Raw genomic sequence first — 72,089 nt, 5'->3', positions numbered from 1 at the left:
TACAGGATATCGTACGTTTGTCTCTAATCTTGACAGGATGAAAGTACCAAAAAGCATTCAGGAAGCCATAGAAATACCAGAATGGAGAGTAGCAGTCTTGGAAGAAATGCGAGCCCTAAAAAAAAATGGAACTTGGAAGTTGACAGATCTATCGAAAGGGAAGAAGCCAGTAGGTTGTAAATGGGTTTTCATAGTGAAATGTAAATCTGATGGAACAGTTGAAAGATATAAAGCCAGACTTGTTGCAAAAGGCTTTACACAAACCTACGACATTGACTATACTGAGACATTTGCACCAGTGGCAAACTGAAATACAGTTCGGGTTCTCTTGTCCCTGGCAGCCAATATAGATTGGCCACTACAACAACTTGATATTAAAAATGCTTTCTTAAATGGAGAATTAGAAGAGGAAGTTTACATGACTATACCCCCAGGATTCAGTAGAACAGGTGAAGAAAACAGAGTGTGTAAACTAAAGAAATCGTTATATGGCCTCAAACAATCTCCGAGAGCGTGGTTCGACAGATTCGCAAAGGTACTAAAGAATCAAGGGTATCGACAAGGGCAATCAGACCATACACTATTCTTCCAACAGTCTGAAGGAGGTAAGAAAATAATTCTAATAGTGTATGTTGATGATATAATCCTTACTGGTGATGATACTGTAGAAATGGAGAGATTGAAGAAGGTTCTAGCTACTGAATTTGAAGTTAAAGACTTGGGACAGATGCGGTATTTTTTGGGCATGGAAGTGGCAAGAACAAAAAAGGGGATTAGTGTTTCTCAGCGAAAGTATGTTACTGACCTCCTAGTTGAAACTGGCATGCTAGGGTGCAAACCCAGCGAAACCCCGATAGAAACAGTGAAGAGGGTTGAAGATTGTGGAAAACCAGTAGAAAATGAGAGGTATCAGAGATTGGTTGGCAAACTGATCTACCTATCACATACTAGACCAGATATTGCATTTGCAGTTAGTGTAGTAAGTCAACACATGCATTCACCAAAGGAAGTTCACGATGCTGTATACAAGAGCCTTAGATATCTCAAGGGATCCCCAGGAAAAATGACTCTTCTTTAAGAAATGTGAAAGCAAGGAAGTAGAGATCTTTACAGATGCAGATTGGGCAGGATCAGTGGAAGATAGAAGGTCCACCATAGGATATTGTACATTCGTTTGGGGAAATCTCGTGACTTGGAGAAGCAAAAAACAGAATGTGGGGGCTCGTAGTAGTGCTGAAGCTGAATTCAGGGAAGTCGCTCAAGGGATTTGTGAAGGATTGTAGTTACGAAAACTCTTGGAGGAATTACAGGTACCGGTGAACCTTCCTATCAAACTCTACAGTGACAACAAGGCAGCTATTAGCATCTCTCTTAATCCAGTCCAACATGACAGGACTAAACATGTGGAGGTAGACAGACACTTCATCAAGGAAAAAATTGAAGAAGGAATTATATGTATGACTTATGTACCAACCAAGGAACAAACTGCAGATATCCTCACTAAAGGCTTGGGACGACAGAGTTTTGATGATCTTATTAACAAGTTGGAGATGATTAATATTTATGATCCAACTTGAGGGGGAGTGTTAAAATATCAACCCCGAATATCTTTGTAAATAAAATACAAATTAGGAAAGTGGGTAATTATAGGAGATTTGATATTATTTAATAGGAAATTGTTTCCTTGTTTAGAATAGGTAATTGTATTATATATTGGTTTGTACGTAAGAACAATACAGAGAAGAAATATTTGTTTCCAATCGTTTCTTCTTTCAATATACATACGTTCATATTTGTCCGTTTGTTCTCTGATTTATTTGATAGGTGTGGCATCAAACTTTATATGTATTTTATATTTTCCTTCTTGCATGAAGTTGTCCAATTTGCGATGCATTGGCATCTTATTTATTTATTTATTTATTAAATTATATTTTTACTATAACCAATGATTATTCGCGTTATCCGTGGGGACGTCACGACAACCATCAAATAGTAATATGAAGTTGTCCAATTTGCGATGCATTGGGAGTCCATGCAAGTTAATGATTTTTAACCAGCTAGTGATTTAGGACAGTCACGACAGTGAGTTGTGTCGATTACAGCCAGGCATGTCTTAAACAATTCTCAAATGAAAAAGTGGGTTTGTTAGTATGATTGCAGTGCAGAAGTATTGTCAAATTGCTTACTGGAATTCTATGGGAGCTTGTTTGGGACCATGAACAATAGTAGTGCAAGTTATTGTGAGCAAAATGGTACCCAAAAAACTTTGAAAATAAGTGTTTATTAAAGCATTTATGATATGGTGATTCTTACAACTTTACTGCAAGTTAAGAGTCAAAAAGAAAAAAAAGAATAAAACAAAGTTATGGTGAACTCTTAGATAGTGATTAGATTTTTTTTTTTGTGGATAAAAAAGAAATTCATTAAAGTAATATAGGGAAAAAACTACAAAAAAATGAGAACAAGATGTCTTCCTATTGAAAAACTTATACAAAAGAATAGCAAATGAGCAGCTTTCCAATCCCTTCGCAAGTCTGACAGAAATTTTTTTAAAACATCCCTAAGCAATCATCCCAATGGAAGCAAGGATAACCACCCTATCCCATAACAACTATGATGACAGTTGCTCATCCTTGAAAATCCTCACATTCTTTTCCATCCGTAATGTCCATAAAATAGCTTGTGAAGCACAACTCTACAGAATTCTCTTTTTCTTACTTCTTCCAAAAACCCCAAAATTTTGCTAATATGAACTCATCGACTGTTGGTATTGAGGAGAATAAATTCCCTTTGTACATGTCATAAACTTGTTTAAAAGAGAAAAATAAAAAAGAGTAGAAGAGAGATATTATGCATGGAAGTAGGAAAAGAGGCATTACCTAAGCATTTTATTGTGATCACCCATGGCCTGCAGGTAGATTATGCATGCTACATTTCTAGTGGGAATTTGTTGGCTCTAAGGGAATGTTATTTAATTTTTGCTACTGGCTTTTGGGTTTGGGTAGTTCAGTTTTACTTTTAAACAAGTTTTTATCTTCCACTGAAAGGAGAAAGCAACCTGCACATCTTTGTTGTCTCAAAAGAAATCTTTACACAGAATATCCTAAAATTTAAAACAATAAACTTATTTTTTGTTTTTTGTTTTGCATTTAAAATGCTGCATTGGTATTAATTTGATCTTGACTTTAGTTCCCAAATTGTCGCATTTCCTTGAAATAGTGGGAATTTACATTGGAAAATCAAATTGCTGAAATTTTTAACTGAAAAATATTATAAATGGATCATTAAGAATAAAATTTCAAACTCCTGGAATTTGTTTGTTGTCAAATATTAAAAAATTTGTACTTTTTCAATGCAGCTATACTCCTTTGAGGATCGTGGAAATCGCCGTGTTGCATTGAGGCCCGAACTCACTCGTTCTTTGGCAAGGCTTGTTGTACAGAAAGTGTACTGAAATTCTAATCCTTTGGGATTTAGCCCCTTCCACCTTTTTAATAGTTTATGGTAGCTTCTTCTATAGATTTATTTTTTGTTCTTTGTTTTCTTTGCTTTTCTGATTAAAATTGTAATGCTGTAAGATTTTTGTTCATTTATTTATTCATTTATGATTTTTGTATCCAGGTACAGATGCCAGAATTTGATCTCCATGTTTTTTTCTGTTCATAAAATCTCTATCCCTGCCATTGAAATGGTTTGCTGTTGGTCAGTGTTGGCGTTATGGGAGAATGACGAGGGGAAGGCGTCGTGAGCACTACCAGTGGAACATGGATATTATTGGTGTACCTGAAGTCGCGGTGGGTAGCTTCTAGCCTCTGCGTGTTTTTGAATGATTTTGCTACATGTTTTTCTTATGATTTTTTTTAGCAGAGAATATATAATATTAATGGGCACCAAGGATTCCCCCAAAGACAAAGAGGAATTACAAAGAACTAATTTCAATAAAATTATGGTAGTTTTATCATTGACAAAATACTGACATTAACCCCCTCCACAAAAATATAAGAAAATATTTGTTATAAGCCGCTTGAAAGATCTTTCCCTTCCTTCTTTGATTTCTTTCCTTCCACATAGGCAAAAAAATTGTAAGAGGGATTAATTCAGTAGTGCATTTACTTACTCTGACAGCCAGAGCACAGCTCCAAACGCACAGCTCTCCCACAACAGAATCTGTTCCTGTCCATTTGATCCACACTGTGTTTAGAGCACAGTTCCACGGACTCCTTGTCCTACTACACTCTACAAGGAGGTGGTGCACAATCTCTACTTTACTGCAGTTTATAATATTTTTCAATTAAAAATTTCAGCAATTTGATTTTCCAATGTAAATTCCCACTATTTCAAGGAAATGCGACAATTTGGGAACTAAAGTCAAGATCAAATTAATACCAATGCAGCATTTTAAATGCAAAACAAAAAACAAAAAATAAGTTTATTGTTTTAAATTTTAGGATATTCTGTGTAAAGATTTCTTTTGATACAACAAAGATGTGCATGTTGCTTTCTCCTTTCAGTGGATGATAAAAACTTGTCTAAAAGTAAAATTGAACTACCCAAACCCAAAAGCCAGTTGCAAAAATTAAATAACATTCCCCTAGAGCCAACAAATTCCCACTAGAAATGTAGCATGCATAATCTACCTGCAGGCCATTGGTGATCACAATAAAATGCTTAGGTAATGCCTCTTTTCCTACTTCCATGCATAATATCTCTCTTCTACTCTTTTTTATTTTTCTCTTTTAAACAAGTTTATGACATGTACAAAGGGAATTTATTCTCCTCAATACCAACAGTCGATGAGTTCATATTAGCAAAATTTTGGGGTTTTGGAAGAAGTAAGAAAAAGAGAATTCTGTAGAGTTGTGCTTCACAAGCTATTTTATGGACATTACGGAAGGAAAAGAATGTGAGGATTTTCAAGGATGAGCAACTGTCATCATAGTTGTTATGGGATAGCGTGGTTATCCTTGCTTCCATTGGGATGATTGCGTAGGGATGTTTTAAAAAAATTTCTGTCAGACTTGCAAAGGGATTGGAAAGCTGCTCATTTGCTATTCTTTTGTATAAGTTTTTCAATAGGAAGACATCTTGTTCTCATTTTTTTGTAGTTTTTTCCCTATATTACTTTAATGAATTTCTTTTTTATCCACAAAAAAAAAAATCTAATCACTATCTAAGAGTTCACCATAACTTTGTTTTATTCTTTTTTTTCTCTTTGACTCTTAACTTGCAGTAAAGTTGTAAGAATCACCATATCATAAATGCTTTAATAAACACTTATTTTCAAAGTTTTTTGGGTACCATTTTGCTCACAATAACTTGCACTACTGTTGTTCATGGTACCATTTTACTGCAGTTTAAAATATTCCCCTTCTCTACAGGTTATCCAGTGTCAAATTCTTGTCGCTGGCTGGGAATCAGAGTTTGCATGGCCTTAATTTGATTTGAATACAACCAATATATAAAAATGCAAATTTGTTTGCAAGTCTACATAAAAGTTATTGGTTGATGCCTTCAAGATTTTCCGAACCATTTTGAACTTCCAAGTTTGAGTGGTTCTTAAACTTGCAAATTCTTCTTTGACTTTTTTTGAATTTGGATGGAGCTTAAACCTACTTTGAATTTACTTATGCCAAAGAGAGTCAAGTTCTAAACAAAAATGCTGTAAGCACTTCCCCACGAAGGAAATACTTTTAGACATTGAAATCTCCTTCCCTTTTAGGTCTACATCATCTACTCACTGTCTCCCAACCTACAAGATGATTTTGCCCCTTTCTCCCTCACTTGACTATAAAAAATCCATCATCAACTTCTGAGCTTTACACACCACCATGTAGGGATCTTAAATAATGACAAATTATACAATGGAATAGAAAATAGACAAGCTTGAATACAATTAACATGACCCCCTAATATAAAAAACACCCTTCCACCCATCTAACCACCTAGAAATTCTTGCATAAGTTGGGTCCAAAAAGAAAATGCAGTTGGATTATTATGACCTAAGGGAACACCAAAGTTGATAATTGCTACCATAGCCATTCCTCTCCAAGACCTTTTCCATAAAGCTCCAACATGGTCGTGAAATTTTTCAAAATTTAATTCAAAACAATGCCTTTCCTCCTCCCAACAACCTGTTCCACAACCTATATCGCCACCAAAACCACATATATGATTTGACAATTACTAACAAAGCACCCTGATTTTGGGAAATCCTGCACGTCATTAAACTAGCTAATATCTTAGGAAGAACTTTGATCAAAATTTTATAGTTCATACGCGCTTCTTACCGAACTAATGAGCCTAGAATCCCTAACCCTACTAGATAGATCCTTCTAGGTACAAGGGTAATAAAGTTGAATTAGTACTCATGCTCACTGCATCTTTGTCAAAAAACTTATTGAGCACTTTTACAGGTCTTCCTTCTAAATTTCCCAACAGTCCTTGACAAAAAGCTAATAGAAATATATCCAGCTAGTGCTTTATCTTTTTGCATTTGAATGATGCTCCAACCTCATTTTCTCTAAAGGCCTTGCTAACTTATTGGTTTATTGGAGGGAGTAGACTTTTCTATAAATCATTTGTATATAGAAGGGAATAAAGTGACAGATGCTTTGACTCGACAAGGTGCTATGGGGAGGAATATTTTGTTTACAAATAGTAGCTAATTTCCTAGAGTTATCAATGATTTGTATAAATTGGATAAGATGGGTACGACTTTTATGAGGTATGTTTAGCTGGTTTCCTTTTCGTATTGGTATAAGTTTTTTTTTTTTTTTCGTATGTTTGATTTGATGCGTGGGATGTTTTATTAGTTAGTAGGTCCTTGTTTAGATTTGTTTGGACTTGTAATCCTGTTTTGGTTGGATGTTGGTGTTGTTTTGGGAGGCCTTTAAATTTTTTTTTTTCTATATGTAAGCTCCCATTGCTTTTCTTGTAACCACGGTATTCCTCCGCCAAAAGTGAGGGTATATCAATAATAAATGGAAGTGCCGCCCTTTTTTTTTAAATAAATTTTAAAATGAAAATAATTAAGTAAAATAAATACAATAAATTTTTCCATAATATTTTTAATTGATATTGTCATGCATTTTATTATTTTATTCATATTTTTTTTACATTTTAGTTGATTTAAAGACAAAAATAAGTATTTTTTTACTTAAGCTTTTAATTTATTTAAATTTTATAAATTTTAACCAAACATATTACTGCTTTTTTATTTTTAGTTTATTTTAAAAAAATTTATTATTTTTTATAATTATAGTAGATGTCTCTAAATTTTCCTTATATTTTAATTTCCAAAACTGAATTGAACACCTTTGTTGTATTTCAAAATTAGAAGTTTAAATGTCCAAAATAATGTGCACAATTAAATTCCTAAGGCCAAACTGTCAAACTCTCCTAAGAGTATTATTCACCCTGATCGTTGTGCAGCTGAGACATTATACTCTGCTGTAGATCGACCTGGAATGGACAAAGTCGATTGAACAATTGAGATATTGGCTTTAAGTTGTGAGCCTTAAAGGGGTGAACTTGGCATTTCACAAAGAATAAACTGGTATTTCTAGTTGTATTTTTATTTGTTTATTTTTATTTTATTTTATTTCATTATTATTTATATTTAATACCATTTTTGTATTTTTTATTTTTTGCAATAGAGGTTGAAGGCTAGTCTTAAGACTGCAAACGAGCCAAATCGAGTTGAATTTTGGCAAGCTCGAGTTCGACTCAGCCTTAAAGTTTTTTATTCGAGAGCTTGACTCTTTAGTGTATATATATATAACTCGAACTTGACTCGACTAAAGCTTAAATGAGTCGAGTTCAAGCTCAAACTTGACTTGAAGGAAGCTCGTTTCAAACTAATAAATGAACCAAATCACTAAACTAATAAAATTAATTGATAATTAACAAATATAATTTCAGAAATATATATTTTAAAGTAAAAAATTTAAAATCAAATATTTAATGATATTAATATCGAGTTTGTTCACGAGCCTCATACCGAACAAGTTCACAAGCCTAATATCGAGTTAGTTCATAAGTTACTAACAAACTAGTAACTTGGAGAGCGCAGTACAATAGAAAATTGTGTATGCTACATGCAGGAAGGATGAATCACTTCCGAAAAGGAATCTATTGATTCTCTCCCAATTACTTGGACCATAGGTTCGATGATTTACTTCACGGGTGAGGTCTCTGGTTCAAGTCTAGGATGACCTATCTGCGCCAAGGAAAAGAATAAAAGAAGCATTTGACTCTTTCATGCATGCTCTACTTGGCTCGAGTGGGTTATAGCTCAATTGGTAGAGCTCCGCTCTTGCAATTGGGTCATTGCGACTATGGGTTGTGTCGCGACGTCCTGGCGCGCGTGTACCCCGAGCGGCGAAATAAATATCAATTTTAATATTTTTAGGAAAAATAGGAATATCGGAGTCGCCACTAACCTTTAGTGTGGTTAGAACACGTGATTACTACCCCGTTAGGGGAATGGGTTTACATTACCAGAGCTGGGGTCGGGAATTCGGTTACACGAGGGAAAGGTACGAGCACCCCCTACACGCCCGTTCTTACGAACGCTACCTAACTAATTTGGAATTATCCCTAAGTTAATCTAGTAAGTCTTTAAAATTACTCCTCTAGTAAATTTATTAATACACGTACAAAGTGAATAAATAAATAAATAAATAAGTAAATAAATAATACAAAAATATATGTAAAATATAAATATTTACATATCCCCTTAGAACTAAAGGTATGTGAAGCCCGAAGGCTCATACCCCAGCATTAAAATCATAGGAATAAACATACACGAAAATAAATAATACTATAAAATAATAAAAATAAATATCATAATACGTGATACAAAATATAAATATACCCAAGGAACAAAAATACTAAAAATATTTAACATTAGTACTAATTAAAAGTGATGACAATATTGACAATAATAAAAACATATTACTATAATAATAGTCCTATACTAATAATATCATATTAATATTGCGATGCTGCACTATAATAGTAGTATATAAAATCATAATAATACCATACTAATATACGAAGTAAATATAATAGTAATAACAACGAATAAATAATAATAGTAAATAATAGATATGATAATAATAGTAAGTAATAAATAATAAGGATAATAATAAATAATGATAGGAATAATAACAATATTTATGGTAATAGTGATATACATATTTTATTTACCTTAATATTGACACCCAATTAAAGATTCAATACACACGTATATAAGCAATTAATTAATGGAACAAATCAAATTAAAGACAAATAAATAATGAACTTATAAAAACCTATTCAAGCTATTACTAATATGTAAACAATGAGTATGGTAACTTCTAGACTTATAGTAATAAATCAAATCAAATTCGATATACAATCCTAAATAGTTAACATGATAATAATACAATATTACATGGTCAACCATTATATTACGTACAATACAAAATAATGAATTATATCATATACATGATAATAGAAACAATATAATAAACCCTAATATACCTAAATTATATATGCATAACAACCTTATAACCTAATAAATCATAATAATAAAAATAATATGAAATAATATATTACCATATTACCTAAATATATACATGACAAAAATACCAATAAACAACAATATTACAACATACACTAAAGAGCACAAATTCAATAATAATATTTAAATATCAAGCAAATATCTAATATGAACAAAAATCCTGCACCCAAGAAAAATAAATCAATTAGTATTTAATATGCATAAACAAAAACGATAAAGATTTAAATATGAACAAAAATTCTGCATCCAAGAAGAATAAATCAATTAGTATTTAATATGCATAAATAAAAATGATAAAAATTTAAATGTGACAAAAAATCCTGCACCCAAAAAAGAATAAATCAATTAGTATTTAATATTATTAAACAAAAATGATAAAAATTTAAATATGAGAAAAAAATCCTGTAACCAAAGAGAATAAAACAATTAGAAAATAATATTAACAATACTAATATTAACAATCACAATATCAATATATGCATGCTGACTAGAAAATAAGACATACACGAGATGCATACAATAACCATAAAAATATATACATACATACATATATATATATATATATATACACCTGCTGGTTGGGGAGAGCTGTGTTGTGTGTGTTTTGGCGCAGCAAGAGCTCGGGTCTGGTCTGAGAGTTGCTGTGGCTGGCGGCAGATGGCCGGAGCAAAGGACTCCGGCAGTGGGATGGAGGCGGTGTTGACGGTTGCAGCAAATGGAGATGGAGGCCTGACGTTTGGCAGGAGCAGCAGTGGCCGAGTGAAGAGGTGCTGTGGTTACTGTGATGGGCCGCCAGAGATGATGGCTAGGCTGAGGAGTGCTCGGAGGAGGTAAACTTGCAGAGGTCTGTTGATTTCTGCTGAAGTGGCTTCAGCTAGGGATGCTCTGCTCATGATCTACAGAGGCTACTGCGGTGGTGCTCTGTTCTGCTGTGGAGGTGTGGCTCGGGCTCGTGCAATGCTTGAAGGCAGGGAACAAAAGGATTTCAGGAGAGGTTGGGGAAGGCAGAGAGGATGGATAGAGATGGGAGTTGCAGAGGCTATGAGTCAGTGGAGAGAACTGTTCGGGAAGAAGAAGAAGAAGAAGAAGAAGAAGAGTGCTTTTTTTTTTCTTTGCTTTTTGCTCGGCTGCCCCGTGCCCTTGGCTGTGCACTCCCCCCCCCCCCCCCCCCCTTTGCCTGGCTATGCCTCCTTATATAAAAAAAATTCTGAAAATCCTAAAAAGAACTTCCTTTTTGATTTTATTTTTTTTATTTTTCTGCTTTTACTATTATGGTAATAATGAAAATAGTAATAATAATAATAATTATTATTATTATTATAATAATAATAAAATCAATAAGGCAATAATTATAATAATAAATAATTGTAGTAAAAATAAAAATAATAAAGATACTATCAATAAAATAATAATAATAAGACTAATAATAATAATAATACTAATAGTAATAGTAAAAAAAAAACTAAAAATAATGACAATAAAATAATAATAATAATAGCAAACCAATAAAAATAAAAATAAAGTAATAATAATAATGTAAATAATAATAATAATAATAATGATAATAATAATAATAATATAGTTATAATAATAATAATAATAATAATAATAATAGTAATAATAAAAGTGATAAAAAAAAATAATAATAATAAATATATCCAAAATAATAATAGTAAAGTAATACTAATAATACTACTGGTAATAAATAATAATAAATAAAAATGATTATAAGAAAGTAATAATAAAAATACTAATGATAATAATAATAATAGTAAAATAATAATAATAATAAAAATAAGGTAATAATAATAATAATGAAAATAATAAGAGGGTACCCCTTGTTCTATTTGATTAGGGCAAAAATAGGGTGTCTACAAGTTGGATGTCTAATTATCGAGGGGGTATTGATAGTTGTTGGAATTAGTGTATTCCCAAGAGGGGAGGTGAATTGGGTATTTAAAATTTTCTTCCTAAGTCAATTCAAATTCTAGTAGAAGTATTATACAAGCTTAGGATCTTTCTATATAATCATAAACATAATCAAATATTAAAAAAATTAAACTTAAACATTCAAGTGCTGAAATTTAAATGCGAAAATTAAAAGCAGACACAAGAAATGTTATTGGAGTTTGACCAACAATGCCTACGTTCCCGCCTCAAGCTCACAAGTAAGAGGATTCTACTGAGGCTTGCTTAACGAGTCGAGCGACACCTAATACAACACCTTAACAAGATGATGCACCTAACTTTCCTAACTGGGTCAAAGCCAATCCGAGACTTTTCACAAGACAAGTCTTCCTCTTTCGACCACACGTCGGGAATACAACAGATATGAAATTTTTGTACAAACAGATATGCTTCTTACACTAAGCATATATGTACCACTACACATAATTAATTAATGCACTCACATATGATAGGATATTAAAATCGAGTGAGATTTAGTTAACTAATGTGTTAACTCTCAACAGTATGTATGTTAATGTGTGTATGTGAGAGTGAGATTTTTGATTTCAAGATAATATGCTTGTAATATGAATAATCAAAAGGTCTATACAACCTTAAACAAATATCACAATAATATTTTTCAAAAGTAAAGCACAATAGATATTAGGGTATAAGCTTGCTAAAAATGTTTTTGTCAAAGCACAAAGCAAGCTTATAAGTCTTGCAATGAGTATACAAGATCTTAAGCCAAATGAGAGTTTTTCCCAATCAAATATTTATAAATGAAATACTATGGAAAAAACTTTAAGCTACTCTCCAAAAATCGATACACAATCAAATGCAAGTGAGAGAGAGTTTAACCTTGTAAGATGAATATGAAAAACTAATCTCTCTCAAGATAAATGACTAGATGAGTATGTAAAAGAGATTTTTGGCAATATGTATGAAAAATGTGGGAGTATGAATTATTTTGCCCAATAAAATTTTTAGAGAAATTTGGCTAATCTAAAACCCTAATCTTGTCTTAATTATGACAAATGAGGGGGTATATATAAAGTTTAGGAAAAATATAACCATTGGGGACACATTGATTATTTTGAAAAAAGATTAATTAAATTTAATGAAAATTAACCCTGATTTACTGCGATAAAAATTTGCCAACCCGAGAGGTTCGGTCGACCAGATTTGAGGTTTAGTCGACCATATCACTAAATTCGGTCAACCAGGACATTTTTGAATTGAGGCTCTGGTCAATCATATTAAGGCGATTTTGAACTTTCTAAGGTTCAGTCGATCAGACCAAGTTTGATTGACCAAATTTAAAGGTTCGGTTGACTAGGTCAAATTTGAACTAAGATTTTGGTCGACCAGGGCGTTGGGAATTCCCCACTTGTCAATTCGGTTGACCGGGCAGTGCCAGTTCATTTGAAAATGGCCAACCAACTAAAGTCAAAATGTTGACTTCTATTTGGTCAACTGAAACTTCCATGTTGCTTTAGGTTCGGTCGATCGAGACCACTTTAAGATGTGAATTTAAGCCCCTTTTTTTGGTCTCAATGATTCATCTACCCCGAGTAATAATGTATGAGGCATTTTAGGCTATGTGGGTGATGATTCCTATGGTCATTCTAAGGCATATTGAGCATATATCCTATCATGCATGACATGCAAATATTACAGTCCATTATTATAGACCCGAAAACTAAATGCAATAACAATAAAAACAAAAATGTCTTCAGTCTTCATGCTCTTCACTCTATGGAGTATGCCAGGTGTATCCGTCTTGACCTCTATTCTCCCTGTCCCTTATATGTGATCTCAATTGTAGACCTGTGCACGTGCTAAATATACACATAAGTTCACTGTGTTTCGTCAGCATCAAAATAGAGATCGGACTCACAAAGTCAACAATAGTATCTTGTACATGAACTGGTAGCTCGCTTTTTCTAAGTAATGGAAAAACGAGTCTGTAAACAAACCGATAAACAAGCCGCCCTATAAGCCTAATAAGTCAAGTATGAATTAACTCAAACTCGGCTTATTTAATTGATGACGTTGAAATTTGGCTTCAAGTTTTACTCGTTTCATTTGATAAATAAGCTTAAGCGAGTCATTATCAGATCGAGAAGCTCACATGCAGCTTAAGTCATTTGCAACTCTACTAATTGGTCCTGGCTCATCCAAAGGCCAAACTTACGTTCGCTTGTAGAGATGCCCTAGGATTGATTGGGTTGGGTTCATTATTGTTTGCTTTTGAATATGTCTCTCTAGGCCAAGACTCAAAAGTTTTTAATACAAACGTGGTCCACTTAGATTTCGATAGAAAGATAACTTGCAGGGTCGGCCATGTTCTATCAGCAAATACTTCCAATCCCACAATAAATTGGTCTCTCCCATGAGGCCCATCTTTCACACATATTTGCACAATTTAAATTTAAATAAGTTAGGTAGTGCTTGGTAATATGAATTTCAAAATTTAAATTAAATTTATGTATTTTTAAATATAAGATTAAATTAAATTTAAGAAGGATAAATTATTATACATAAAACACAGAAAACGTACAATATAAAAGTGGTGAGAGTCGTGAGAAAAATAAATTTTGAAAAAAACACACACACACAAAGGTGACACATTTCATAGCATATATAATTAATTTAGAAATTAACTACGAGAATAATTTTTGTGATACTAGTTGTCGACACCGCATTTTATCCGGGCCAAATATAACAAAGGTGTCGTTTTACTATTATTATTATTATTATTATTATTATTAGGATATTTTTACTATTATTAGTATAATTATTATTATTAGCTTTAGTATTATTATTTTTATTAGTATTATTGCTATTCTTATTATCATTAGTTTATTATTATTATTATTATTATTAGTATTAGTGTTATCAGTATCATTATTTTTATTAGTAGTATTATTATTATCACTACAAAACAAAAGCACAAAAAAGGGAAAAAGAAGAAAAATAAAAAAAAAAAATGTAAAAACTATAGGGCATGAAGGAAAAGATAACGTTTTTTTTTTTTTTTTTTCAAAAAAATTTTGTGCAACCTTTTGCAATTGGTCACCCCACTTTTCCCGGGGAACATGAAAGGCGAAGGAAAAAGACCAAAAAAAAAAAAACAAAAGAGCTTATTAAAAAGGGAAGATACGCACAGACCTCAGCATCCACGACCACCGGCGCTGCTCACTTTATTTTCCCTGCAGCCTGTCTCCCCTGTCTCCTTGTCCCCTCCCCTGCTCTCTCCCTCATCTCCAGCGCACAGACACTTCCTCCCCTCCATCCCCACCCTCTCAGACTCCATTTGACCTTGCCATCCTCATTCACGTCTCCGCCTACCACCATCACCGCCCACCACCGGCACCACATTCTGTAACGTCACCACCTCCGGCAGCCAACCCACGGCTAGTCTCTCACAGAGACTCAACAGAGCCGACCTCGCCCCGATTCAGACCACCCGCCACGCCCCACGTCGTCGCCGTCGTCCGCTTCGAGGAGAACAACGCAGCACCTCACCGTCATCGTGGCGTAGCTCCGGCGACCCAGCTCCGGAAGCAACCCTCTCACTGCAGCAGATCCTCTCGTTCGCGGTAGACCCGTAGCAGGTCTGAAGGAGTTTACTGCAGATTTTCTGTTAGAATAATGCCCTGGTTTTTAGGGAAATCCCTAGTCTTTAGGGACACCTATTTGTATTTGGTTATTTCAAATTTCTGTTACCACTTTGCTTTCTAGTTTCTGTTAAGATCATGTATTGAATGGCTACTTAAAGCCAAAGTTATTGTTAATAAAATCAAGTCATTCAATCCAGCTTGTTGTGTTCTTGTTCTTAGATCAAAGTTCCCAACAACATCTCCAGCACCTCTCCGGTTATAGGGCGGCTAGCAGCAGCTGCAGACACACCCACAACGAGCCACCAACTCCAGCGTCGCCTCTCAGCTCTCACTGACCCCAGTAACCATCACCAGCCCCGATCATGAGCCCCGGCGACCCCACTGTGAGTCCCCTGTCCCTGAACACACGCACACCCACGGAACGCTCACTCACGCATGTATGAACGCACACACACTACACACACAGCGACACACAGGCAACACACCAAGCACCCACGCATGCATGAACACACCCACATTACACACAGAGTAACGCATACACCAAACATTCTATGCATGCACGTACACCCACACCCACTCATGCATGGCTTCTCTTGTTATGAGCATTTTAATTTTTTTTGCTGTGACTGTTTTCTTCTTCCCATTCTGGTTTTTTATGACATATCTTGACGTTTATTCTTTTTATTCAGAGTCTTTTCCTTGAGCTGTAGTTTTGCGATTTTGACGTGGGTTTTTGGTTTTGTGAAGTTTCATGGAGGTTATCTTCTTCGTGTTGGTGCCGAAGATTTTCAAACATTTGAAGGGGATCCTCTAACGCGTTTTATGGGTTTTGTGCAGTTTTATGGGGGTTCAAAGGCTGTGTTCTTCTTATCTGTTTCTTTTTTTTTGGAGCACCATGATTGTTTCATTATTTGTTTTCTCTGTTTCTCAAAACAGTTTAGTGTTCTTTTAAAGATCTTGTGTATGTTTCATTAATGGCGGCGCTGTTCTTATTCTTTGGTTGAAAATTATATATTATTTATTGCATTCATGTTTTAATTGCTTTGGTTCGTGTCTGCGCTCTTGAAGTCGCTCTTACTCATTATTTATTTACCTGTTTTGCATCTCACTTTCTGGTTTTATCCAAAAAAACTCCCTGGTTGAGTATTAAATTATTTATTCATATTCATATTTTAACTACATTGCTTTACGCTTATTGTGATGAATCGTACTCATCATATGCTATCTTTTCTCTGGTGTTTATATATTTTTCCGTACTTAGGCCCTGTTTTCTAATATCTTCTTTCTTGTTTCAGAGATTTGTGAGTTTTTGGAAAAAAAAAAAAAAACATTACTATTGGTTTTTTCATAATTGTAAGTTTTTATTTGCTATTTCTTGGATTTGTGAAATTTTACAGAGATGAGGCTCACTATGTTTTCTAGCATTATGTTTCAATGTTCCCTTTGTGTGCTTCCTGAGGCTTGAGAGCGTTCTGTTCTTTCAAAAGTTTGTGGATGATTCAATTCCATTTCAGTGCCTACTCTCACATTGAATATTATGAAAATTTATTTTGATCTGAATGTCTTTGTGGGCTGTTAGTGGGGTGGGAACCTGCTTGTGCTCAGGACACTATTTGCATTGAATCTGGCATCTGGTTGTGAAGTCAAATTTGTGAATTTACTGTCAAAATTTTCTCTGTTTTTAGTTTTCCTTAAATAATCTTTGGAGTTTATTCGTTTTTTTCATGCTCTGGGACCTTTCCTGCGTGGCGTCAAGCCTCTGTTTGCCTTCTGATAGAGTATACTTAATTTATTTTCATAAATTCTCGACTCTCTGTGTTTGCGAACAATTGGAAATTGTTTTAAACTGTTCCCTTTTTGCACTATTTGTTTTGTGGGATTTAACAAAAAAAAAAAAACTATAAAAATAACTCTTGACGCCCAACTCATCACACAAGGTTCATTACATGTCTACATTATTTTCCCTTGTTAAGGTTTAGGGAATGGATCCTTTGGGAGCAAAAGGTGATACCGGGTCCGAGCCATTGCCACCACCTCCACCTGTAATTCCCCCGGATGTAGTCCCGATTAAGGCAGAACAAGGCCGGAATCCAGAAGCACCGAAGAAACTGACATCCCCAAAACGCCTGCCAGCTGCTAGGCGTGGACTTGGGACTAAAGGCCAGAAGCTACTGCTTCTAACCAACCACTACAAGGTTTCTATGTCAAAGTCGGATGGTCACTTCTTCCATTTTAGTGTATGCCTCTATTACAATCTCTTTTTTGCTGCGTCTGTCTGCTGTGAAATCTTTGATAATGGAATTAGTTTCCTGCTGGTGTTTTATGCTGGGGCAGGTTGCTAAATTTTTTGAAGATGGACGCCCTGTTGAGATTAAGGGTATTGGCAGTAGGGAAATTGACAAGGTTCAAGAGACTTGCAGTTCTGGATTGGCACGGAGACATTTTGCATACGATGGTGAAAAAAGTTTGTTCACTCTTGGTTCTCTTCCATACAAGAAGCATGAATTCACAGTTGTCTTGGAAGACTTTGAGTCAAGCAGGTAAAATATTCTGATGTTGCATCACTTACCTAGTTTGTGTTGAGTTATCAAATTTTTTTTGGTGGTCAGAGCTGGAGGAAATGACAGACCTGGAGGCAGCCCAAGTGAGGGTGATAGGAAGAGATTTAAGCGCCTGTACCGGTCCAAAACATTCAAGGTGGAGATTAATTTTGTAACTAAAATTCCCCATTGCAAGCAATTAGAAATGCATTGTGCGGTCAGGAATCAGAGCAGTTTCAAGAAGCACATTGAGTTTTGGACATCGTATTAAGGTAGCATGCAGCTAAGCAGTATGTCAAAATTTGATCTGCACAGTATTTGGATGATACACACACACATAGACACCAATGCTATATCATACTTAATTGTCTTGCTGTGCAGGCGCGGTCTCCTAGTGCGCCAATCTTTCTTCCATGATGATGCAAGGAACTTTACTGACTTGGGGAGTGGAGTGCAACGATGCTGGCGCTTCCATTCAAGTTTCAAAGCAGTACAAGGGGGTCTATCCCTGAACATTGGTGAGTTCCTGCTTTGTAGGATCAGATCTACTTTACTCTTTCTGTCTATTAAGGTTATTTTATTTGTTTTTCCTCAATACAGATGTGTCAAATGCAATTACTCTGAGGCTTGGTCCTATTGTTGACTTTTTGATTACCAATCGAAATGTTTGATTGGGATTAGGTATAAAACATTTCCTGCCAATTTCAATATTATGTCAATAGGAAAGCTTAATCTAGAACTAGAACCGCATATTTGATAACAGGCTAAAAGGATGCTAAAGAATCTAAGGATCAAGACCAGCCATTCTAATGCAGAGTTCAAAATTACAGGATTGAGTGAAAAATTGTGCAAATATCAGACGTGAGTTTTTCCCCCTGGGATTGTATTGATTGATATCATCTGCTTGTTCAATGATCTAGTGATGTTTCTAGACAAACTGATATTTACTTGGTTGGAATTTTTCCCACTTGCAGGTTCCTAATGAAACAGAGAGGCGGGACAGATGGGAATGGTGCTGCTGATGCAGTTGAAATGACGGTTTATGACTATTTTGTTAATCATCGCCGCATAAATTTGCATTATTCCGCAGATTTCCCATGCATCAGTGTTGGGAGATCGGAGAAGAGTCCTGCTTACATTCCTGTTGAGGTAACGTGGATTCCCAATTACTATAAAGGGTTTCATTATTGCTATAAAAAAACTAATTATATCTTTCTCGTGCTTGTATAGCTGTGTTCCTTGTTGCCATTGCAAAGTTATACGAAGGCCTTGACTGTTAGGCAAAGAGCCTCTCTTGTTGAGAAATCCCGGCTGAAGCCCGATGAACGGATTAGAGTCCTGACTGATGTAGGTTCCACCAAGCCATTTTGTATTTACTTTATTATTGGTTTTTTACTTGGGTTTTCTGGCAGGCATTAAGAACTAATAACAATAAGGCAGACCCAATGCTTCGGTCCTCTGGAATTTCAATTAGTTCTCAGCTTACTGAAATTGAAGGCCGTGTCTTGCCTGCCCCAGGGGTAAGTGTTTTGGTCCTTTTTTATGATTGCTGATTGTTTTCAATGTTTTATATGAACTTATCATTATGAATTTATAGTCTTTTCATTTGCTTTATTCATTGTTATTTTACTGCAGTTGAAATTGGGCAATGGAGAGAACTTAGCCCCTTGAAATGGGCGCTGGAACTTCAACAAGAAGGTTCCATAATTATTTTTTGTTGTACATTTGTTTAGTGTACTCAGAATTTTTTATCTCATTTTTTCACGACAATAAAATTGTCTTTAATTTGGGTGTAGAAATTTGTTGAACCGAAAGAGATTAAAGGGTGGGTGGTTGTTAATTTCTCTGCCCGGTGCAATATTACAGAACTGGTCACAGATCTAGTCGAATGCGGATCCAGGAAGGGAATTGTTAGTATTGTCTTCTACTTTTGAACACCTTGCTTCTTCAAATCTAAAACCCTATACATTAATTTCTTTTTCCCCTTTTGCTCTAGCGTATAAGTCGTCCATATGAAGTCTTTGAAAAAGATCATTCATCTCGCCATATGCCAGCTCCAGCTAGAGTGGACAAGATGGCTGAAATTATAACTTCACTTCTTGAATTATCCCAGCTTATTCTTTGTCTTCTTCTGGAGAGGAAGAACCCTGATATCTATGGTTGGTTGCATTCTGCAATGCTTTCTTGTGCCTTCTGATATTTTATTATCCTATTTCCATTAACTCAATATGCATATATTGAAGGAGCATGGAAGAGGAAAATTCTTTGTGATCTTGGAGTTGTAACTCAGTACATTGCTCCAACAAGAGTGAATGATTTATACCTTACAAATGTGCTATTGAAAATCAATGCCAAGGTATGATTCTGAGGCAACAAATGACTTCATTATATATACATTTTATCCCATCTATTTGTCTGCAGAAATTTCCATATATATTCACTTGTCATTTTTTTGCACTCTTGTCTTTGCTCAGCTTGGTGGCATGAATTCATATTTATCAGTGGAATGTAATCATTCTATTCCTCTTATCTCTCGCACACCTACCTTACTCATTGGGATGGATTTGTCACATGGCTATCCTGACTAGTAGGTGTGCGAGAGATAAGAGGAATAGAATGATTACGTTCCACTGATAAATATGAATTCATGCCACCAAGTTGAGCAAAGACAAGAGGGCAAAAAAATGACAAGTGAATATGTATGGAAATTTCTGCAGACAAATGGATGGGATAAAATGAATATATAATGAAGTCATTTGTTGCCTCAGTATCATACCTTGGCATTGATTTTCAATAGCACATTCGTAAGGTATAGATCATTCACTCTTGTTGGAGCAATGCACTGAGTTACAACTCCAAGATCACAAAGAATTTTCCTCTTCCATGCTCGTTCAATATATGCATATTGAGTTAATGGAAATAGGATAATAAAATATCAAAAGGCACAAGAAAGTACTGCAGAATGCAACCAACCATAGATATCAGGGTTCTTCCTCTCCGGAAGAAGACAAAGAATAAGTTGGGTTAATTCAAGAAGTGAAGTTATAATTTCAGCCATCTTGTCCACTCTAGCTGGAGCTGGCATATGGCGAGGTGAATGATCTTTTTCAAAGACTTCATATGGACGACTTATGCGCTAGAGCAAAGGGGGAAAAAGAAATTAATGTATAGGGTTTTAGATTTGAAGAAGCAAGGTATTCACAAGTATAAGACAATACTAACAATTCCCTTCATTGATCCGCATTTGACTAGATCTGTGACCAATTCTGTAACATTGCACCGGGCAGAGAAATTAACAACCACCCACCCTTTAATCTCTTTCGGTTTAACAAATTTCTACACCCAAATTAAAGACAATTTTATTGTCGTGAAAAAATGAGATAAAAAATTCTTAGTACAGCAAACAAATGTACAACAAAAAATAATTATTGCAGTTGAGTACAATAAGCAAAGTTACTAGGCCATAACATGGAATGGACAAAGAATGATCATCCAAATTTTCACTGTAGGAATTTTTTATTTCTCTATCCTATTATATGATGGAATGATATTTACTATTGCATTGAGTGCTTACAAAATTATCATACCCCACCTTATTCCATTTTGTGAAGCAAATGTATCCTTTGTTGTTTGCTACCTTGTTCCGTACTTGAAATTGATAAAGAAATGATGCTTCCTTCGTTTCTGACTGAGTTTTTCTTCATGTGTTTCTGTATTTTGATATCTCAACCATCCTGTCCTATCTGGTGCCTAATAATTCATTTGACTAGTGGTTCACCACACCTAGTTGCTGCTGCTGGTTGATTCATGTGTAATGTTGGATGAAATTGAATGCCCGTTTCTTCATGCACCAAACATGCATTAATTTGGATTAGAACACTTGAGAAGAATGGCTTTCTAATACCGTGTACTTATTTTTTTCCTTTTTTGGGTTCTTAATTTTTGCAGTTGCCCCAATAGGTTATGCCCACTTGGCTGCAAGCCAGCTATTGCAGTTTATTAAGTTGATGAATTGTCAAAGTCATCCTCTAGCCATGGTAGTGTTCCAGTTCCAGAGTTGCCGCAGCTGCATGAACATGTGCAGAGTTCTATGTTCTTCTGTTAGTATCTGCACTTTATTAGCTTGGAGAATGTTGCATGTGCAGGAAGCATAGCTAGCAGCAATTGAATGATAGGCAGTGGTAGCTTTAGTTCAGTTTCAGAAATTCCTTGTGCTTGGGAATTTGAACTTTTGTGGTTGGTAGTTTTATGTGGCAAATCTTCCTAGTTCTTTTGAAATTTGAGGAAATTTATCAAGTTTTCCCTTACATTCTTTTAAATTTTTGAATGCCATAGCATTTTCTTGTGCTTGTATTTTGGGTAATGTACTAAATTCATAGTAAATTTGTTAGCATGGGAGGAGCCCATTGGTGGATTTGATACACATGGGTAACCATTAACTTGACTCAAAAGCATGTGCTTCGAATATAAACGGAAAAGTAAAAATTGTTAACATCAAAGATAGTAAAACTCGTTTTCGATTTTACTAAATATTCTTTTACTATGTTCAACTATGCTGCATTTCCAATACTTCAACATGGTTGATTCCCCCTATTAGCATGTGTATTCTCCCTGCTGAAATTTTTTCCAAAAAAAAAAAACTCTTATAGATAGCACCACTTTTCTTGAAACTAAGCACATGTTAATACAACTGTTGGTTTTGTGTATTTTAACAACTGCAGTGATGTACTTTTTAATGGAAGCATTTTCCTTAAAAAAGTTGATTGGCATCTTTGTGTTTGTTGAGGAAATAAATTAATTTAAGGTCCCTGCATCATTCTATTTTTCAACTATTTTGAAAATTTGTTATTTGAATACTTTAATAAGCAAAATTGTGCTTTTGTGGATTGAATAATTTATTTTACATGTAATTTTTAGTTGAAGTTTTAAAAAAATATGAATATATTAATCTAAAATTACTTAAGTTTTTGGTATTTGTCATCAAAAAATAGAAAAATTATCTTTGACAAACTGATATTTACTTGGTTGGAATTTTTCCCACTTGCAGGTTCCTAATGAAACAGAGAGGCGGGACAGATGGGAATGGTGCTGCTGATGCAGTTGAAATGACGGTTTATGACTATTTTGTTAATCATCGCCGCATAAATTTGCATTATTCCGCAGATTTCCCATGCATCAGTGTTGGGAGATCGGAGAAGAGTCCCGCTTACATTCCTGTTGAGGTAACATGCATTCCTAATTACTATAAAGGGTTTCATTATTGCTATAAAAAAACTAATTATATCTTTCTCGTGCTTGTATAGCTTTGTTCCTTGTTGCCCTTGCAAAGTTATACAAAGGCCTCGACTGTTTTGCAAAGAGCCTCTCTTGTTGAGAAATCCCGGATGAAGCCTGATGAACGGATTATAGTCCTGACTGATGTAGGTTCTACTTTATTATTGGTTTTTTACTTGGGTTTTCTGGCAGGCATTAAGAGCTAATAACTATAAGGCAGACCCAATGCTTCGGTCCTCTGGAATTTCAATTAGTTCTCAGCTTACTGAAATTGAAGGTCGTGCCTTGCCTGCCCCAAGGGTAAGCGTTTGTTCCCTTTTTATGATTGCTGATTCTTTTCAATGTTTTAGATGAACTTGTCATTATGAATTTATAGTCTTTTCATTTGCTTTATTCATTGTTATTTTACTGCAGTTGAAATTGGGCAATGGAGAGTACTTAGCCCCTCGAAATGGGTGCTGGAACTTCAACAACAAGGTTCCATATGATTGTTGGGGTTTTACCGATCAATCAATTGATGAATAAGATGAGTAAACAAGCACACACACAAAATTGACACCGGAGTTACGTGGTTCGGCCAAATTCCGGCCTACGTCCACGGGAGCGAGGGATTATTATTTACTGGGAAAATAAACAGAGAGGAGGAGGAGGATTCCCTCAGCACTCACTCAACTCTCTCTTATCTCTTACTGCACTGCACTCTGCACACTCTGCACTCTGCTTTACAACACCACACACACATGTATATATACACACAAGCGGGAGCAAAAATTCAACAACGGGCGGCCGGAAATGTCAACATTTCCAGCAGAGCAGGTGGAGCTGGAAATGTTGACGGAGCAGGGCAGCCGGCGCCGTAGATGTTGAAGGAGAGCAGTAGCCTTCTGTTGACTGGGTATGGATCCATCAATTCTCCCCCTCCATACCCATAGGAGGAGAATAATATGTTAATCTTCAATTGACATCCATCCTAGCTATATCCCTACATAGCTGGAGCTTCTCATAGGTTACTCCCTTTGTTAACATATTTGCCGGATTTTCTTTAGTATGAATTTTGACTAACTTCAACAGTTGTTGTTCCATCACTTCGCGTATCCAGTGATAGCGAATGTCAATGTGTTTTGTTCGGGAATGGTACATTGAATTCTTGCTCAAGTCCAGTGCACTCTGACTATCACAATGTACCTTGTATTCTTCCTGTTTGATACCTAACTCTTGAAGAAACCGCTTTAACCACAACATCTCCTTCCCAGCTTCCGCTGCGGCAATATATTCTGCTTCTGTTGTGGATAGGGCAACACACTTTTGCAATTTTGACTGCCATGATACAGCTCCCCCTGCAAAGGTGAACAAAAAACCTGATGTGGACTTTCTTCCATCAAGATCACCAGCCATGTCTGCATCAGTGTAACCCTCCAAGATTGGTTCAGCTTCTTCGAAACATAAGCATAATCCCGATGTACCTTTCAAGTACTTGAGAACCCATTTCACAGCTTCCCAATGGTCTTTCCCTGGATTGGAAAGAAACCTGCTCACAACACCTACAGCGTGGGCAATGTCTGGTCTCGTACATACCATTGCGTACATCAAGCTTCCAACTGCTGATGAGTATGGGACTATTGACATTTCTTCCCTTGATGAGTGAGACAACTTCTTGCTTAGCTTGAAATGATTAGCCAGTGGAGTACTTACTGGCTTGGCACTTTCCATGTTGAACTTTTTAATTACCCGTTCAATATACTTCTCCTGTGATAACCATAGCTTTCTGGCTTTCCTGTCGTGACTGATCCTGATGCCTAGGATCTGCTGAGCTGGGCCTAAGTCCTTCATTTCAAAAGACTTAGACAACTCCATCTTTAGCTTGTTGATCTTTCTTGTATCCTGACCAATGATCAACATATCATCAACATAGAGTAGTAGGATGACAAGATTACCATCAGGAAATATCTGAACATAAGCACACTGATCTGCTGCAGTCCTCTTGTATCCGTGACTCACCATGAAAGAGTCAAATTTTCTATACCACTGTCTCGGTGCTTGCTTAAGACCGTAGAGACTTTTCTTCAACCTGCAGACTAGATGTTCTTTCCCTGGAACTTCAAATCCTTCTGGTTGCTCCATGTAGATGTCTTCTTCCAAGTCTCCATGTAAGAAGGCTGTCTTCACATCCATTTGTTCAAGCTCTAGATTCATCTTGGCTACTAATCCGAGTATGACTCGAATTGTTGTCATTTTCACTACTGGCGAAAATATCTCGTCAAAGTCAACACCTTTCTTCTGTTCGAAACCTTTGACGACCAATCTGGCTTTATGCGTCACAATTTTTCCACTGCCATCTTTCTTAAGCTTGAACACCTATTTGTTCCTTAGTGCTCTCTTCCTTTTGGGAAGTCTTACCAGCTCATACGTTTGATTCTTATGTAAAGAATTCACCTCTGCTTTCATAGCTTCTATCCATTTGGCTTTGTCGGTATGAGACTGGACCTCTTGAAAACTTTCTGGCTCCCCCTCATCAGTGAGTAAAAGATATTTTGATTCTGGATATCTTCTCGACGGAATCAGAATACGACCTCTTTCAGATCTTCTGGGCTCAGCTTCTTCTGGAGGAGGATATACCTCATCATCTGACTGCTGTGATGATTCTGCAATTTCTGGTGAAGGGGGTTGTTGCTCCCCCTGCTCAACACCTTCTACATCTGTTTCCAAAGGATCATCCTGCAATTCTCCATGGTTTGTAGGAGAATATGATGGTGTAGGATCTGTTACAATGTCAAGAGCATTGGAACTAGGCTGGTTAGACTTTGTTTGTGATTCAAAGTCCTCAAACACCTGGTTTTCATGAAAAACCACATCTCTCGATCTGATGACCTGCTTCCTCTCTGGATCCCATAATCTGTAGCCGAATTCATTATCTCCATAGCCAATAAAGATACATGGAATGGATTTCACGTCGAGCTTTTGCCTCTGCTCATTAGATATTTATGCAAAAGCTTTGCACCCAAATACTCTTAGATGAGTGTAAGAAACTTTTCTTCTGGTCCATTCTTTCTCTGGAATTCCAAAGTTAAGTGGTGCTGACGGTGATCTGTTAATAAGGTAACATGCGGCACGAACAGCTTCCCCCCAGAATGGCTTAGGTAATTTAGCCATACTGAGCATGCTTCTAACTCTTTCCATAATGGTCCGATTCATTCTCTCAGCTACACCATTATGTTGTGGGGTACGTGGGACCGTCTTTTCATGCCTAATACCACGTTCAGTACAGTATGCTCTGAACTCGTTGGAAGTATATTCGCCTCCATTGTCTGTCCGGAGGCACTTCAATTTCTTCCCTGTTTGCCTCTCCACCATAGCATGAAATTCCTTGAAATATTTAAAAACCTGGTCCTTTGTTTTCAGAAAATATACCCACACTTTCGTTGAAGCGTCGTCAATAAAGGTAACAAAATACCTATTGCCGCCGATTGATTCTACTTCAATGGGTCCGCATACATCAGAATGTACCAAATTCAATGGTTTTGACCTTCTCTTCATAGAGGAACTAAATGAAACTCTATGCTGTTTCCCAAATAAGCAGTGATCACATGGGTTTAAGGCAATACCTTTTGTGATTTTTATAAATGCCTTCTTCGCCAGTGTAAGGAGTCCTTTTTCTCCTATGTGTCCGAGTCTCTTGTGCCATAGGTTTGGTGATGCTTCATCTTCCACTGCATTGATGGCATCAGTACAAATCTTCACCTGCGTTTTGTACAATGTGCAGCAAATGCGTCCTCGTGCTATTGTCAAATTACCTTTTGATAATTTCCAAGTACCTTTCCCGAAGTAGCTTTCATAGCCCTGTTTATCAAGGGCTGCCCCAGAAATAAAGTTTAGCCGAAGGTCTGGGACATGTCGCACATCCTTTAATGTTATGGTGCAACCAATATTGGTTACAATCTGCACATCTCCGATTCCCACGATCTGAGAAGAACTAGTGTTCCCCATCTTTACTGTACCAAAATCTCCAGATTTATACATCGTGAAGAATTCTTTGTGGGGAGTGGCATGGTAGGAGGCTGCTGTGTCTACCACCCATTCAGTGTCGTGGTTCCCAATATGACAGCATGCATCTTCATCAATTGAGAAAACTGATATATCTTGAGTTAAGGTGACCGAGTTCTCACCTTCCTCCTTCTTTTGTTGCTGGTGGCTTTGACCATGATCCCGTCGAAATTTTCGACAATCTTTCTTCATATGGCCTTCAATGCCACAATAGTAGCACGAGATTTTCCCTCTCTGCCAACTTTTACCATCATTGAATCTGCTGCGATCCTGGATCTTCCTCTAGATTTGCTTCTGCCTCTACCTCTACCTCGACTTCTGGTACTGGTACTTTCTTGAGGTCGGCCTCTGGTTTCAGTAACAAAGGCCTGTGACTGTTCTGCACCTGTTTCTTTTCTCCTGGCTTCTTCGTTGAATAAAGCATCTTTTACCATCGCCATGGTAAGTTTGCCGTCAGGAGCTGAATTGCTGAGAGTGATGACCAATGTCTCCCAGCTATCTGGTAAGGAGCTAAGAAGCAACAATGCTTTTGCTTCATCGCCAAGATCCATCTTTATTGATGAAAGCTGATTTACTAGATTTTGGAACTCACTAGTATGTTCAGCTATAGAGGTCCCGCCTTTTAACTTCAGATTAACAAGCCGTCTCATTAACATGGCTTTGTTGCGGGCAGTCTTGGCCTGGTACATGTTTTCCAGCTTCTCCCAAAGGCTATAAGCATCGGTCTCTTGTGCGACATGATAATATACCTTGTGGTCAATCCATTGTCTGATTTGACCAATGGTCTTTCTATTCATTCTTCTCCAATCGTCATCTTTGATGGAATCTGGTTTCATACCTTTATAATCCAAAGGGTCTGCCAAATCCTTACAATTAAGGAGATCCTCCATCCGAGACCTCCACAGAGTGTAATTGGAGGCTGTGAGCTTGATCATAGTACCCGAGTCTGATTCCTCCATTGATTTTAAGCACTAACTTGCTTGTACAGAAAAATCGGGGCAGAATCTCAAGAAACCGAATATACGGTTGCGTCCGGAACGGTCAAAAAACCCTGGAAATGACTTAAGTTGTTCGAAAAACGGACCTGAAATGGCCTTGAAAGGCCTGGTCAAACTTTGGTCAAAATTGGTCAACGGGTGCCGACGTGGCGTTTGACCGGTTGCTAACTGGGCGTTGACGTGGCCGCTGACTGGACGCTGACGCGGCGTCTGGGAGAGGGTCGGATCTCGGGCTCGGATCCGGGTCGCGGGTTGGGCACGCGGGTCGCTGACCGGGTCGCGGGTCGCTTTACTGATCGGATCTCGCCAATCGGCGAGGAAGACGCGTGCAGGCGCGTGTGCCGTTGCCGGAGTCTTGCCGGCGCGTGGGCAGAACGGTGCTTACGTGGGAGGCGCGTGGGGGCGCGTGGGGGCTCTCCTGGTGTCCGTTTGAGACGTGGTTTCCACCGTTCGAATCGTCTCGAGTCAAATTGCACAATGGAAGGCTCAATTTGAGAAGAAACTTGAATTTCTTCTCTGTTCACCTCTGTTTGGTGAATTCCGGCGTACCTGGACGCTCTGATACCACTTTGTTGGGGTTTTACCGATCAATCAATTGATGAATAAGATGAGTAAACAAGCACACACACAAAATTGACACCGGAGTTACGTGGTTAGGCCAAATTCCGGCCTACGTCCACGGGAGCGAGGGATTATTATTTACTGGGAAAATAAACAGAGAGGAGGAGGAGGATTCCCTCAGCACTCACTCAACTCTCTCTTATCTCTTACTGCACTGCACTCTGCACACTCTGCACTCTGCTTTACAACACCACACACACATGTATATATACACACAAGCGGGAGCAAAAATTCAACAACGGGCGGCCGGAAATGTCAACATTTCCGGCAGAGCAGGTGGAGCTGGAAATGTTGACGGAGCAGGGCAACCGGCGCCGTAGATGTTGAAGGAGAGCAGCAGCCTTCTGTTGACTGGGTATGGATCCATCAATGATGGATCCATACCTAGTCAAAGCAGACGGCTGCTGCTCCTTCAACATCTACGGCGCCGGCTGCTTCTCCGTCAACCTTTGCTGCTCCACCTGCTCTGCCGGACATGTTGACATTTGCCACCGCCCGTTGAAGTTTTTGCTCCTACTGTGTGTATATATATGTGCTGTGTGTGGAGTTGTATATGTGATAGAGATGAGAGAGAGAAGAGAGTGTGGTGTGTTGCAGCGTGCATAGGAGAGTTGAGTGAGTGCTGAGTGATTGTATCCTCCTCCTCCTCTCTGTTTATTTTTCCAGTAAATAATCTCTCGCTCCCGTGGACGTAGGCCGGAATTTGGCCGAACCACGTAACTCCGGTGTCAATATTGGTGTGTGTGATTTATTTATTTTATCTATTCATCAATTACTTGATCTGTAAAACCCCAACAAAGTGGTATCAGAGCGGTTGTTGGAGTAGAATTCCAGATCGGAGAAAATTCCCAGATTTTGAGCCTCTGTCCAGTAGCTCAAAATTTAATTTTGAGGCTACCACCGAAGTCCTCTCATCAAGACGAAACCAACAGTGTCAACCGGAGCTCCAAAGAGCATCAGAGTAGGCCGCACGCGCCTACACGCGCCTCCAACGTCCAGGGGACGTTTCCACGCGCCCACACGCTCCTCCACGAGCCAGCGACACCTCGGCAGCGCCTCCACGCGCCGGTGAGTGCACGGCCGGACGGCGGAAGGTTGAAGACGACGCCACGTCACCGGGACCCGCGCCGCGTCAGCGTCCAGTCAGCCTGACGTGTCAGTGCCATGTCAGCGGCCACGTCACCGGGACCCGCGCCGCGTCAGTGACACGTGGCGCCTAGTCAGCAAACCGGTCAACGCCACGTCAGCACACGTTGACCAATTTTGACCGAAGTTTGACCAGGCCTTTAAAGGCCATTTCAGGTCCGTTTTTCAAACAACTTAAGCCATTTCCAGGGTTTTTGACCGTTCCGGACGCAACCGTATATTCGGTTTCTTGAGATTCTGCCCTGATTTTTCTGTACAAGCAAGTTAGTGCTTAAAATCAATGGAGGAATCAGACTCGGGTACTATGATCAAGCTCACAGCCTCCAATTACACTCTGTGGAGGTCTCGGATGGAGGATCTCCTTAATTGTAAGGATCTGGCAGACCCTTTGGATTATAAAGGTATGAAACCAAATTCCATCAAAGATGACGATTGGAGAAGAATGAATAGGAAGACCATTGGTCAAATCAGACAATGGATTGACCACAAGGTATATCATCACGTCGCACAAGAGACTGATGCTTATAGTCTTTGGGAGAAGCTGGAAAACATGTACCAGGCCAAGACTGCTCGCAACAAAGCCATGTTAATGAGACGGCTTGTTAATCTGAAGTTAAAAAGCGGGACCTCTATAGCTGAGCATACTAGTGAGTTCCAAAATCTAGTAAATCAGCTTTCATCTGTGAAGATGGATCTTGGCGATGAAGCAGAAGCATTGCTGCTTCTTAGCTCCTTACCAGACAGTTGGGAGACATTGGTCATCACTCTTAGCAATTCAGCTCCTGACGGCAAACTTACCATGGCGATGGTAAAAGATGCTTTATTCAACGAAGAAGCCAGGAGAAAAGAAACAGGTGCAGATCAGTCACAGGCCTTTGTTACTGAAACCAGAGGCCGACCTCAAGAAAGTACCAGTACCAGAAGTCGAGGTAGAGGCAGAGGTAGAAGCAAATCTAGAGGAAGATCCTAGGATCGCAGCAGATTCAGTGATGGTAAAAATTGGCAGAGAGGGAAAATCTCTTACTACTATTGTGGCATTGAAGGCCACATGAAGAAAGATTGTCGAAAATTTCGACGGGATCATGGTCAAAGCCGCCAGCAACAAAATAAGGAGGAAGGTGAGAACTCGATCACCTTAACTCAAGATATATCAGTTTTCTCAATTGATGAAGATGCATGCTGTCATATTGGGAACCACGACACTGAATGGGTGGTAGACACAGCAGCCTCCTACCATGCCACTCCTCACAAAGAATTCTTCACGATGTATAAATCTGGAGATTTTGGTACAGTAAAGATGGGGAACACTAGTTCTTCTCAGATCGTGGGAATCGGAGATGTGCAGATTGTGACCAATATTGGTTGCACCATAACACTAAAGGATGTACGACATGTACCAGACCTTCGGCTAAACCTTATTTCTGGGGCAGCCCTTGATAAACAGGGCTACGAAAGCTACTTTGGGAAAGGTGCTTGGAAATTATCAAAAGGTAATTTGACAATAGCACGAGGAAGCATTTGCTGCACATTGTACAAAACGCAGGTGAAGATTTGTACTGATGCCATCAATACAGTGGAAGATGAAGCATCACCAAACCTATGGCACAAGAGACTCGGATACGTGGGAGAAAAAGGACTCCTTACACTGGCGAAGAAGGCATTTATAAAAATCACAAAAGGTATTGCCTTAAACCCATGTGATCACTGCTTATTTGGGAAACAGCATAGAGTTTCATTTAGTTCCTCTATGAAGAGAAGGTCAAAGCCATTGAGTTTGGTACATTCTGATGTATGCGGACCCATTGAAGTAGAATCAATCGGCGGCAACAGGTATTTTGTTACCTTTATTGATGACGCTTCAAGGAAGGTGTGGGTATATTTTTTGAAAACAAAGGACCAGGTTTTTAAATATTTCAAGGAATTTCATGCTATGGTGGAGAGGCAAACAGGGAAGAAATTGAAGTGCCTCCGGACAGACAATGGAGGCGAGTATACTTCCAACGAGTTCAGAGCATACTCTACTGAACGTGGTATTAGGCATGAAAAGACGGTCCCACGTACCCCACAACATAATGGTGTAGCTGAGAGAATGAATCGGACCATTATGGAGAGAGTTAGAAGCATGCTTAGTATGGCTAAATTACCTAAGCCATTCTGGGGGGAAGCTATTCGTGCCGCATGTTACCTTATTAACAGATCACCGTCAGCACCACTTAACTTTGGAATTCCAGAGAAAGAATGGACCAGAAGAAAAGTTTCTTACACTCATCTAAGAGTGTTTGGGTGCAAAGCTTTTGCATATATATTTAATGAGCAGAGGCAAAAGCTCGACGTGAAGTCCATTCCATGTATCTTTATTGGCTATGGAGATGATGAATTCGGCTATAGATTATGGGATCCAGAGAGGAAGCAGGTCATCAGATCGAGAGATGTGGTTTTCCATGAAAACCAGGTGTTTGAGGACTTTGAACCACAAACAAAGTCTAACCAGCCTAGTTCCGGTGCTCCTGTCATTGTAACAGATCCTACACCATCATATTCTCCCACAAACCATGGAGAATTGCAGGATGATCCTTTGGAAACAGATGTAGAAGGTGTTGAGCAGGGGGAGCAACAACCCCCTTCACCAGAAATTGCAGAATCATCACATCAGTCAGATGATGAGGTATATCCTCCTCCAGAAGAAGCTCAGCCCAGAAGATCTGAAAGAGGTCGTATTCTGATTCCGTTGAGAAGATATCCAGAATCAGAATATCTTTTACTCACTGATGAGGGGGACCCAGAAAGTTTCCAAGAGGTCCAGTCTTATACCGACAAAGCCAAATGGATAGAAGCTATGAAAGCAGAGGTAAATTTTTTACATAAGAATCAAACGTATGAGCTGGTAAGACTTCCCAAAGGGAAAAGAGCACTAAGGAACAAATGAGTGTTCAAGCTTAAGAAAGATGGCAGTGGAAAAATTGTGACGCATAAAGCTAGATTGGTCGTCAAAGGTTTCAAACAGAAGAAAGGTGTTGACTTTGACGAGATATTTTCGCCAGTAGTGAAAATGACAACAATTCGAGTCATACTCGGATTAGTAGCCAAGATGAATCTAGAGCTTGAACAAATGGATGTGAAGACAGCCTTCTTACATGGAGACTTGGAAGAAGACATCTACATGGAGCAACCAGAAGGATTTGAAGTTCCAGGGAAAGAACATCTAGTCTGCAGGTTGAAGAAAAGTCTCTACGGTCTTAAGCAAGCACCGAGACAGTGGTATAGAAAATTTGACTCTTTCATGGTGAGTCACGGATACAAGAGGACTGCAGCAGATCAGTGTGCATATGTTCAGATATTTCCTGATGGTAATCTTGTCATCCTATTACTCTATGTTGATGACATGTTGATCATTGGTCAGGATACAAGCAAGATTAACAAGCTAAAGATGGAGTTGTCTAAGTTTTTTGAAATGAAGGACTTAGGCCCAGCTCAGCGGATCCTAGGCATCAGGATCAGTCGCGACAGGAAAGCCAGAAAGTTATGGTTATCACAGGAGAAGTATATTGAAAGGGTAATCAAAAAGTTCAACATGGAAAGTGCCAAGCCAGTAAGTACTCCACTGGCTAATCATTTCAAGCTAAGCAAGAAGTTGTCTCACTCATCAAGGGAAGAAATGTCAATAGTCCCATACTCATCAGCAGTTGGAAGCTTGATGTACGCAATGGTATGTACGAGACCAGACATTGCCCACGCTGTAGGTGTTGTGAGCAGGTTTCTTTCCAATCCAGGGAAAGACCATTGGGAAGCTGTGAAATGGATTCTCAAGTACTTAAAAGGTACATCGGGATTATGCTTATGTTTCGGGGAAGCTGAACCAATCTTGGAGGGTTACACTGATGCAGACATGGCTGGTGATCTTGATGGAAGAAAGTCCACATCAGGTTTTTTGTTCACCTTTGCAGGGGGAGCTGTATCATGGCAGTCAAAATTGAAAAAGTGTGTTGCCCTATCCACAACAGAAGCAGAATATATTGCCGCAGCGGAAGCTGGGAAGGAGATGTTGTGGTTAAAACGGTTTCTTCAAGAGTTAGGAGTCAAACAGGAAGAATACAAGGTACATTGTGATAGTCAGAGTGCACTGGACTTGAGCAAGAATTCAATGTACCATTCTCGAACAAAACATATTGACATTCGCTATCATTGGATACGCGAAGTAATGGAACAACAACTGTTGAAGTTAGTCAAAATTCATACTGAAGAAAATCCGGCAGACATGTTAACAAAGGGAGTAACCTATGAGAAGCTCCAGCTATGTAGGGATATAGCTGGGATGGATGTCAATTGAAGATTAACATATTATTCTCCTCCTATGGGTATGGAGGGGGAGAATTGATGGATCCATACCCAGTCAAAGCAGACGGCTGCTGCTCCTTCAACATCTACGGCGCCGGCTGCTTCTCCGTCAACCTTTGCTGCTCCACCTGCTCTGCCGGACATGTTGACATTTGCCACCGCCCATTGAAGTTTTTGCTCCCGCTGTGTGTATATATATGTGCTGTGTGTGGAGTTGTATATGTGATAGAGATAAGAGAGAGAAGAGAGTGTGGTGTGTTGCAGCGTGCATAGGAGAGTTGGGTGAGTGCTGAGTGATTGTATCCTCCTCCTCCTCTCTGTTTATTTTTCCAGTAAATAATCTCTCGCTCCCGTGGACGTAGGCCGGAATTTGGCCGAACCACGTAACTCCGGTGTCAATATTGGTGTGTGTGATTTATTTATTTTATCTATTCATCAATTACTTGATCTGTAAAACCCCAACACCATAATTATTTTTTGTTGTACATTTGTTTACTGTACTATGAATTTTTTATCTCATTTTTTCACGACAATAAAATTGTCTTTAATTTGGGTGTAGAAATTTGTTAAACCGAAAGAGATTAAAGGGTGGGTGGTTGTTAATTTCTCTGCCCGGTGCAATGTTACAGAATTGGTCGCAGATCTAGTCAAATGCGGATCAATGAAGGGAATTGTTAGTATTGTCTTATACTTTTGAATACCTTGCTTCTTCAAATCTAAAACCCTATACATTAATTCCTTTTCCCCCTTTTGCTCTAGCGCATAAGTCGTCCATATGAAGTCTTTGAAAAAGATCATTCATCTCGCCATATGCCAGCTCCAGCTAGAGTGGACAAGATGGCTAAAATTATAACTTCACTTCTTAAATTATCCCAGCTTATTCTTTGTCTTCTTCCGGAGAGGAAGAACCCTGATATCTATGATTGGTTGCATTCTGCAGTGCTTTCTTGTGCCTTCTAATCTTTTATTATCCTATTTCCATTAACTCAATATGCATATATTGAAGGAGCATGGAAGAGGAGAATTCTTTGTGATCTTGGAGTTGTAACTTAGTGCATTGCTCCAACAAGAGTGAATGATCTATACCTTATGAATGTGCTATTGAAAATCAATGTCAAGGTATGATACTGAGGCAACAAATGACTTCATTATATATACATTTTATCCTATCCATTTGTCTGTAAAAATTTCCATATATATTCACTTGTCATTTTTTTGCACTCTTGTCTTTGCTCAGCTTGGTGGCATGAATTCATATTTATCAGTGGAACGTAATCATTCTATTCCTCTTATCTCTCGCACACCTACCTTACTCATTGGGATGGATTTGTTACATGGCTATCCTAACTAGTCTAATTTGCCATCCATTGTAGCGGTAATATTTTTGCTTAATATTAATACGCAAGTCTCATTAAACTTTCTCTAAAAATCAAGTGACCTTGGGATGTCCTGTCTTTTGCTGGTGTATCATTTTCTCCATATCTAAATAGTTTGTGTACTTTATTGACATCAACTAAGAGTTGCACTCTACAAAATATGCATGTTGTATATAAACATCATCATTTTATTATGCATGTTAAGATTCAAGGATTGACTCAATATTGATTGCCACATATTTTGACACTACTTCGTATTTATTTGAATTATTAGATTGTTAGTTCTAGGAGGTGGCCAATGATATTTCATTACAGAGCCACTGTGCTTGCACAATCACCAAAGGTTGAAATGATTGATTTTCTGTTTAAGTCTGTATTTGATACTGAGGACCAAGACATGTTTCGGTGAATTCTTCACTTCAATGATTTTCTCCAAATCATTGTTGTGGCATTTCTAGTAGTTTTATTTATTTATTTATTTTTAATTTAAATTTGTATGGACATGACAGATATCTACCGAAATTCAACTTGTTTTTCCCCTTGTTCTACTTTCAAGTTGAGTCTTTTTTCCTTTGTGCTTTAAATATATGTTCTGCCTCTTCTCTTTCATGGAGGCAGTAATGGATTTCTATTTAAGTTTAGGGCAAATGAAACCTGATCAGATAATTATTTTCAAGTATTTTGATAATTTTATGTTTGACTAGTTGGTAGTAGATCAATTTATCTCTACTAGGGTATTCATTTGCTACAAGTCTTCTTAAGGATGACTTGTTCATAGCCTAATTGGGCTCCAGATGCTTGAATAGAAACATGATGCAATTGAAGGATAATTTTTTCTTTCAAAATTCTTTTCAGGTTTATTATTATTCAATGTAAGCATGGAATTTCAGTGAGGGAAATCCTGTGTCCCATATTGAATATTTGGTTTCGTCCCATCAATATTTTAGATATTTCAGTAGCTACAATAGCTATAAATTTTAGCAAAAATATATCCACCCATTTTGATTAAAAAATATATTTGCTAATTATTATTATTATTATTATTATTATTATTATTTTGTGTCATATGTACTGTATCCTTATCCTCAATTGAAAGGACCGCAAATGACTCGTGAGCTACTTGGTTCTTAGCTTGACAATGACTCACTCAAACTCATTTATCAAATTAGACAAGCCCAGCTTGGGTTCGACATTCAAACTCATCAAGTAAATGGGTCGAGCCCAAGCTACATATCATTCTCGGCTTGCTAGGTTTGCAAGTTGGCTCGTTTACCAGCTCATGCAAGCCGACTCATTTGTTGGCTCCTCATTAGCTCATGAACCAGCTTGATATAAAGCCCGTGAACTAACTTAATATTGTTCTTGTTAAATATTTGATTTTTAAACATTGAAATCTATTTTCCTCCAAATTATCTTTGTTAGCAATTATCTTTAACTAGTTTACTTGATTGACTCATTCATTAGTTTGAAACTAGCTTTAGTTGAGTTGATTTTGAGATTGAACTCGAGCTTTCAAGATATACTTGAGGATAAGGATATGGTACAGGTGACACAAAATAATAATAATAATAATAATAATAATAATAATAATAATAATAATAATAATAATAGTAATAATTAGTAAATATATTTTGTAATCAAAATGGGTGGATACATTTTTGCTAAATTTTATAGCTATTGATGCTACTGAAATATCTAAAATATTGATGGGACGAAACCAAATATTCAGTATGGGACACAGGATTTCTCTCATTGAAATTCCATGCTTAGTTTGAATAATAATAAACCTGAACATGAAAAGAATTTTGTAGGAAAAAATTATCCTTCAATTGCATCATGTTTCTATTGAAACATCTGGAGCCCAATTTGGCTATGAACAAGTCATCCTGAAGAAGACTTGTAGCAAATGAATACCCTACTAGAGATAAATTGATATACTACCAACTTGCCAAATATAAAATTATCAAAATACTTGAAAATGATTATCTGATCAGGTTTCATTTGCACTAAACTTGAATAGAAATTCATTACTGCCTCCCTGAAAGAGAAGAGGCAGAACATATATTTAAAGCACAAAGGAAAAAAGACCCAACTTGAAAGTAGAACAGGGGGAAAAACAACTTGAATTTCAGTAGATATCAGTCATGTGCGTACAAATTTAAATTAAAAATAAATAAATAAGTAAATAAAAACTGCTAGAAATGCCACAACAATGATTTGGAGAAAATCATTGAAGTGAAGAACCCATCGAAATATGTCTTGGTCCTCAGTATCAGATACCCGCTTAAACAAAGAATCAATCATTTCAACCTTTGGTGACTGTACACGCACAGTGGCTCTGTAATGAGATATCATTGGCCACCTCCTAGAACTGACAAACTAATAATTCAAATAAATACGAAATAGTGTCAAAATATGTGACAATCAATATTGAGTCAATCCTTGAATCTTAGCATGCATAATAAAGCGATGATGTTTATATACAACATGCATATTTTGCAGAGTGTAACTCCTAATTAATGTTGATAAAGTACACAAACTATTTGGATATGGAGAAAATGATATAACAAGAAAAGACAGGACATCCCAAGGTCACTTGATTTCTAAAGAAAATTTAATAAGACTTGTGTATTAATATTAAGTAGAAATATTACCGCAGCAATAGATGGCAAATCAAGCTGGCCAGGATAGTCATGTGACACATCCATCCCAATGTGTGCGCATGTTGGGATGATTGTAAGTTTTCAAATGAAGCAAACTTATATTTACTTTTAATTTTTATTCAGTAGGACTGATGACCGTCATTAAAAATGTTGGATATACTGACTTGATTATGTTATTAATGCTTTTTTAGGGCACAACACGACCTACACATTATCATGTTTTATTTGATGAGCTTGGCTTCTCAACAGATGGTTTACAGGAGCTTGTGATATCCCTATCTTATGTGTAAGTAGATACTTGAGATGTATCTTCTCATGGGCATTTTTAATGACATCAGTCCAGACAAATTTTTTTCCTAACCCCTTTTTTCCTACTTACCTATGATTTTATTGATACAGTAATTGATAACTACTATATATTTTGCAGGTACCAAAGAAGCACCGCAGCTATTTCAATAGGTAATGCATTTCTTATAAATATCTAGGTTATATTTGGTTCATGGAATGTCTACTGATGAGAATAAGAACAGAATGCCATGGTGCACAAGGGATTTAATGCCTTAAAAAATTGTGTTGTTATAAAGTTAATGACAAAGCAAAGTTACTAGGCCATGACATGGAATGGACAAAGAATGATCATCCAAATTTTCACTGTAGGAATTTTTTATTTCTCTATCCTATTATATGATGGAATGATATTTACTATTGCATTGAGTGCTTACAAAATTATCATACCCCACCTTATTCCGTTTTGTGAAGCAAATGTATCCTTTGTTGTTTGCTACCTTGTTCCGTACTTGAAATTGATAAAGAAATGATGCTTCCTTCGTTTCTGACTGAGTTTTTCTTCATGTGTTTCTGTATTTTGATATCTCAACCATCCTGTCCTATCTGGTGCCTAATAATTCATTTGACTAGTGGTTCACTACACCTAGTTGCTGCTGCTGGTTGATTCATGTGTAATGTTGGATGAAATTGAATGCCTGTTTCTTCATGCACCAAACATGTATTAATTTGGATTAGAACTCTGGAGAAGAATGGCTTTCTAATACCCATGTACTTATTTTTTTCCTTTTTTTTGGTTCTTAATTTTTGTAGTTGCCCCAATAGGTTATGCCCACTTGGCTGCAAGCCAGCTATTGCAGTTTATTAAGTTTGATGAATTGTCAAAGTCATCCTGTAGCCATGGTAGTGTTCCAGTTCCAGAGTTGCCGCAGCTGCATGAACATGTGCAGAGTTCTATGTTCTTCTGTTAGTATCTGCACCTTATTAGCTTGGAGAATTTTGCATGTGCAGGAAGCATAACTAGCAGCAATTAAATGATAGGCAGTGGTAGCTTTAGTTCAGTTTCAGAAATTCCTTGTGCTTGGGAATTTGAACTTTTGTGGCTGGTAGTTTTATGCGGCAAATCTTCCTAGTTCTTTTCAAATTTGAGGAAATTTATCAAAGTTTTCCCTTACATTCTTCTAGATTTTCGAATGCCGTAGCACTGTCTTGTGCTTGTATTTTGGTTAATGTACTAAGTTCATAGTAAATTTGTTAGCGTCAGAGGAGCCCATTGGTGGATTTGATACACATGGGTAAGCACTAACTTGACTCAAAAACATGCGCTTCGAATATTAACGGGAAAGTAAAAATTGTTAACATCAAAGATAGTAAAACTCGTTTTCAATTTTACTGAATATTCTTTTATTATGTTAAACTATGCTGCATTTCCAATACTTCAACATGGTTGATTCCCCCTATTAGCATGTGTATTCTCCCTGCTGAAATTTTTTCCAAAAAAAAAAAACTCTTATAGATAGCACCACTTTTCTTGAAACTAAGCACATGTCAATACAACTGTTGGTTTTGTGTATTTTAACAACTGCAGTGATGTACTTTAATGGAAGCATTTTCCTTAAAAAAGTTGATTGGCATCTTTGTGTTTGTTGTGGAAATAAACTAATTTTAGGTTCCTGCATCATTCTATTTTTCAACTATTTTGAAATTTTGTTATTTGAATACTTTAATAAGCAAAATTGTGCTTTTGTGGATTGAATCATTTATTTTACATGTAATTTTTAGTTAAAATTTTAAAAAATACATGAATATATTAATCTAAAATTACCTAAATTTTTGGTATTTGTCATCAAAAAATAAAAAATTATCTGACAAATATGTTCCAATCATTTATATATAATAATGCTATTAATTTATTTTCGCATGATAGCATCGCCCTCAAACTTTTAAACAAGCATGGGCTTTGAATATTAACGGGAAAGTAAAAATTGTTAACATCAAAGATAGTAAAACTTGTTTTTGATTTTACTGAATATTCTTTTATTATGTTCAATCATTCTGCATTTACAGATACGTTGCTCGGTAAATAAAGATATATTAGCGGACAAGATGTTTTTGATTTTACTGAATCTAAGCACCCATCATCCACTCAATTTTTTCAATGTGAGACAAACAATTCTCAATAATCTTTCCCTCACTTGTGAGTTCCACCTACTCCTCGAACGGAAACCATATTCTCCAACAGTTGCTCTAATGGGTTTTACCATTGGCGTCTTACGTGCCTCGGATTGCATTTCACGTGCTCCTGAACCACTCCTACCTCCCACGTCTTGACCCTATTTGGATCTATCTTTCAGGCCTAGAAGATCTTTATTGGCCCCAATCACACACTTGGTCCTCCAACTGTTAGCAGATCAAGAGAATTAGCTTCATACCTCGACTTTATACTCTCGTTCATCCGGAGTTACGAACCATTGGTTTTTGAAAACTAAGGCGTAGTCCCAAGAGGGGGGTGAATTGGGTTTTAAATCTCTTTTAAATCTTTTTAGAAATTTTAACATTTTTTAATTCTTTTAATGAATTCTTGACTTCTTGCTGATTTATCCAATACACAACAAATACTTAAAGTCTTTATTCAATTCTCAAAAACAATATTCAATCCACAACCATTCACCAACAAAGTAATCAATTGATCAACCAAATTTTAAACCATTCAACTACAATATATTCAATCAATTGCACATTTAATCAAGAAAGCTTTATAGCAATTCTCTACTTTTGTTAACAGCCCTGTGTATATAAATTTGATTTAAGCCTTGTAGTAATGAAATTTATTTCTTCAATAAAAACCACAACTCAAATTTCCAATAATTCAGAATTTAAATAAACTCTTAATTAATTTGTCTTTGGGTTTTAACCAATCAACGTACTCCCTTTGAGGTTTTCACAAAGTATTGATCAATCAACGTACTCCCTTTCGGTTTCCACAATCCTAAAACCAAATTAAACCTTGGTTTATTTAATTTCCAATTCACGTAGTATTTATGATTAAGAGATTAAATCATCCACGTAATTTATATGTTTGCTGAAAATTAAATAGAGTAACGGAAAGAGAATGACACCACGATTTTTACGAGGTTCGGCTTATCCTCAGCCTACATCCTCATCATTAGCAATCCACCAAATGATTCCACTAAACCAGTTCCTTTCCGGGAAGAACAACATTGTTACGCTCTCCTTCAGTAGGCTAAAGTTACACCTCTCCAAGTGATACCCTAGACCTGGCAAAGCAGATCGGGTCAGTTTATCCGTGGCGGATAAGGCGGATTATTGGGTGAAAAAATCATAATCCATATTCGACTCGTTTAAGTGGCGGATTAGGCGGTTTCGGGTCGGATAATTCATGGCGGATGGGCGGATAATCCGTCATTCTCAAATATAATTTTATTAATAATTTATTTTTTGTCCAATCTATACACCAGTCCAATCTTGCCAAACAAATACATCCAAAGAGAACTAGGCCTACAATAGCCTAGAGTGGATGATTTTGCTTTCCAAGGTAGCAAATAGTTTACGAAAAAAAAAATCTATAATCTGAATTCATTTTTCACTTTCCTCAGCAACCAGGCATAAGGCAATAAACCACAAAGTTCACTCATTAGAACACTCGTTAAACACAATATATTGCATCAATTGTACACCAAACCTAAGAGCCTAAGACGAACTCTGCAATTCCAAACTCACCATGTAATACAAAAAAGGATGTTAAATTTTTCATTGAAACAGAAGATATCTGAAGCATGAACATTTTATATATATATATATATATATATATATATATATATATATATATATATTTCATCCCTCTGTATAATGAAGATTTTTTAGATGTCACCTTGTAATGGCAGGGTGCCTTCTAAACAAGAATTTGATTATGAGTGATAGTACCGATGTCTTCTAGCTGCTGCTGCATTTGCCAATGCAGATCCTCAGTTTCCCAGTGTTTTGGAATGCAATAATATTAAAATCTTACTCTGTTTGGGCTCTTTGTGTGCTATACATATAATCCCCCTTAACCTGTGCTAGAACTGCATCGTGGAGCACAAATAAATGTAACAATCTCCGAACCCATGCCAGAAGGATCATATGCTGCTCAAAGTTTCATCTGATGATGGCAGACACTCCTGGGGGTTGGCATAGACGTAATCTTCCTCCTTTGGTCGGTCTGGAATCATCACCCTTTTAGTTGGCCTTCCCATGCGATCAGCATGAGCTTCCCTTATAGCAAACGAGAACTCATCCCAACTCAATGTTCAATTAGTGTATTGGTCTATCAAATCAACAACGAGTCTTCCATCCAATAAAAATGTTTTCTTGAACCCAAGAAATCTGAAAAGAATTTATAGACATCATATATACAATTTCCAGATAAAAAAGAATAGCCTGATCAACTCAAAAGAATAATAACACACACACATACATAAGAGACAGATTCCAGAAACCGAAGTTGTCCCAAAAATCTAAACAATTGAAAAGGATTATGAAGCTACTATAACCGTTGAAATTGGAAATCCAAAATCATTGTTCCGACAGGTTTGAATGCAATCAGCATTAAGTCCATGATAGTGAACAAATTATACCATATCATTTTGAAATAGATGGATGCTGCTTAACAGATCAGTACCTGCGATGTCCTTCAACAACTTTAGCCATGTTTTCATCATAAGTTGGAACAAAAATATCACTTTCTAGTGCAACAAGATAATCCAACAATGCCATCTAGGATGAATGATTCTGGAAAAAGTTAAGGTCTGAGGGTTGCAACAGAGTCTCCTTTCTAACCTGTTTCAATACGCAAAAAAGCAAGTTGTCAAGCCAGCAAGAAGGAAAACTAAAAACCAAATTAGAGTGAGGCGCTGAGCGGGGCATGTGGGTAGTGGGCCGTGTGGACATTTGGGCTGTGGGCTTACTAGGCTGGCTGGGTTAAAGGGTTTGGGCTGTAGCTTTTTGGGCTTTCCTGGGTTAATTTTGTAAGCGGGTTGGCGGATATCCGCCGGATAAACCCGACCCGACCCGCTAAGGGGGCGGATATGAAAATGAAAAACCATATTCGACTCATTTAGCAAACGGATAATTATAAGTCGGTTAAAACGGGTCGGATGCGGTTCGGATTAACGGATTTTTATCCATTTTGCCAGGTCTATGATACCCCATACTCGGTCCAACAACGATTCAAGAACCTAAACCATCTACAAAACAAAAACAATATTCGGTGTACAAAGACACTCTTGAACAGAGCAAATTAGTACAACAATTCAGCACTATAATATACTTCAAAATAAATATCAATATGGAATGAAATTGAAGCTCAATATAAATCTATCACTGATATAATCTTTAAATGATTGAAAGATTCAAATTTGTTTGCTCAATTTTGGTGGAAAAAGATCAGCAAAAACTCAGTTGAATTCGTGCTCAATTTGTGAGCAAGAGAGCCTTTGAATAATGAGAACAATTGAGAGTATTTAATTGTTGAATAATCTCTTAGTATATTTGATCCTTGGGTTTAATCATGTATTTATAGAATTAAAAAGCATATTTTCGTGTTGCCCAAGTTGCTAGGAGTATTTCCCAAGTTTTCACAAAGTTTGGTTGTAACAACTCAGATAATACTGATAGTTAAATATTATAGAGAGAGGAAAAATGGAAATAGGAACAAAAGGAGGCAGTAGACTTCGTCGTCGAATATAGGGTTTCGTTGACGAGTACATTAGGAAAATAGTCGACGAATTTAATGAAGGACTCGTCGATGAGGTGACGTGTCTCGTCGACGAATCTGGTAGTATAAATAGTGGAAAACTGGGATAATTTGTCATTTTCAGCGCCCCTCTCTCTCTCCTACGACTTTTTCCCCTTCTCTCTTCTTTTTCGGGCCTTTTTTTCCCCAGATCGAAGATCTGAGGCTACCACGACACTCTTGGCGAAGTTCTTTACAAGTCTGTCAGAGCTGATCGTTGGAAAAGTTGGATTGGATTTCGTCCCAATCTCAGGGTAACACATTTTATTCAGTATATGTCTTTCCCTCAGTTATGAGAAATGTTGTAGGTAAGAAAATATTGATGTTTTGTTCTGGGAGATTGTATTTTTAGGATGTTGAGCTAGGAACCCTACAGGTATAGAGCCAGAATTATATAGGGGCTTTTCAAAGTTAAGGTAAGGGAAATATGGTATGCTAGGAATTTTCATAATGCTATCAGAAATTTGATAGATACATATTTATACTAGTTTATTATACCGTATTTATAGAATATGAGCTTAAATACTTGTGTGGCCTGAGTAGATTTTCCTGTAATGAAGAAATGTATACAGCTTTCATAATGAATCATACTATACTGGATATACAGATATATATATATATATATATATATATATATATATATATATATATATATACATGTGTACAGTTTTGTTCAGATCAGTATTTATATTACAGTTTTATACAAAACAGTATATACAGAGTTATATTATTCAATGTTTCCTATTACCATAACATACATAGTATATATATAGAGTGTATATACAGATATACAGGGGTAGCATCAAGATGCTACCGATATAGTATATAGAGATTACAGAAAGATAGCATTATGGTAACTTTAGAAACATGGCGAAAACAGTGAAGGAGTATATATGTATGTATGTATATAGTATCAGATTCCTGTGGAAAGATTATAGACATATACAGTACAGATATAGTTTACAGAGTACGGTACCATTGCGATATACAGATAGAGTGCAACCACATATCTTAGATAGTGTGTGGGTATCGTCTAACTGTTCTCGGAGAGGATGTAGCTCCCTAGTACGCTGGGTAAAGGGGGCCGGTTAGACGAGGTAGCAGCCAGTCCCGCGCCTAGGAGTGGATGCAATTTGGTCGGGCTGAGGTAGTGTAGAGTATATTGACTTATCTGGAGGGCTGACCAAATGAAGTCCCGCCTACGAGCTGCACAACCCTGTCATGAGGGGTCAAATCATGACGTATAGAATCCTAGGGATAAAGAATAGATATGTATATGTATGCAGTTTTACAGTATATGGTGAGTATAGTATGATATTACCAGTATGAAAAGTAGAGAATACAGACAATACAGTATATCTTGAATTGTGAAAGGAAAATATGCTTTACAAATGTTTTATTGCATTACAATTTAGTACTATTTTTAAGCATTCTTAACTTAGTTGCCACACACTAGTAATAGCATATTTCCACTTACTGAGCGTCGACTCACCCTATTACTTTACTATTTTTCAGGTGAGCCAGATAGGCGAGCAGATCAGGCTCTTGAATAGAAAGTAGTTTGATTACCCTGGTTATAGGGTGAGTTTTTGTCAGAGTGGTGTATTTTTGAGTAGATGGTGCTGGAGGGGTATTTTTGTTTGGCTAAAGTCTATATATACTGGGTTCTGGTGTTGTTAATATATATGTGAATGGCTGTATGATTTGTGTTTCCGCTGCTTAGGTATGGATGTGGATATATACATTTTTCAAAAAAAAAAAAAAATTGATATGAATTTTGAGGTCGTTACATTGGTGCTCAAGAAACCAATTTTAGAAACTTTTCGCGGCTGTTAAAATTTCAAATTATACAAAGGTCAGGCTTCTATAAAAAATGGTTAGGCTACTGCTCAGCTTTTTTAAAGAGGCAGTAGGGTGTTAGACTGCTAGGAGGACATAGTTAGGCCTCTCAGATTGCACAGTCAGGCTTCTGGGAGAACATGGTCATACGCTTGTCCTGCTGTTAGCTTCAAGCACCCTTCAGTTTTTTGGTTATAACTTTTTCTATATAACTCCAAATTTGACGTTCTTGGTGTCAACAAAAAGCTAAGAGAAAAATCCATAACTTTCATATTGAACACTTTTAAAATAAGGAGTGTTTGATTGAGAAAAATGTACATTAATGCGGATGTATAAAAAATAATAGCATTGATCAATAATTCAGAATTTAAATAAACTCTTAATTAATTTGTCTTTAGGTGTTAACCAATCAATGTACTCCCTTTGAGGTTTTCGCAAAGTATTGATCAATCAACGTACTCCCTTTCGGTTTCCACAATCCTAAAACCAAATTAAACCTTGGTTTATTTAATTTCCAATCCACGTAGTATTTATGATTAAGAAATTAAATCATCCACGTAATTTATATGTTTGTTGAAAATTAAAGAGAGTAAGGGAAAGAGAGTGACACAACGATTTTTACGAGATTCGGTTTATCCTCAGCCTACATCCTCGCCTTTGGCAATCCACCAAAGGATTCCACTAAACCAATTCCTTTCCAGGCGGAACAACAAAGCTAAAGCTACGCCTCTCCAAGTGATGCCCCACACTCGGTCCAACAACGATTCAAGAACCTGAACCGTATACAAAACAAAAACAATATTCGATGTACAAAGACACTCTCGAACAAGGCAAATTAGTACAACACTTCAGCACTATAATATACTTCAAAATAATATCAATATGGAATGAAATTGAAGCTCAATATAAATCTATCACTGATATAATCTTTGAATGATTGAAAGATTCAGATTTGATTGCTCAATTTCGGTGGAAGAAGATCAGTAAAAACTCAGTTGAATTCGTGCACAATATGTGAGCAAGAGAGCCTTTGAATGATGAGAGCAATTAAGAGTATTTAATTGTTGAATAATTCTTGGTATATTTGATCCTTGGGTTTAATCATGTATTTATAGAATTAAAAAGCGTATTTTCATGTTGCCCAAGTTGCTAGGAGTTTTCACAAAGTTTGGTGCTCAAGAAACCAATTTTAAAAACTTTTCGCGGCTGTTAAAATTTCAAATTATATGAAGGTCAGGCTTCTGTCAAAAATGGTCAGGCTACTGCCTAGCTTTTTTAAAGAGGCAGTAGGGTGTTAGACTGCTGGGAGGACAAAGTCAGGCTTCTCAAATTGCACAGTCAGGCTTCTGGGAGAACATGGTCAGACGCCTGTCTTGTTGTCAGCTTCGAGCACCCTTCAGTTTTTTGGTCATAACTTTTTCTATATAACTCCAAATTTGACGTTCTTGGTGTCAACAAAAGCTAAGAGAAAATTTCATAACTTTCATATTGACCACTTTTAAAATAAAGAGTGTTTGATCGAGAAAAATGTACATCAATACGGATGTATAAAAAATAATAACATTTGGAAAAATGCTATTTTGGGTGCTTTTTATTCCAAAAATAATTTTAACCTTTTTTGAAATAATTTTGGACCTTATAAAAATATTTTTCAAGTATTTTAAAAGGTATTTAGGTCTAAGTAATTAACCTAAGAGGTTCATGCATCCATATTGAAATTATTTGAAGTACTTACATAAAACTTCCTTAAGATTCTAAATCCTTCAACTCTTGAAGTCTTCATGTATGTCCTTACTTTGAGTCCATCTTTTCTTCAAGCTTTCAATGTACTTTAGACTTTTAGCAAGTTCGCTTTAATATGCATGCTCTCATAATCTTCAAGTTTTATTAAATCATCTTTGAATCCATGCATTAAGCTTCATATGATCATCCTTCTTTGAAATATAAGTTTTCAATGGATCCTTGTGAATACTTGACCTTACATTTTCATAGTTAAGTCCTGAAATGTCATCACTTAACTAAATATGTTAAGTTCGTCTTATTTGTTATCATCAAAACAAGATGTTCAGCCTTATAAGGCCAACAGTTTTTATACCACTTGTTAGTGCCGGAGGAGCCTATTGGTGGGCTTGATATACATGGGTAAGTGTCAACTTGACCCAAAAGATTAAGCCTATTAGGTCTTGAGCCCAACCATGTATATAAGCACTCATCATTTACTCAATTTTTTCAATGTGGGACAAATTCATAAGTGAAATTCTCAATAATTAACTCACTCTAAAAATTAGCAGCACGAAGACTATCTCAAGTATAGAAGTTCAGTCGTGTAATAATAAACTCAATGACCAGATCGTCTCCTCAGGGAATGCAGTTTAATTCTAAACTTCGTGTAATCCCAAACGAAATTAAGAAAAAGTTTATTGAAAGAATGAAAGAAAATAAAATAATGAAATGTCAGATTCAATGCCAAAATAATGAAAGAAAATAAACCCTACAAACATTCAATTAAATAAAAATGCTAACTTTGAACACAAACATGAACAAGATTAAATTCTAACAAGATAGAACCACTAACTTTAATGATAAAAGCACCCAAAGAACTATTTAAATTCCAAGAAAGACTACAAATAAGAAAGACAAATTGAATAATGACTCAAACAAATATTTAAGATTCCACGCAAGATTTTAAAAAGAACAATCTAAACTGAATAATTCAAAATAATCCAACCAAAATAAAATTTCAATCACAACTTTTTATTAAACAAATAAACTAAAGAAAGAGACTAAAAGAGAGAGAAAGATTCAATCTTAAATTAATTAATAATATTTAAATAATAAGAAAATTGAATTAAGTTTTTAATAATGAAAATAAATTTAAGATTGAAATAAAAAAAATAAAGAGAGAGAGACACACACAAAGACCCTTGCCACGCACGGCTTCCCGCCAAGGAAGAAGACCCCTTCTAAACTAAAGCTGCTGCTACCCTACTCTACCAAATGCTGCCCTAACAGACCCTTGCCCCGCACGACTTCCCACCAAGAAGAAGACCCCTTTTAAACTAAAGCTGCTGCTACCCTACTCTACCAAAAGCCGCCCTAACCCCTCAAGCTGCCATTTGGGTCTCCTCAAGGCTTGAAGCGCAGTGCATGCCCCCTTGGTCCTTGTCCACGCACGGCTGCATGCGTACGTCTCATCAAGGCTGGGTGAGGCCCAGCCCTCCTTCACTTTCCTTTAATCCTCGCGTATGCCTCATGAATTGAAGCCCACGTAACTGCCTTCATAAGCCCATGCACGCACATGGATCTCCAAGCCCCTTTGAAGCGCAATCAAGAATCTTCCCCTCACTTATGAGTTCCAATTGCTCCCCCTTGAACAAAAATCGTCTCCCTTTTGAGAGTAAGTCCACTTCTCCAACAGTTGCTCAAGTGGACTTTACCACTAGTGTTTTACGTGTCTCAGATTGCATTTCATGTGCTCCTAAACCAATCTTATCTCTCACGTTTTGACCCTATTCGGATCCATCTTTCAGGCCTAGATGATCCTTATTGGCCCCAGTCACACACTTGGTCCTCCAACTGTTAGCAGATCAAGAGAATTAGCTTCATACCTCGACTTTATACTCTCGTTCGCCTTGAGTTACGAACCACTGGTTTTGATACCACTTGTTAGTGCTGGAGGAGCCCATTGGTGGGCTTGATATATATGGGTAAGTACCAACTTGACCCAAAAGCTTAAGCCTATTGGGTCTTGAGCCAAACCATGTATATGTTGAAATTGTAAACTTGACTAGTGATGGCCGGTAGCCCACCGTTGTTGATTTTTCTAGAATCGGTGGGCAACCTACTCCACCTACCAGCCCACCTCCATTGAAAATTTACTCCCACAATTGTTGATTATTTGTTTTTGTATCTACTATAAATAGTTATGTGTGTGTGCAATGCAATGTGATGTGTTAAGAGTGAAAAACTAGTGAGCGTGAGAGAGAGTTTTATTTTTGAAGTTCTCTGTATCCATTTTGAGATTAAAATACATTATTGTTGTATTTATTTTCACTAAGTTTCAATCACAACCAGTGATTGAGCGTTCCTCTCCACCCATCAGTGGTATCAGAGTGTCCAAGAACTTTGAAATTTGCCAAACAGAGACAAATAGAGAAAAATTCATTTTTTTCTCTCAGATTTGAAGTTGCTCAGAATCCCAAATTGAGCCTACCATTGTGAAATTCATCTTGAGACGATTCCAACGGTGAAAACCACATCACAAACGGACTTCGGGAGGCTCCACATGCGCTCACACGCGCCTTAGACGGTTTCATTGCCTTTCCCATGCGCCGCACGCGCCAACGAAGACTCTAGCCGCTAGCAACATGCGCCCATGCGCTTTGCACGAGTCTTCTTCGCCCGCTTGGCGAGATCCGACCCAGCCAGTAACCCGCAACCTGGCTCCGCGAACCGCAACTTGGATCTGTACCCGAGACCTGACCCATGTCCCAACCGCCAACACGCGGCACTTGCAGATGCTGCCTTGTGGACTAACGGTAAGCCTTAACGTCATTAAACGGTCATTAAGTTGAACCGACTGGTTTAAAAACCACCTAAAAATTCCTATAGCCGGTTCAGTGACTTTTGGACCTGTTCTTTACAACCCAAAACCCGTTCCTAAGGTTTTTTGACCTTCTGAACATGTTGGTGGCATCAGATTTGCCAAAATCAACCCCCATTTTTTTTTTTTATATATTGAACTCAATGGCGAACGGTGCTACCCAAGCGGTCATTCCAAAATTGACCCGGGAGAATTATGACAACTGGTCTATTCAAATGAAAGCCCTACTAGGTGCTCAGGATGTCATGGACATCGTTGAAGATGGGTACAGAGAAAGCCCATCAAAAAAAGCCGAAGCAGTTATGTTTGATGCTCCAATAACGATCTTGCGAGTTGATCGAAAGAAGGATTGTAAGGCGAAATCCATAATCTACCAAGACCTTGATGAGACCACGTTTGAAATCATCGCCTTCGCCAAGACATCCAAAGAAGTTTGAGACTCTCTCCATCGAACACACAAAGGTGCAGATAAAGTGAAAAAGATTCGTCTTCAGACATTGCGAGGTGAGTTTGAATCTCTAAAAATGAAGTCTACTGAATCTATTGTTGACTACTATACATGAGTAATGGTAGTATCAAATCAATTGAGAAGAAATGGAGAGACTCTCAATGACGAGAGAATTTGTGAGAAAATTTTGCAATCTTTAGATCCAAAATATGATTATATAGCTGTGACCCTAGAAGAAACTAAAGATTTGGAAATAATGTCCGTAGAAGAACTTGTGGGCTCACTCTAAGCCCATGAGCAGAAAGTCAACAGAAGAAGTGATGATAAAGCACTGGAGCAAGCTCTTCAAACAAAATTGTCCCTTACTGCAGATAGATACGACAAAGGTGGGACGTCACAGCAAGGAAGAGGACAAAGCCGAGAATCTCGTGGAAGAAATTCTGAAAACTTTGACTCCAGAGGAGGTAGTAGAGGTGGAAAAGGTTCCACTAGAGGAGGATGAAATCAACAAAACTATGTCCCACGAGGCAAAGGACAAGAAAGAAAAGAAGGATACAATAATCGCTTGAATGTAGACAAAAGAAACATTCAATGCTACAACTGTCATAAGTACGGACACTATAGCAATGAGAATTGGGGGCAACAACAAGAAAAGGTTAGCGAGGAGGCTAACCTTGCCGAAACTGAACATGCAGATGGAGAATCGTTGATGCTGATGGCACACAATTCAACTCCCCAGGACCAAAGCGTTTGGTACCTTGATTCTGGAGCCAGCAACTATATGACTGGTAGAAAGAACTTATTCTTTGAACTTGATGACAAAGCTTAGGGGGAGATCTCTTTTGGCGATAATTCTAAAATCCCAGTCCAATGGAGAGGATATGTTTTGATCAAACAGAAGTCTGGAGATCATGCTTACATCTCCAACGTCTACTATGTACCAGCTATGAAGACTAATATACTTAGTCTCGGACAACTAGTGGAGAGAGGCTACCAAATTAGCCTTAGTGATAAGCAGATGGTGATAATAGATGCTCGAGGAAAACTTGTTACTCGAGTACAAATGACAAAGAGTCAAATGTTTCCGCTCGCCATCCAACATGATACGCCAAGGTGTTTGAGCGCTATCATCAAAGACAAAGACTGGCTATGACATCTAAGGTATGGGCATCTAAATTTTGAAAGTTTAAAAAATTGGGAAGCAAGAAGATGGTGAAAGGTTTACACAATATCCACCATCTAAATATGATATGTGAAAGTTGTATTCTGAGCAAGCAACACATAAACAGTTTTGGAAAACAAGTGTAACGACCTGCTTATAACTTATCACATAACAAAGATAAATAATAACAACATCAACCCGAGCTCGTGGGTAGTGGGGATAACCTAATATAAACAGTGGAAACCTAAGCAGCAGTAAAAATAAATTTCGTCCATCAAAATATGAATTACATAATACCAGAGTTTATTACATCACCAAAACACTGTATTTATATACAACCTCCAAACAAAACATCAAAATAATCCCTAGGATCACACAACAAAAATCTCCTGATCCTAGATCAACGCTTACCCTTCTAGTAGGGAAGCTCAACTTGCTCAACGGCGGCCTTGCCCTGCTGGTCTCTCTGGGTTTCCTGAAAATCATTTAATGTTCGGGGGTGAGACACTTCTCAGTAAGGGAAAATAAACTAAATACAGTTGTGTGGCAACATGAATATATATGGCAATTATACATATACAGTACATTTCATATTTCTGGAAACGTTCATCATATCATACTAATTAATCACATACTTTCATATTTGCTAATAAATCATATCGTACATAAAGCAACTGTTATAACTGATAATACTGAAAACATACCCAGGATGAATAGTTAGCTGATGTCATGTATTACCCCCCATGATGGGTTGTGCAGCTCGAAGGCGGGACCCGACAATGGCTGGCCGATCATTGCCGAGTAAAAAATGTCTATAAGTATGATGGGTCCGCCACACCCTAGTCCAGACTGCTAGGTGGACGTCCACACTCTACTGAAAACCACATCGACTATCCATCTCCCACCCCCTCGTGGGGTGGTTAGCACCAATTTGTTCATAACCATCTTATCTATAAGCTACGGTATCGTACCCCTAAACTGAACTAAACTAACATCCGAGTTCTGATAATATATAATACATGATATTATAGCATCTTTCATAATTTCATAAATATGACCTCGCGCCAAAAATCATTTCATAAATGCGGCCTCGTGCCGATCGTTTCATAAATACAGCCTCACGCCAAAATCATACATAAATACAGCCTCGTGCCAAAATCATATCATATATGTATATCATTATGAAAATAATTAATGTTATCATGTATTTTCAACATCATAATGTATTGTATTCTTTTAGAATTTCTCAAATATATTTCATTCGTATCATTATCATATCATGATATTCTTCCATGTAAAATAATATCCATGCCACACATTTGCTGTATAAAACCATACACTGTATTCTAAAATCATAGTTTCTGGCATCTCATACATATATATACATTTCAACATAATAGCAGTATTTTCTCAAATGTGCATTTCCTTCGTAATACACATATATAATACATGTTTTTCTGAAAATAACAGTCCTCATAAATAATAATAATTTGCATAAAAAATAACTGATTTAGTTTATTCCCTTACCTGGCTACTGAGAAAACCTCTAAAAATCTTGGTCTAACACCCGTAGGGTTTTCTGATTAATACCCTAAAAATGAAAACTCATAGTACTAAACTTCAGTATTTTCACGTGTATATCATTTTCTATAACTACCGTAAGATCAAATTTGTCTTAAAAAGCCTTACCTCAACTTAGGGATGATTTCCAACTTGCTTTCACCAACGATCCGCTCTGGTAGATTTGGAGAGAACTTCCCCAAGAGCGTCGTGGTGGCTTCAGATTATCAAATCGGCAGAAATCCGGCCCAAAATCGAAGAAAGAAGAGAGACAAACCGTAGGGAGAGAGAGAGAGGGTGAAATTTTCCTAAATTTTTGACATTTAATCCAAGATTTTGATATTTATAGGACTGGATTCGTCGACAATCCACGTCATCTCGTCGATGAGTCTTTCAATAATTTCGTCAACGAAACCCACTCCTTGTCGATGAAATTCAGACTGCTCAAAACCTCTCTCGGTATTTTCTCGTCGACGAATCCCCTGTGTTCATCGACGAGGCCCTAACAACTTCTCTCGGTTATTCCTTCCAAAGTGCAATATCGTCGACTTCCTTCTTTTGTGACTGTTTCTATTTCCCTTCCTTTTTATTATTTAAATCCCATTATTATTCGGGTTGTTACAACAAGCCGACTGGAGATCTACCATGCCGCTCCAGCTTATACACACAAACGTGTGTGGTCTACTAAGACCATTTTTGAATGGACAGAATCGATATTTCCTAAACTTCATCGATGACTACAGCAAGAAGACTTGGGTCTACTTCCTAAAAAGGAAGTCAGAAGTGTTTGATAAGTTCAAAGAGTTCAAAGCTTTTGTGGAGAAATAGAGGGGCTACCGCATCAAGTCACTCCGGTCAGACCAAGGAGGAGAATACAGAGACGAAGCTTTTCTGGAATTCCTTAGGCATCAAGGATTCAAACACAGTTTACACCGACCTACACTCCTCGGTTGAATGGTGTAGCCGAAAGGAAGAACCGCACAATCCTTAACATGGGTAGAAGCATGTTAAAGGATAAGAATGTACCCAAAAGTTTTTGGGCAGAAACAGTGTCATGTGCAGTCTATTTGGTCAATTGGTGTCCTACAAAGAGTCTTGATTCAAAGATGCCCCATGAAACCTGGAGTACTCACAAGCCCAGTGTGAGTCATCTTAGGGTGTTTGGCACCATAGCCTACACCAAGATCCCAGAAGCAAGAAGGACAAAGCTGGATGATAAAGGAGAGAAGTGTATCCTTGTAAGATACAGTGATAGCACCATGGGATATCGACTCTACAATCCCATAAACAAGAAAGTCTTTCATAGCCGGGATGTCATCTTTGAAGAAAATGAATTATGGAAATGGGACCAGGTTGAATGTTCTAAAGATGCAGAATTGACACTTGAGGGAGAAGAACCTACACAGACAAGAGAAGTGGCTATCGAGCCACAAGTTCTCGAACTTCAGACATCTCCACATGGTTCATCACAGAGGAATGAAGCTTCATCACTAATAGAGCGTGAAATCTCAGACATGAGACCTAGAGGAGCTCGAAATATAGCCGACCTATATGAAACTACAAAACCAATAGACGAGTATGTTACTCTATACTATCTATTATTGATCAGCAACCCGGTTAGCTTTAAGGAAGCTAATGAAGAATACAAATGGAGAAAAGTGATGGATGAGGAGATTCAATCCATCGAGGAGAACAAGACTTGGGAGTTGACAAATCTCCTGAAGGGTCGCAAAACTATTGGAGTGAAATGGGTCTACAAGACCAAGAAGAATGCTCAAGGAGAAGTTCAAAGATACAAAGTAAGACTTGTCGCCAAAGGCTACAAGCAAAAAGAAGGGATTGATTATGGAGAAATATTTACCCCGGTTGCCAGACTTGAAACCATTAGATTATTAATTTCACTTTCAGCACAAAATGGATGGAAGATTTACCAGTTGGGCCTGAAATCAGCATTTCTGAACGGTTTTCTGGAAGAAGAGATCTATATCAACCAACCTCCTGGACATGTGAAGAAGGGCAAAGAAGATAGAGTGTACAAGTTGAAGAAAACACTCTATGGCTTGAAGTAGGCACCTCGTGCGTGGAATATAAGGATTGATGACTACTTCCAGAAGAATGGATTTGAGAAGTGTCCCTACAAGCATGCGTTATACATAAAGATGGAGACAAATGGAAGCATGTTGATAGCCTACCTATATGTTGATGATCTGATCTTCACCGGCAATAATCTAGAGGTGTTTGCTGCTTTCAAGAGGAGCATGGTCAAAGAATTCGAAATGACGGATATTGGCTAGATGACTCATTTCCTTGGCATAGAAGTCGTGCAAAGAGAGAAGGGAATCTTCATCTCCCGGAGCCACTATGTAAAAAAAGTACTGAATAAGTTTGAGATGGATAAATGCAACCCTGTGACAACTCCGGTTGAAACGGGATTGGAGTTGAGAAAGAATGCGCAAGGAGATGTTGACCCCACGTACTTCAAGAGTTTGGTTGGAAGCTTGAGGTATTTGACATGCACTAGACCAGACATACTCTATGGAGTTGGACTTATTAGCAAGTACATGGAGACTCCTAACCAGTCTCACCTTAATGCAGCGAAAAGGATACTCCGATATGTCAAGGGTACCATCACCGATGGTATGTTCTATTCATCAAGAGGTGATTGCAAACTTATCGGCTATTCAGATAGCGATTGGAGAAGAGATCTTGAGGAAAGAAAAAGCACAACGGGATTCACATTTTTCATGGGAGATACAGTGTTTACATGGTCTTCGAAGAAGCAACCCATCGTAACGTTGTCATCATGTGAAGTTAAGTATGTTGCTGCCAGCTTAGCTATTTGTCATGGTATATGGATTAGAAATATACTGAAGTATCTAGGATTTCTTCAAGATAACCCCATAGAAGTCTACATCGACAACCGATCAGTGATTGCACTGCGAAAAATCCAGTTTACCATGAAAAAAGCAAACATATTGATATTCGGTATCATTTTATTAGGGAACATATGAAGAATAAAGAAGTGGAGTTGATATCTTGCAGAACGTATGATCAAATGACTGACATTTTCACGAAACCACTCAAGCATGATATTTTTGCCAGACTGAAGACAATGCTCGGAATGACAAAGTTAGGAGAGTCAAGTTTAAAGGGGGATGTTGAAATTGTAAACTTGACTGGTGATGGCTGGCAGCCCACCGCTGTTGATTTTTCTGGAATAGTGGGCAACCTACTCCACCTACCAACCCACCTCTGTTGAAAATTTACTCCCACTGTTGTTGATTATTTGTTTTTGTATCTGCTATAAATAGTTGTGTGTGTGCAATGTAATGTGGTGTGTTGAGAGTGAAAAACCATTGTGAGAGAGAGTTTTATTTTTGAAGTTCTCTGTATCCATTTTGAGATTGAAATACATTGTTGTTGTATTTATTTTCATTGAGTTTCAGTCACAACCAGTGATTGAGCGTTCCTTTCCACCCATCAGTATATAAACACCCATCATCCACTTAATTTTTTCAACGTAGGACAAGCTTACAAGTGAAATTCTCAACAAAATTAACTCCCTTTTTCTTTTTCTTTTTTGCTTTTTTTTCAATTTCTTCAATTGATTGCCATGTTCTAATAACGTGTATGTATTTTATTTTATTTTGTACTATTAAATTTTTCATGTTTCGTAAATTGATGCAAACTTCTCCTTTAAAGTGTCAAATATTGAACAACCTTCTTTTGAATTTATTTAGGGGAATGAAAGGAAAGAACTAGGGGATTTAGTTGCCATTCTATAAACAATAAAAGTTTAGATTTTCGAATGTCATAGTGTCACAAGCTAAGCTTGTTTAGGGCATTATAATTGCCTGTGACCGCTTGTCTCGTGTGCTTGGGATGAGTTTCCATCATGTAAATACTAGTGTAGGATTATTTTCTATTAGTAGTGTCTTTGTATGCCAAATAAGATAATATGACTCATCCGATACTTTGATGTTTCCTAGTGCCAGGATGATAATTAAATAAAAATTTCTTTAGGGGAGTGTTCATCCATCATTGTAAAACTCACTAACTATTGTCGACGTGTTTAACCTACTTGCCTCCCTAGCTAAACATGTCGAGATCTAGGAAATAATAGTAATTAAACAGTAGAAAGGGAGAAAACTTTTAAAAGGATAAAATAGGGTTTTGAATCTTTTATGATTTTTATGATTTCTTGTGAATTATTAAATATTTAAATAATATAATATAATAAATAAAATAAGAAAAACCGATTTGAGACCGGTTTGGTGAGGCAGGCTGGTTCAATGGGAATTAGGTCAAATAAGGAGCCAGGCCACGTGTTAGCGGTCAACTGGCGAGTCAAAAGTGACCTGGATAGGCTACGTGGCATCATCATGCCCGCTGCCATGAGAAGCTAATCGGAGGGCTCTCAAAGAGCCACACAGCCCCTTTCATATGTGGAAGGGAATGCTCCACGCATCAAAGATTGAGTGGAGGGGCGTACTCAGATGTGACTTCTAACACGGCGTCATCGTAGCCGTTGTGGGGAGGCAGAGATTTGACGGTGGAGACTGGGGTACCAACGGATGGATGATGTGGCTTTGATCCGTGTCGTCCTGAGAAAGTACAAATCCTACGGCCAAGCGATGAGTAAACATGGATGGATGATGTGGAGGAATCCTCGCCGTCCTAAGAAAGCACACATCGGACGGTTCTTGAAGAAACACGTAGAACCTTGCGTGTATGGAGGGTATCACACCACGCGTCGTAACCTAGTGGATCAGAAAACCAGAGATATTTTGTAGGAACTCGAACCAAGAAAAAGAGAAAGAAAAGAGCAAGGAAAAGAAAAGAAGGAAATTCGTTTGGCACAAGACCAAACGGTCGACGGTTTCATAAAGCTCAAGGAAACTGTCGATGGTTTCAAACAACCGAGAGCAAAGAGCAAATACACGGGAATTTTGGTTTGGTAAGTGACCAAACCGTCGACGGTTTCCTACGGGATGAGGGCTTGTGAGTTAGAATTTTATTATAATTTTAATTCTAACTATCTCCTCTCTCCTATGGTTTCATTCTCTCTCACCCTTTTTCCCTAAACCGAACCTTTTACGCTCTCTTGAGCCCGAATCTCTCCACACGTGCTCTCTAATTCTCTCTCCCTCCTCACGGCTTGTTAGACTTCGCTCCTCGGCCAGTTTAAGGAGGCTAGGGTTTTTCTCCTTTGAACAGTTTAGGCATATTTTCAGGAAAATGTAAGGGGATTAGTTTATGTCAATTATTTTTTAAATATGGACCGATTAAACCAAAGTATATGATTACAAGAATACTTTATATGATTTTTAAATGAATCGGGTATATGAAAATGTTGGTTTCGATTGTTATACGTATCTAGGAAAAATTAAAGTGAGTAGGTAAATCATCTCCTTTTTCTTATAAATCATATAATTGAGTTAAAGTAAACCCTAGAGATGATTATACTACTATTTTCAACAAAGTATGTTTTCCCCGGGGTGGTTTATTATATTATGATGTATCACTCAAATCGTGTGGCATGAGAATTTTTAATATTATTGCATATTGAAACCTTGATGGTTTTTATGGTATTATACAGTGAAGGATATGGTTTTAAACTGATCTAAGGAAATGTTAAAAATAATGTGGAATTATGATATGCTAGTTTTATGCTGGAGTTATGATATGTTAGTTTTATGCTGAGTTATGATATGCCGGCTTTATGCTGAGTTATGATATGACAGGTTTTTATGTAGGTTTATGAACATGGCGGTTTATACTGATTTATGAATGTGAGATCATGTTACAGTTTTTACTATGTAAATTATATATATGATTTATGAACCATGAGGGACTAGTTCTTATGGAAGCACGGTACCGTAGCTAGAATGATATTTTAGTGCAGCCACACTGTACTACGAAATGTTGGTAATGGAAGTCAATTTGGCCTGCGAAGTGTTGTGGACTGTCCCTAGAGTCCGGACTAGGCTGCGGTAGGCAAATCGTACTACAGACAAGGAATTTTGACTTAACTTTGATCGATCAGCCAAGCTAGGTCCAGTCTTCGGATCGCACAACCCAACCATGGGGGTTTATACATGATGTTTATGATGGCCCAATAAGGAAGGTTCTCTAGTCATATATGTAATTTAAGTAAAATGGGCTATATTGAGTCGAACTATATTGTGTAAGGAAATTATGTATTTTTAATGATATAGGTGTAAGTACTGTTTTCAAACACTATTTCCTTTACAGTTAAACAAATGAATGTATTTGTTCACACTAAAACTCATGTTAGCCACACACTGATGATAACCTAATCCATCTTACTGAGAAGTGGCTCACCCCAATATCCAACTCATATTTTAGCTCCTACATGTAATTGAGCCTAGCATGCTAAAAGGATGGAGTTAGATTTTTGTGGTTACTGTAATTGTTTGTGAAATACTAGACTATTGTATTTTGTTTATTTTGTGATGTAATATATAACATGGAGATACGTATGTATAACTAGGATGGTGTAGAACTCTGGTAATGTAATTTGAGGTTTGATTATCTTTCGCCATATGTTTTATGTTGAGTGTATGAACAGAGGCACCGGGGACCTTTGGTTGGGTTCGGGTCGCTAACATTATAGTTATGGTATCAGAGATTATCATAGGAACAAGTACACCAAAGTAGCTCTCCGGGCCCTCCGGGTTCGGGGTGCTACATATTTAAACCTACTTTTCTATTTTTTCCTCATTTTTCCAATCTCCCTCACGAAGCTCTCTCTCTCTCTCTCTACTCACTCCCCTCTTTTCTTCCTCTCTGCTTCCTCTCTTCCTTCTCTTCTCCCTCTTTGCTTCCTCTCTGTAACCCCCCCCCCCCCCAAAATGAAACCCTAGTTACTCCTGAGTCTCATTCTCGCTTCTCCGATCAAAAACCTCTGAGAGACCTAGTTCTACTTGCAAAACCCCCCCCCCACTCATCTTCTCTCTCTCTCTCTGTCTCTTCTCAAACTTCAGTTCTCTTCCCCAACTCTGCAACTTATGAAACCTTAGGGTTTTTTACCTCTCTGTAACCTCCACCGTCAAACCCTTTTTCTGCTCTCGAGCAACACCATTCTGAAACCCTAGGGTTTCCTGCAACTCTAAACCCTACCTCGTCTCAGTTCCCTCTCGCAAACAGAATACCCTAGCTTCCTACTTCCCTTTCTCAACTCTCCTCGACACTTTCTCCAAAGAGGAAGTCTCAAAAGCCCTAACTTCGAATAGGTCGCTTCACTGAGATCTCAAACCCTCAAGGTCAGATCCATCACTTTGGGGTCCTCCGGTGAGACTATGGTGCATCAGCGAACACCCGGGGGTGTTTCGAAACAGAGGGTCCACATAAACCTCAAGGAAGCTCTTTTGACTTCCAAAATGGTCACCAGGAAAAGATAAGTTCCTATTTTATTTTTTAAAAAAAAATTATATTTTTTATGTGTATGATCTTTGAGTGTGATGTTATTTGTGATCTGTATGTGGTTGTTTTGATGATCATGGGTCTCAGATTAGGTAAGGGTTTGGTTGCAATATTAGGGTTGAAGACGAGTTACCTTGTCTCAACCCAATGGGTTAAACCTGGGTTGACTCGCGTGAGTCAAACCCCTGGGGCGTGTTAACTCGGGTAAATCCAAGTGAGTTTGACACGGGTGGGCTTTGGGTTGATTTAGAAACGGGCCCAGCATTAAAATTTTTTAAAAGCGGGCCTTGGGTTAATTTGAAAACAAGCCCAGGGTTAATTTTTAAAATGGGCCCATGGTTAATTTTTAAAACGAGCCCATGGTTAATTTCTAAAATGGGCCTCGGGGCTTTATTTTTAAAATGGGCCCAAGGTTAATTTAGAAAACAGGCTTGGGGCTTTAAAATTAAACATGGGCCTGGGGTTTGGAATTTAAATGGGGCCTAGGGTTTTACAATTAAACACGGGCCTAGGGTTTGGAATTTAAACTTGGGTTTGGGGTTCGGACGCTAAACTGGGCCTAGGGTTTGGGTGATTCAGAAGGAAAGTTGGGATTCAGTCTAAAGGGCTTGACCCAAGTTCGAGTCCAGGTTCGGGTTCAGTAGGGACTCAGGTCTCTGATTCGGGGGTTTGTTTCAAAGGTTCAAACCCCAATTCGGGTTCGGGTTCGGGTTCGAGTCAGGGGATTTGAACACCAGTTTGGGGTTCTGGTTTGGGACACTTGGTGCCTCAACTCTGGTTCAAATGCGAATCTGAGGCTCAGATGTGGGTACCTGCATCCATGTTAGCATACACAGGGCATCATGTAGATGGTAGAGACAGGGTAGAGGGCTTTAAGTTTTACCTTTGCCTTTCCTCTCCTCCGTTCTTCTTTTCTCGTGGTTAGGGTTGTTCAAAATGGACCACTTGGCTCTGCTTCTGAGCTCGGGGGATCACTGCAGCTATTGCAGTTAGTCTGAGAATGGCTTCTCAATCTTCCCGATTCTACCTTGCTGATAATTACTCTCTGTACCTCCTCTAATTGCTCTCTGCTTTTTCAATCGCTCTGTGCTAACTTTTCTCTTTAATGCTCTCCCTCTTTTTTGGATTCTCTCTAATGTTTTTTTCTTTTCTCTAACAATGTGTTGCTTTCTAATTGCCTCCATCTCTTTACAGAGCTCTCTCTAATCCCCCCCCCCCTTTTTTTTTTTTGTGCAGCTCACTTAGCGCCCAGACGCCCTCTCACGGGAACCAGAGAGCAGTTCCTTTATTCCCGGGAGGGAATATCATAACCAAATTCTTTCTGCGCATGCTTTTCCTTTTTATTTATTTTTCTGAAGTTTCAGTTAGCCTCTATCAAACTGATTCTCTTCTCTTTATTTGTTTTCAGGTGAACAAGGGGCTTCATGGACGTTCCAACTATTCCAATTAGCAGCCAAAGATTGGTTTTGTAATATTCTGCATTTTCTTTCCTGTATTTGGTATTTTCTGGTATGTATTTCCTTTCCCGTATGAGTTTGGTATTTCCCTGTATTTCTTTCATCTTCCTATATGAATTTGGTATTTCCCTGTATTTCTTTTAGTTTGTAATCTCTTCCTACATGCACATTTTTTTTTGTTTTTCCCAATACGTATTGGCGAAGCAGTTTGCCAACTCCCTCTGTAATCCCACTTAAGTCATGTGCCCCCCCTTTTTTTTTTTTTTTTAATAAAGCGCATTTTTCCATATCAAAGCTTGTGTATTAAACTTCAAAAATAGCTTTCAACTAATCACCTCTCAGGTTCCACAAACTGGCCTCAAGGTAATTTGGCATTTAAGAGTATGATCAAATGGGTAATCTTAGGGCTCCCAACATGAAATTGAAATAAAAATTCAAACAATCAATTTTGGCAAGGCAATTTAGCAATTCCTGACCTTATTACAATTTTCAATGGTATGACTTTAGAATGAGTTGGTTAGGTACACTTGGGATATTGTTAAGTAATATTCACTTCTATCTATCAACTCAAGGATTCAGGAACTGCTAATCAATCAGTACAAACCCGAAACTTCAAAATTTTAACTTAGAATCTCTTAAAATGACCTGATAAAAATTAAGGTGTCTATAATGGTAATTTAACAAAGACCACAAGTGTCTAGAATGTAAAATGCCTAAATAAACTTGTGAGATATTTGAAACTTCAAAGTAGCTTCCTATTTGTTTTGTTTCATCATAAATGTCTTTTATCCTAAAAAAAGAAAACAAATAAAAATAATTAAACAAATACCAAATTGAGGAAGAATATGGTTGAATGAATCATTGACATTTTTAATTTGCTTATAGAAGTTATGAATGAAACTAGGTGTACCATTGGTCCAATTCTAAATGAAATTAACATCCAAAACAGTATCTCGCTAGGATTGAAGCCTACTCCATCTTCACATGACCATGATTGACCTCATCAGAGTGAAACATACCTCAATGTAAGATTCCCTTACACAACAATACATCCAAGGTGGCCTTGAAGCCAACTCCATCCCAATATGATCAATAGGACCTCCTCTGACTGACGTGAAATCTAAAAAATTAGGCATCGTATAAGTACAAGTTCAGTTTTCTTTAGTTCCAAAGGAAATAGAAAAATAAATGACGAACATTAAAATAAGGGTTAGGTTTGACTTAATGTCAATGACTTTTGTTTGGCACAATAGAATAGAACAATTTTTTTTTAAAAAATCTTTGTAATTTTACATACTACTCATATAAATTTTTACTCTATTTTGAGTACTATTTTATTAAAAAAATAAATGATTACATATACTGGTATAAGGCTTACAATAACGCTTATGGCACATGAATTGTACATGAACCATACTAATTTTGGAATAAATACATGCATATAAAAAGACTACCATAAATATTCTCATAGATTGTAAATAAATTGTTGCAACATATATAAAAATAAATAAAATTTGTATACACAAAATTGAAAAAATAATGATTAATGCATTCATCTAATTGATGGTGGGAGCGATGAACGGCAGCGAGGGAAGGCCTTAGGCAAGGGTGAAGGATAAGGAGAGAAGCGCCAGCAACCATGGCTGTAGCGCTAGGGTGTGGCGCAATGGATTGGTGTAGCTAATGGTTGGACGGTCTCTCTGTTGTTCTCTCCAAAACGACGTCATTTAATCCCTATGTGAAGGTGTTGCTCTCTCTCTTACGCAAAAATTTGGACAAAGAAAATGGAAGAAACTTAGTAATGTAATTTTAGAAGCATAACTTTCAAACCCTAAATTTGAATTTAAGTAAATTTAGGAAGTGTTAAAAGCTAAAAAATCAAATCTCCAAGAATATATAAATGCCTCATTTCCTTTCTGGAAAAAGTAAGCTTCTTTCTATTTTCCCTCCTTTTCTAATAAACCAAACAAAGAATAAAAACCAACTTCATTGAAATTCAAATATAAAATTACAATTGAGATATGGTATAATTAGGGCTCATCCTTAAAAACAAAGGAGATATTAATCATAACTCTTTCCAATTCAAAACAAAAAACAAAACAGAAACAAAAAAAACAAAACAAAGAATATATCACTTTGCCATGCATCAGTCAAGTAGAAACAAACAAGAGTCTACACAATCAAAGCTGCAAGTGGGAGTCAATCGATCAGTTTCCTTTTCCTCTATACAAAGAAATGCCAGCTTCTTTGTATATGGATTCCCACAACAACAATCTTCGGCCAAGGGATAAAAATCCTATGAAGTCCACATAATTTGCCACTAAAAGTGCAGCATCAAATCAGTGCAATGCATGCCTAGAACTGTATTCCGCTTTGTAAATGACATGCGGATGAAAGGGCTATCACAAGCATTTCATCAAACATGTAAGATACAAATCATTAGGCTACTAAACTACAGAGAAAAGAAAAAGCAACCCGCTCAATAATTGCATCACATTCAAAAATACCCAAAAAAATAAAAATATAGTTGGAGAGTGATCTTTCAAAGGGGAAGCACGATGCAATCAATTGATGAAAAAAGTACAAAAAAGCAGAAAAAAAGAAAAACATAGTCGTAGATCTTTCAAAGGAGGGAGCATAGAGGAAGGGAAAAAAATTTGGACCCATTCGCACATCAACCTTGCACAGGGGTCATAATCTGCCTGCATCGTTCCATGTTTTCAAATATGTCCGAGGAGATGAGTTTCACCTTGGTTGATCACGTAAAAGAAGAAGCAAAACTAGCGTAATATTTCCGATGTGGGACATCTCGCAACCCTACTGCGATTTGTTCTAGTTTGACATCAGACACCGAGAGAAAGCTCCCCAATGAGATGCACAAGACAGAGTCTTTAGGCTGGGAATTCAACCATTGGAAAATGTTTGCCTCATTTTGGGTGGAATTGGAATTGGAATCGTTGGTATAATTGTGTGGAGGTTCATAGTGGGGAATGTTGGGACCGATTGGGGGAATGGGGAATCGGAGTTTGGGTTTCAGTGCATCAAAGACATGAGCCGGAGTTGATAGTGGAGGGGTTGGTGCTGTAGGTCTGGACTTGGGATTTATCTAACATGTAATTGATGGATCCATACCCAGTCAACAGAAGGCTGCTGCTCTCCTTCAATATCTACGGCGCCGGCTGCCCTGCTCCGTCAACATTTCCGGCTCCACCTGCTTTGCCGGAAATGTTGACATTTCCGGCCGCCCATTGTTGAATTTTTTGCTCCCGCTTGTGTGTATATATACATGTGTGTGTGGTGTTGTAAATCAGAGTGCAGAGTGTGCAGAGTGCAGTGCAGTAAGAGATAAGAGAGAGTTGAGTGAGTGCTGAGGGAATCCTCCTCCTCCTCTCTGTTTATTTTTCCCAGCAAATAATAATCCCTCGCTCCCGTGGACGTAGGCCGGAATTTGGCCGAACCACGTAACTCCTGTGTCAATTTTGTGTGTGTGCTTGTTTACTCATCTTATTCATCAATTGATTGATCGGTAAAACCCAACAAAGTGGTATCAGAGAGTCCAGGTTCGCCGGAGTTCACCAAACAGAGGTGAACAGAGGAGAAATTCTATTTTCTCCCAGTTTTTGAAGTTGCTCAAAATCCCAAATTGAGCCTTCCATTGTGCAATTCAGCTCGAGACGATTCCAACGGTGTAAACCAAGCCTCAAACGGACACCAGGGTAAGCCCCACGCGCCCCCACGCGCCGGCGAAGACTTCGGGACGGCGACACGCGCCTGCACGCGTCTTCCTCGCCCGATTGGCGAGATCCGACCCGCGTGACCGACCCGTAACCCGGCACAGTGAACCGCGACCCGGATCCACGACCGCGACCCGGATCCGTGCTCGAGATCCGACCCGCCTCCAACCCTCTCCCAGACGCCGCGTCAGCGTCCACGTCAGCGGCCGCGTCAACGCCCAGTCAGCAACCGGTCAAACGCCACGTCAGCACCCGTTGACCAATTTTGACCAAAGTTTGACCAGGCCTTTCAAGGCCATTTCAGGTCCGTTTTTCGAACAACTTAAGTCATTTCCAGGGTTTTTGACCGTTCCGGACGCAACCGTATATTCGGTTTCTTGAGATTCTACCCCAATTTTTCTGTACAAGCAAGTTAGTGCTTAAAATCAATGGAGGAATCAGACTCGGGTACTATGATCAAGCTCACAGCCTCCAATTACACTCTGTGGAGGTCTCGGATGGAGGATCTCCTTAATTGTAAGGATCTGGCAGACCCTTTGGATTATAAAGGTATGAAACCAGATTCCATCAAAGATGACGATTGGAGAAGAATGAATAGAAAGACCATTGGTCAAATCAGACAATGGATTGACCACAAGGTATATCATCATGTCGCACAAGAGACTGATGCTTATAGCCTTTGGGAGAAGCTGGAAAACATGTACCAGGCCAAGACTGCCCGCAACAAAGCCATGTTAATGAGACGGCTTGTTAATCTGAAGTTAAAAGGCGGGACCTCTATAGCTGAACATACTAGTGAGTTCCAAAATTTAGTAAATCAGCTTTCATCAGTAAAGATGGATCTTGGCGATGAAGCAGAAGCATTGTTGCTTCTTAGCTCCTTACCAGATAGCTGGGAGACATTGGTCATCACTCTCAGCAATTCAGCTCCTGACGGCAAACTTACCATGGCGATGGTAAAAGATGCTTTATTCAACGAAGAAGCCAGGAGAAAAGAAACAGGTGCAGAACAGTCACAGGCCTTTGTTACTGAAACCAGAGGCCGACCTCAAGAAAGTACCAGTACCAGAAGTCGAGGTAGAGGTAGAGGCAGAAGCAAATCTAGAGGAAGATCCCAGGATCGCAGCAGATTCAATGATGGTAAAAGTTGGCAGAGAGGGAAAATCTCGTGCTACTATTGTGGCATTGAAGGCCATATGAAGAAAGATTGTCGAAAATTTCGACGGGATCATGGTCAAAGCCACCAGCAACAAAAGAAGGAGGAAGGTGAGAACTCGGTCACCTTAACTCAAGATATATCAGTTTTCTCTATTGATGAAGATGCATGCTGTCATATTGGGAACCACGACACTGAATGGGTGGTAGACACAGCAGCCTCCTACCATGCCACTCCTCACAAAGAATTCTTCACGATGTATAAATCTGGAGATTTTGGTACAGTAAAGATGGGGAACACTAGTTCTTCTCAGATCGTGGGAATCGGAGATGTGCAGATTGTAACCAATATTGGTTGCACCATAACATTAAAGGATGTGCGACATGTCCCAGACCTTCGGCTAAACCTTATTTCTGGGGCAGCCCTTGATAAACAGGGCTATGAAAGCTACTTCGGGAAAGGTACTTGGAAATTATCAAAAGGTAATTTGACAATAGCACGAGGACGCATTTGCTGCACATTGTACAAAACGCAGGTGAAGATTTGTACTGATGCCATCAATGCAGTGGAAGATGAAGCATCACCAAACCTATGGCACAAGAGACTCGGACACGTAGGAGAAAAAGGACTCCTTACACTGGCGAAGAAGGCATTTATAAAAATCACAAAAGGTATTGCCTTAAACCCATGTGATCACTGCTTATTTGGGAAACAGCATAGAGTTTCATTTAGTTCCTCTATGAAGAGAAGGTCAAAGCCATTGAGTTTGGTACATTCTGATGTATGCGGACCCATTGAAGTAGAATCAATCGGCGGCAATAGGTATTTTGTTACCTTTATTGACGACGCTTCAAAGAAAGTGTGGGTATATTTTCTGAAAACAAAGGACCAGGTTTTTTAAATATTTCAAGGAATTTCATGCTATGGTGGAGAGGCAAACAGGGAAGAAATTGAAGTGCCTCCGGACAGACAATGGAGGCGAATATACTTCCAACGAGTTCAAAGCATACTGTACTGAACGTGGTATTAGGCATGAAAAGACGGTCCCACGTACCCCACAACATAATGGTGTAGCTGAGAGAATGAATCGGACCATTATGGAAAGAGTTAGAAGCATGCTCAGTATGGCTAAATTACCTAAGCCATTCTGGGGGGAAGCTGTTCGTGCCGCATGTTACCTTATTAACAGATCACCGTCAGCACCACTTAACTTTGGAATTCCAGAGAAAGAATGGACCAGAAGAAAAGTTTCTTACACTCATCTAAGAGTGTTTGGGTGCAAAGCTTTTGCATATATATCTAATGAGCAGAGGCAAAAGCTCGACGCGAAGTCCATTCCATGTATCTTTATTGGCTATGGAGATGGTGAATTCGGCTACAGATTATGGGATCCAGAGAGGAAGCAGGTCATCAAATCGAGAGATGTGGTTTTCCATGAAAACCAGGTGTTTGAGGACTTTGAACCACAAACAAAGTCTAACCAGCCTAGTTACGGTGCTCCTGTCATTGTAACAGATCCTACACTATCATATTCTCCCACAAACCATGGAGAATTGCAGGATGATCCTTTGGAAACAGATGTAGAAGGTGTTGAGCAGGGGGAGCAACAACCCCCTTCACCAGAAATTGCAGAATCATCACAGCAGTCAGATGATGAGGTATATCCTCCTCCAGAAGAAGCTGAGCCCAGAAGATCTGAAAGAGGTCGTATTCTGATTCCGTCGAGAAGATATCCAGAATCAGAATATCTTTTACTCACTGATGAGGGGGAGCCAGAAAGTTTCCAAGAGGTCCAATCTCATACCGACAAAGCCAAATGGATAGAAGCTATGAAAGCAGAGGTGAATTCTTTACATAAGAATCAAACGTATGAGCTGGTAAGACTTCCCAAAGGGAAGAGAGCACTAAGGAACAAATGGGTGTTCAAGCTTAAGAAAGATGGCAGTGGAAAAATTGTGACGCATAAAGCCAGATTGGTCGTCAAAGGTTTCGAACAGAAGAAAGGTGTTGACTTTGACGAGATATTTTCGCCAGTAGTGAAAATGACAACAATTCGAGTCATACTCGGATTAGTAGCCAAGATGAATCTAGAGCTTGAACAAATGGATGTGAAGACAGCCTTCTTACATGGTGACTTGGAAGAAGACATCTACATGGAGCAACCAGAAGGATTTGAAGTTCCAGGGAAAGAACATCAAGTCTGCAGGTTGAAGAAAAGTCTCTACGGTCTTAAGCAAGCACCGAGACAGTGGTATAGAAAATTTGATTCTTTCATGGTGAGTCACGGATACAAGAGGACTGCAGCAGATCAGTGTGCATATGTTCAGATATTTCCTGATGGTAATCTTGTCATCCTACTACTCTATGTTGATGATATGTTGATCATTGGTCAGGATACAAGAAAGATCAACAAGCTAAAGATGGAGTTGTCTAAATCTTTTGAAATGAAGGACTTAGGCCCAGCTCAGCAGATCCTAGGCATCAGGATCAGTCGCGACAGGAAAGCCAGAAAGCTATGGTTATCACAGGAGAAGTATATTGAACGGGTAATTAAAAAGTTCAACATGGAAAGTGCCAAGCCAGTAAATACTCCACTGGCTAATCATTTCAAGCTAAGCAAGAAGTTGTCTCACTCATCAAGGGAAGAAATGTCAATAGTCCCATACTCATCAGCAGTTGGAAGCTTGATGTACGCAATGGTATGTACGAGACCAGACATTGCCCACGCTGTAGGTGTTGTGAGCAGGTTTCTTTCCAATCCAGGGAAAGACCATTGGGAAGCTGTGAAATGGGTTCTCAAGTACTTGAAAGGTACATCGGGATTGTGCTTATGTTTCGGGGAAGCTGAACCAATCTTGGAGGGTTACACTGATGCAGACATGGCTGGTGATCTTGATGGAAGAAAGTCCACATCAGGTTTTTTGTTCACCTTTGCAGGGGGAGCTGTATCATGGCAGTCAAAATTGCAAAAGTGTGTTGCCCTATCCACAACAGAAGCAGAATATATTGCCGCAGCGGAAGCTGGGAAGGAGATGTTGTGGTTAAAGAGGTTTCTTCAAGAGTTAGGTGTCAAACAGGAAGAATACAAGGTACATTGTGATAGTCAGAGTGCACTGGACTTGAGCAAGAATTCAATGTACCATTCCCGAACAAAACACATTGACATTCGCTATCACTGGATACGCGAAGTGATGGAACAACAACTGTTGAAGTTAGTCAAAATTCATACTAAAGAAAATCCGGCAGATATGTTAACAAAGGGAGTAACCTATGAGAAGCTCCAGCTATGTAGGGATATAGCTGGGATGGATGTCAATTGAAGATTAACATATTATTCTCCTCCTATGGGTATGGAGGGGGAGAATTGATGGATCCATACCCAGTCAACAGAAGGCTGCTGCTCTCCTTCAATATCTACGGCGCCGGCTGCCCTGCTCCGTCAACATTTCCGGCTCCACCTGCTTTGCCGGAAATGTTGACATTTCCGGCCGCCCATTGTTGAATTTTTTGCTCCCGCTTGTGTGTATATATACATGTGTGTGTGGTGTTGTAAATCAGAGTGCAGAGTGTGCAGAGTGCAGTGCAGTAAGAGATAAGAGAGAGTTGAGTGAGTGCTGAGGGAATCCTCCTCCTCCTCTCTGTTTATTTTTCCCAGCAAATAATAATCCCTCGCTCCCGTGGACGTAGGCCGGAATTTGGCCGAACCACGTAACTCCTGTGTCAATTTTGTGTGTGTGCTTGTTTACTCATCTTATTCATCAATTGATTGATCGGTAAAACCCAACAGTAATTTGGTTTGTCATCTAACAAAAAGGATCCATGTCTTGGAACTGATATTTGGAATGTTTCTGTTGCACACAGCAATATGCAACACGCACTTCAGAAAAAAATCATTTTTACTCAGAGTTGGGGCTTGTTCTGTTGTAGAATTCAGGTGTGTGGGAATATTTGTACCAAACTAAAGTGGAAGAGACCCAAAATAAAAATGAAGCCACGATGACAGCAAGTAGGATGGGTTCATCAACGGGTGAACAGTAGCTTGTATGCTTTTAAGTGTACTAGTTAAATATTGACACATGTGCGTTGTGTATTCAGGACAATTAAGTAAAAAAAATGTCCAGCTCAACTTCCTGAATATTAAACTAATCCCAGCAATACAACATAGATTTGTGTATAAGACATTATATAATTATACAGAAAGCAAACCAATCAGTGTCTAGTAATTAAAACTGCTATGCTCATTAGGTTTCTTGACCGCCTCTATTGATGGCATGGAAAACATTATCTCAAGCAAAGTAGAAACTTCAAATGTTGACAAGAATCCATTGAACTAATGCAGTCTCTCCGCCAATGCTTTGATAGAAACTAGCAAAGAGACGAAGCAAACAAAAAATAAGGATAGGTTTTCCAACTTTTGAGTGACCCTAACACAAAACTCAAACAAGATTAATTGAATTTATGTGAACTTCCAGG

The 72,089-nt window shown here is 38.0% G+C and overlaps 1 pseudogene; it reads left to right on the top strand.

Moving 5' to 3' along the window:
* Positions 1-17,099: 17,099 nt before the first annotated feature.
* Positions 17,100-39,388, top strand: LOC131167434 (protein argonaute 4A-like; annotated as a pseudogene).
* Positions 39,389-72,089: the final 32,701 nt, after the last annotated feature.

This window comes from Malania oleifera, chromosome 11 (assembly GCF_029873635.1).
Source record: "Malania oleifera isolate guangnan ecotype guangnan chromosome 11, ASM2987363v1, whole genome shotgun sequence".
Lineage (NCBI taxonomy): Eukaryota > Viridiplantae > Streptophyta > Magnoliopsida > Santalales > Ximeniaceae > Malania > Malania oleifera.
The sequence above is the reverse complement of the archived record's forward strand: the minus strand, read 5'-3'. Positions and strand labels throughout refer to the sequence as shown.